This window comes from Cupressus sempervirens, chromosome 3 (genome assembly GCF_028749045.1).
Source record: "Cupressus sempervirens isolate cs-2001-9-10 chromosome 3, ASM2874904v1, whole genome shotgun sequence".
NCBI lineage: Eukaryota > Viridiplantae > Streptophyta > Pinopsida > Cupressales > Cupressaceae > Cupressus > Cupressus sempervirens.
The window spans coordinates 881,334,260-881,406,348 of NC_143120.1; the positions used below are offsets into that span (position 1 = coordinate 881,334,260).

Genomic DNA, 72,089 nt, shown 5'->3' on the forward strand with positions numbered 1-72,089 from the left:
CATTAGTTGAATAATCCCATATGTGATAGGCGTAAGTCAAGTGAGATTTGAGCATTAGACTAAGTACACCTACTTTAGTTTGCCCTCCCCTTTTGTAGACTTTTCATATATGCTCAAGCCAAGGATATTTCATGCATCTTCTTGGAGATTTTGAGAAATATACAATTGGTTCACTTCAATTTGAAAGCCACATGGGTGGCATATCAATTAAAATAGACTTTGGGACCACCAAACATCAATTTGGGGTAGTTAAATAACATATTTTTGTATGATTCTCAATTTTATACAATCCCAAGAGGTATTATTGCATCTTGAAGGAGAGATTGGAGATGGAGATCCAATTCAAGCATAATTTAAGGGAGCTACATTTAATTTCATTCCAATCTACTCTTTAGTTCACCTTGAATATGGGCAACCTTTCTATCTATTATTCTTTTCTACTATTTTTTCCTACAACAAAGGGAATCAACATTTTTTAGTATTCGAAATACTTTCAAAGTTTGTAACAATAATGGCCCCTTTAGTTTGAACGAAAAGCACAAGTTTCTTCTCAAATCTTCTTGTTGTCTAGAATATAGATTTTTATAACTAGTATAAATAGGTCAATCCAATCTTCATGTGTTGTTCATACACATAACAGATTCACTATTTTTGTAAGCATACCTAAATGCATTCCATTAACTAATTGGAACCCGAGGATCCCCACAAGATGTTTCTCTATCAACATGTCTATTTGATAAATTGAAATATCATAAACAAAAAGAGTAATTATTAAAAATAATAAAAATTCTTGAAATCCTTATCCTAAAAACCTATAGATTTGATCTCTAATGACCACTTATACTATAAGAAAAAGATGTGTGCATTTCCCATCAACCATGAACTCCAAAAAAAACTCAATCATGAGAATACCCCTTTGATTTCATGCAATAGTTGACATGAAAAAAATATAACTATAATTAAAATTTTATATAAAATTGAAGAACATAAATGAAACCACACTCTTACTACTATATTCTTCGAGATTGAACAACTTCCACCTTTTATTCACAGACCTAGCTTTTAGTGTACTATTTATCCTCCTACATGTCCACACAATTTGTATTACCAATGCCATGCAAACTATATCACATACAATAAAAAAAATCATAAATGCTTGAATATCAATTTTATCCCTCATCATACAATACTAATTAGTTGATCTAGCCCCATGCATGTAATGCTCTATATGCATATATTAGAAAAGAATATCTATATTTTATTTGTGAGATTGCTAGCATCAACAAAACTTTAATTTATAATAATATTTAATAAATTTATAAATAATGATCAATATTATTTATGATTAATAGTTGTTGGTATACTTGTGTATTGTAATTCTTGCCGCTAAGATTCAAATCATCATTTGGACATTATTTTTCCCCCCTTTATATTATATACATATATGGAAAAAAACATTAACTAGTAATATGCATATACACAAATATTTGAATGCATATATTCACTAGTTGAAACTTGATAGACTCTTGTAATAACTAAAATTATTTTGACATGGTATTTTTTTGAAGAACAAGGATGAGGTCCCGTAGACAAGGGCTTCCCAAAAAAAAAAATTAGATGTGATTGATTTTTTTAAAGAATATATAAAGCAAGTGGTGCCATAAATTTTATAGTGCAAGTTAAACTTATAAAATTTAAGCTTAAGTTACAACATTCTAAAATTTATTATTTTTAATATTCAGCTCACAAGTAAATAAATATAAAAATAATAACTAATTAAATTGAATTAAAAAACCCTTACTATTGAAAAGCGACAAATTAATTTAGGGTTTAGCATTTAGCCCTGTTGCTTCTCAAAGCAGCTCTTGAAGCCTTACATTAGATCCCCATCTAGGTAATCAAGTACCTTTCCACTTTGAAAATGGAAATGGATCTTTTTATAGTTTAAGATATGAAATGATCTATTCTTAGGTTTACAAACAACTTATAATATGTAGGATTACCCTCTATTCCATGAATCCATCTATTTATACCCTAACCTAAAGTATTTAAACTAGTTATCTCTCTTTGAAAATGCATTGATTGTAGATAGAATGAGAAAATTATTCTACACCCTTATTGTTTATGACTTTCACTTTTTAGCTTAAGTGTCCTAGTAATTTTTACTCATTTCCTAATTTTCTATGACCCTATCTATATCTTTGACCCCAACTATAACCCTAATTGTATCTCTAACCCCAATGCTTAATCTAACTCTAATCCTAACTCTATCTCTTAACACAACCCTGACTATACATCTAGCTATAACATTACCCCAACTATAATGCTAACTCTAAATATACCTATTTTTTTAACCTTAATCCTAACCACTCTAGCCATACACCTAGCCTAATAATGACCCTAAACCTAAATATACCTCTAACCCAAAACATAACCATAACTATATCCCAAACCATGATGTAAACCTAACAATAGTTATAACCCTAACCTAATCCTAAACCTAAATTTTATCCTAATCCTAATGATAACTCTAGCCCTCATCTTAATGTAAACCTTATCGTTATCAAGTTATTATATTTATAGTCCTTCCTCTAAGTGTAATCTTGACCCTAACCTTAACCCCAACTTTAAACCTAACTATATCCCTAATCCTGACACTAAACATAATCCTAATCCTAACTATATATCTTAGTCCTCACCTTAAACATATCTCTTGACCTTAACCTTATACCTAACCCTAATTAAATCTCCAACCCTAAACTTAGCCTTTAAATAACGCTAAACCTAGCCTAATAATGACTCTAAACCTAACATACCCATATTAGTAACGCTAACTCTATCCCTAAACATAATGCTACCAATGACCCTAACCATGACCTTAATCTTAATATTATTTTTTATCAATGATAATTTGTTTATTATATTAATAATAAGAGTAAAAGATTACAAAACCATAGCTAGCAATTCTTCAAATTTTGTTCAAAAGGGCTTGCCATGAAGAGCACCCAACTTATACTCTTAGGTACCCTACTAAATACTTGATAAACTTGACATCTAGTTCCACCATTCCAATTATCAACATCGTCCCTCCAAACCACTAAGGAAGTACACACATCCACAGCATCCATGAAGCCCCCTTTCGTGTCCCAAATTGAAGATCTCATGCAAAAAATGTTGAGGAAATATCTACATTAATGTGACATCATAAAGTCTTCCAAAAGCTATATCAAAAAATCACCAAAAGTGTGGCTTCTTTATTATAAAAATACCTCTCATTCTCTTAACAATCCTCCCTGAAATCCTACAACTAGTTGAACATATGCAAAGAGAAATTAGCGTCCATATTGCTCTTTGTTTCATGCTTTGCAACCTAACCATCTAGATGAAGGGCACACCTCTGAATGCATATTGATCTGTTTGTCTTGCCTTTTCCATCACATTCTCGTCCATCCCTTGATCTAGAATCTTCCACCTCAAACCCAATGCAATTTAATGAATTAGGCACCTTTGGTTGATCAAAGAATGGTGAAGGGAAGTTTTCTTAAGATCCTACACATATATCATGTCTCTTCATACTATTTAATGCCTTGACTTCATCATAGCAACTAATTTCTCCCCCAATTGGTCCCTAATGGAGGGAAAACCTTTGTTGAATGTGAATTTCTTCTAGAGGTAGCCCTTAGTGGGTTTTGATGGTTATAAGTGATTCCAATGCCCTTCCATTAACTTCATCACTTTCTAATGTCCTAATTTAGCGTTCATAATAAGTGGCAAGTTCAATTCTAGACCCTTCCAATATGGAGTTAGTTCCCAAACATGTCATCTATTTAGCATGATCTCCTTGCAAACATGGTGTAAATGCCATTGACCTTCAATCATTAAATGATCATCCCTTTATCACTATTAATCATCAATGTAAAAAAGGAACTAAATTGGCTCGTGTAGTCATTAATAACTACAACTAGCTTGTGATACTAGAGGATGTTTTCTTGTCCACAAACCACTCACCCACTCCATTAAATAAATTTTTACTATTTATATAATCATAATATATTTTATATTATAACTATAAAATAGTATATTATATAAAATAATGTATAGATACAATATTAAGTTATTTAAAGTGATGTTCTATGGAGACATGTCTCTTATGGTTTTGGAGTTGTATTCATACTGGGGACGAAATGGGGATGCGAGGACGAATTTTCGTTGTCCCCTGAGTCGTCCCCTTTTTGGCAAATTTGGAAATGTCCCTGAAACAACCAATTTTTTTTGGTAGAACATGATTGGTCCACCTCTTGTCTTTGTGGGGTTGAACATAACTGGTTCACCCAAATCCACTAGCTTATGTTTTTGTATAGTGCAACACAACTCGTTCACCCAAAACCTCTTGCTTTTCTCTTTATAGGGTGGGAACGTGACTGTTTCTACAATCATTCCCTTTCTCTTAGAGATTCAATGAGCTTATCTCTAATTCATTTTTGTCATCCCTTTGTAATAGAATCTTTTGTATCCATTTGTGCATTTCTTGTATTTCCTCCACATCATACTCTTGCTTACATTCCATATTGTCATCTTTATTATTATAAAACCAATCTATTTGATCATATTTTAATCTTTATATACATTTTTGCTTTTGCTCCTCTATCTTCAATATTCTTTTTTCTTGCCATCACATCCTGTTGCATTTATTTTCTCTATTTTTCCATATTTCAACTCCTTCATATTTATTTATTTATATCCTTTCCCTTTCCCTTTCACTTATCATTCCTTTCTTTATTATCTTCCACACTAGATATTCTTCTTCACCATTTTTATGCATAATATAAGTTTCTTCCTCTTTTAGTAGTTCTTTTATTCATTCACATTTATTTCTCAAACTAATGCAATTTATCAAATCTATAACCTCAATTCCACAAAGTTTGCAACTTTTTTTACTTTCCAAAAACACTATACATTGTACTTTTTCAATTTCTCCATCTCTCATTAAACCATTGCCACACCCATTCAAACTTCTTTATTTGTTGCTATTGTATCTTCACTTTCGATCATCTTTTCTTCCTTTATAAAATATCTAATCTTCCAAGAGTTGTTGTAGTCCTTCAATTTTTTTATAATTGCTAACATTTTCACACATGAAATTTATATAACCTTTTGAACTTATCCATAAGCCTTTTTCCAATTAGATCCATAGATCCATTCACAATCCATTTTTACACACTGTTACTAATTCTTTCTTTCATTCTCTATTCCAACACATCTTTTCATAATGATTTTTCAAACCACAAGTTACACATGGATGCAAGTCCCGCCATGTCTTTATTATTATCTTATCTATTGCAATGAGCACATTTGATTTCTTTCTTCCTTTGTGCTGATTTCTTCACACATATATCATGTTGAACATATTTATTCACACATATCATATTCAACATTTTTATCACCATAATTATATCCAAGACCTACATTTTTTCGGTCTTCAAATGGGCTCCATAGGCTCTTTCATTCCTTATTCATGCTTTCCTAATCATTTACCTTCATAACCCATATTCTCTATTATCTTCAAACCAACACTCTTCTTATTATATAAAACAAAGTTTTTATACTCCTTATCGCTTTCCTACCTACACTCTTTATCACAAACACTTTTAGCTTCACTAGAATCACATTTTTCAATTACATAATCACACAAATCATTTGTGTCACATGATACATCACATACAAATGGTTTTAATTTCAAACATTCATTCTTTTGTTTCAGATTAGATATTTTCTTTTTCAACATACTATTCTCTTCTTCCAATTTCATCATCTTTTCTTGAAAGGCCTTGTTCTTTTTCATAACATCGTCTTGAACAACTTTAACTTTTCTTCTAACTCCTCATATCTCTTTTTAACTTTGTTTAATTCTTTTTCTAAATCTTGAACTTGACATAAATACTCATATTTTTTCTTTTCAACTTTTTAAAAACTTTTTATCAATTTTGAATAGGATTCTTCGACACTCATCAATTCTTCTTCTAAATTATATTTTTCCTTCTTTACTCTTTTTCCAACATTTTTCATTGAAATACAAGAAACTAAACTAATTTTATTATTATTTTAAACAACTTACTATTGTATCCTTTCAAGCTCTCTTTATGGCTTTCTTCAAAACATAAGTAACAAACAAATCTTTACCTTTTTTAGAAACTCACGTATAACTTCATTCACATTCTTTGCAAACGTTTCTTAATAGTGACTTCAACTATACTTGTGGTTGTCCTTTTCGTTGGTTTTCCTAGCTCTTCTAGCCTATTGTTTCTTTGTTGTCTGACATGGTAAGGGACTTATTGTCTAATCCTCTTTTTTTACCATGGGGCTTCAAGGGCCCGTTCAAAACCTGTTTGTGTGGCTGATGAGTACTATATTATCTGCGATGCTAGCCTGGTCACTGTGTCTTGCTAGGTGACCTATTTCACCTTTGGTCTGTAGTTTTGTTTGGTTTGGGCTTCATTGAAAATTTTATGATTTGTAAAGGGTTTCAAGCTCCCTTCAAAACATGTTTTCCTTAATAAAAAACTATAAGCTTAATTAAGCACGAAACAAATTATCGTACCTTTTCCTCTTTGTAGAAATATTACTCTAAACAACCATTGTTTTCTATTAGGACCTATTAAGTATGGTATCAATTATTACCTAATCTAATTTTCCATTAGATATTGAAACTACTCAACACACAATGATAATAAATAGTGACCTTATCAGCATTTTTCCAGCTTCTTAAGTTTACAAAATTAAGAATCGTGAATCTCTTAGTAACAAACCGCTCCTTGCAATACACAGATTTCAACAAACATCATTACTCAAGCTTTAATTTTGTAGCCACCTCTTCTCATTGTCTTCATCTCAGCTCTCAAGCTACCATGGGATCTACCTCTTGTCTCCAGCCATTACTTTTTCTGTAACCATCAGCTTGATTCAACCATCAAAAGCTCTCTAATCATTGGCCCTGATCCACCATCAACTCTGAAATATGTATTTCTCCAGGATTTTTAACCTTGGGCTCTGATATCATGTTTGAAGACATTAATGCTCTGATACTACATTTGATATTTAGAACTGATCTTATACCATGCTATAAATCTAAACAGGGAACAGGCAGAGAAAAACAACATTCATTTAATTGTGTCACTTCTTCAAGCCTATTACATTAGTTTCTACATCATACTTTACTCTCACTATTACATGATATATTTTGGATATATATAAAATGCAGAGAAATGAAAACAAGCACCAAAAACTAGTTTGAAATTAAAAAATGGGCGCCAACATCTGGAAGCTTTGTTTCCTTCAACGTTCATATTTCATGCACAATTACCATGCCTGGTTATCTAACCTGATAATTAAAACTGGAGTCATAGTTACTTTTGACAATTGACAGGGTTCTAGGATAGTGTAAGTCCATATAATTCAATTGATACTTTTCTTTCATTTTTTGTTTGACCAAATTGCTGCTTCATTATGTTTTACCAGCTCTAAGAACATTGTAAATTGATATTTTTTTTGTTCTATTAGATATTCATCGTGACAAGTGTAGACTAATTCTTTGCTTCTTTTGAAATCTAACAATATATCAGCTTGATGGGCGGCCCTCCTGTGCATATGTGGTGTATCAGAATAAATGAACATTTTTTATGCCATTCAGATTTCAACACAATTATTCTAGATACTTTCATTGTGAGTTCTATGCCACATTTCTTAAAAATGATCAGCCATCTTTTTAATGTCTGATAAGTTGTGCACACCTTTAGAATCAATCATAAATACAACATATACAATTTGTGAAAAAATTGCAAGTGGTAGTGGTTTGGGTACAAATGATGTTGAAGTTGCAGCAGCTAAAAATACAATTGATGGTGATTTTTTTCTAAATCCTTTTGATGGTTGGTGAACAATATTGAAGATGGAAGACAATTAAGTCATATTTTTCATATGAATCATGAACCTAAACATATATGATATGGCATATGTCTTAATATTGGAATTATGAACTATCAATTGGCATTTAACATTTATCTTTGCATTTGGCATTGATCAATGATGAAATGCATTCATATATTATATGGCATATGTCTTAATATTGGAATTATGAACCATCAATTGGCATTTAACATTTATCTTTGCATTTGGCGTTGATCAGTGATGAAGTGCATATAAATAAATACCCCAAAGCAATTTTTTAAAGCCGTATTCACGTATTGGGACCTCGTACCCATACCTGCACCGACAACTTCAACGTAGGATGAATAGCTATTAGTTGTTTTGAACTTCAAATATCCTGATACTCAGGCATGTAATCTGGCAACCATCGCCAATTTTTGACATTTTACTAAATAAATAGCTGGCCAGTCATAGCTTCTTCTGAATCAAATTACGGCCAACTCAAAACAATTGAACGTTCATATGATATTATTGATGCAGTGTATGTTTTGGTAGAGTCCATAAACACTTCAAGCTCATGAAAACTGCAAAAACCAAATTATACCAGGAAGAGTGCTTCCTGTCAATTATTAGAACCTGCATTGAGCTCATTCTGATCGACAGAATTATTTGAGGCAAATAATACATGAATGAGCTAAAAATGCAACAGTAATCTACAAATCCCTGAATTGATGAGAAAGGTGGCTTATCGTACCATTGAGGTAATTAGTTATCATCAGCAGCTCCAAAAAACCAAGATCCTTGAACTGGTTTGCTGCATATTCTTGAAGAGGCCATGAGGTAAGTATCATTAAATCTCAAATGTAAGTCTAGATCCTTGAACTGGTTTGCTGCATATTCTTGAAGGGGCCATGAGGTAGGTATAATTAAATCTCAGATGTAAGTCTAGATCCTAATAAGACTCAAATGAGATGGCCATCAATCAGTATTTGCATGATCACAAGGACATGTAACTGGAATAAATTTGCTGAAACCATTGTCAGTCAAATGATTAGTCCTGTTTTTGAACTTCTGCAGGACATCTGCTATCCAGCTTGCTAAATAGGTTTCATTGTGGCCAACATGCAAATTCTTATAAAAGGAGAAACAATGAGAACTTCCTTTCTCAGGGTTTGGGCATGCTGGTCCCTCGCTGTCTCGCCATATTCCCTCATGCTTCATTCCTGACCAACTTGCAAGCCATTGAAACACATATTGTCCATTTCCTGCAAGTTCCAACCACCCTCTTGGGAACATTTCCATTATACTACTGTTCTTGTCCATGAAGACCATGTCTGTCAACTGAGCTCCATGAACAGTTACCAGAATATCTGTCATACTCATTAGAACGATCTGCAAGGAAACAATTTTTTCAACCACTTCGGTCAGGTTTATATTGTATAGGTATAGGTACAAGAATGGGTTCCTCTTGTTTGAATATATTATACATGTTACTTTTTACACATTAATACAAAGGTGAGACTTCCGTAGTATATTGTATACCAGTAACAGAGAATAAAAAACTAATAATGCATTCAAAGAAAACCACTATCCATCATTTATTAACAGTCATTAGAATAAATGCTTAATTAATTTAGTGCACAAAATTCCGTAACAAAATTTATCAAGGTGAACATTTCTGGATCATCTTAATCTTATACTAGAGTTTTATTTTCTAGAGTTATATACTAATACATGGAAGACTTGATTAGTGTGGAGATTCATGTCATAAAGAAGTAAAGAAAAGCATAGAGTCCATAGTAGCAAAAATATTTAATCAATCATGGCTCGTCCCAGTCTGCAGTCCTGATCTGGATTGGATTGCCCTTTTCTTCTGTTCAATGGAACAATTTCCAAGGCTAGCAGTTTTTTCTTCTACTTTCAATTTAATTGCAAAAAAACTCTTGTTTTTAAATCCGGTTTCTTCTGTTTTCACATAAAATACTCATTTCTAGAGTTGTCAGTAAAAAGACTTTTAGCATTTACTGCAAATTTTACTTTTCTTCAAGTAACCAAATATTGGATTACTTAGGCACAATCGAGAACACTCATTCTTCATTGAAATCCCCTACATTTTTATTCAATCAAGACCTAATTGCTGCTTTATGGGCTCATTACTACCATTTTTTGGAAGGTTTGGAGCCTAATAAAAGGTTAAAAGCCAAAGAAAGAAAATTATTTTGAGCTGTACCAGATGAAAAAAACGGCATTTATTTCCCTTTATCTGACATGATATTAAAAAAAAAGAGTATTTCCTCTACATTTCAAAGTATTTAAACATTTTTTAATCTTTCTATTAAGTAAAAAATAAAATATTTTTGTTTGTCAAGTCAATCCCAATAAATATTTTTGCTGCCGTGGTCTTTATCTTTATGCATTTTTTTAAATTAGCAAATTTGGTGTTGACCACCAGTCTCCTGCTACTAAAAAAACTCAGACCCAACATAAAACTTGAGTACATAAAGTAGATAAGGGAAGATCCTCAATGATATAATAGACAAAAGAAACTAAATTGTCGAAGCCACTGAAGTACAGACCAGTTCAATTGACATATTATCAACAAATTAACAAGGAATGGCAGTTCAAAAAAAACAACATTAAGTATAAAAGATACATTTAAGGAAATGACAACATATTTACTCCAAGTGTATTATATGCATGCTCTTTACATGTATGTCTTGTGTTTTATTCACAACTAGTGGACTTCTGCATGTTTACTCCATGAAAACATTCCTCATGTATGCTTTTGCTTTTGTGTATTGCTTCATGCCTTATGTGGCATGTATTTATATGTATTGCTTCATGCTTTAAATGTCTGATGTGCATGTATGTACATTGCTTCATGTCTGACATGTATACTTCATGCCTTATGTTCATTTATATTGCTTCATATCTTATGTATTATTCATGCCTTATGTTCATTTATATTGCTTCATTAGTTACGTATTATTCAATGTTCATGCCTTGCAGTATTCAGGTATTACGCCTTTTGTGCATTCATGTGCATGTAGTTCATGTCCTATGTGTTTTCGTGTGTATAATTCATGCTTCATATGTATGCTTCAGCCTTAAGTGTATACTCCATGCCTTACTGATATTTATGTCTATGCTTCATATGTATTTATGGATATGCATCACATCTGCGAACTTATATGTTTGCTTGATGTTTAAGGTGTTTTCAGTAAATGATTACTTCATGAGTGTGTGTGCTTTCCTAATGCATGCCTTATGTCTGATGTGTTTTTCAGCAAGTTATTCCATGTGTGAGTACTCATAACAGTTTCCATGTCCATATTCTTGCTTTCCAATTAAAATAAGGTGCAAACACTTCATTCTTAATACAGGAAACCTTCTAGATGTGTGTCATGCTTTTAATTCTCATTTTAATGCGTGGAAGCACACCCTTGCTACAATTCAAGGAAGTATCCGTGACATTATGTGAGAGAAAAATTGTCTTAATATTACAGACCTGACAAGTTTTTAATCATTAGTTGAGACAGCTCACAATTAAATTAAAGACAAAGATGTATGAGATAATATCAGAGTTGCAGCAAAATCTAAAAATGTCACAAAGAGATCTAAGAATTAGTTAAGCAACCCTCAAATTGAAGGATTTGGATATCACTAACATTGCTTGAGGACAAGTAATTTTGGGAAGGGAGGCATGTAATGTCCCCTTTTTGAAATAGGATTTAATAATAAAATTGAAGAATAAAAGTACAAAAAATAAATTAAATAATAAATTATAAACAATAAAATTAAACATAGCATAACTACAAGTTGGTTAAGGAACCGTCAAAAGACATAAGATGAAAAGTTGTCACTCCCTCAAACATGAGATATAAAAGGGAGAAGGCAGCTTCATTTGGAAGGGGGAGAGGAAAAAAGAGAAAAGGGAAGGTGTGAATCAAGAAAGAATTAATAGAGAAGAATATAAGAAGTAACTCCTTCAAAAGGCAAACGTTATGAAGGGTCACAACTCTTTCAAAGGGCTGTAACCATGAAAGGTTGTGACTCTCTCAAAGAGGAGGAATGATGAAGGGTTGTGACTCTTAAGAATGCTAACTGTGGAAGGTTGTGACTCTTTCCAAGGGGCAGACATGATGGAGAGGTGTGACTTCTCCCTTGCATTGGAAGATATAGAGGGGAGAAGGTTGCATTTGAGGATGATGCAAGGGAGATCAGTTTGGGGGAATAACATATTATTCTCAAAGGCAACAACAAAAACTGATGACTTGATTATCATGAAAGGTGGTGACTCTTTCACCAATAAAATATTAAGGAGCAATAATTTTAACCTAAGTCACATTATTTGCCAAATTTCATCCATTAAGTTCAAATTTTGGCAAATTTTTTTCGTTTTCGAATTTCATCCGAATTTTGTGGAATGTAGTATAATATTATTATTTATAAGAATATCATTTTATTTTAAAATAATATTGAGCTATTTAGTTTAACTATTTAGCAATGTCGAACTATTTTGACAATTTTGTGGATTTATTACTTATATTTATAAATAAATAAATTTACATAAGTTAAATTTAATGTCGATTTTTTTTTTCCAAATTTTTACCCTTTCCAAATTTTATGATTGACGGACTCGAATTCGAATTCGAATTCGAACTTTGTGACTTAGATTTTAACCATTCGAGGGACTTAACTATCGTCACTCGCCAATACATCAAATCAGCACTCATTCAATCATCACTCTATGACTTCCCATTTATTCAATTGTCATTCACTAATATATCAAATCATCAAATCAGAGGAAATCATTGAATCATCCATCAAACATCTGTTGGGAGTCGAGCAAACAGAGCAACAATTTCATCAATTCAATCAGTCTATATTAATCATTCAAACATTTACCAAATCAGACCATCGAAGAAAGCATTAGATCAATCAGCACTTCATCTCAATACAATCTGAAAACACATCATATACAAATACTAAATAGTAATCAGAAATATATATATTAATCTGATATTTTGGTAGAAAGCATAGTGCATTGCATTATAAATTGGTTAATTTGTTAAATTTCTTCATTTGATAAATACAGATATCCCATTGCCTCAGATATATGCACAATCAGTAATATAGTAGGAATTTATAATGATGATAAAGATTCCATGGCAAGTAGTATAAGGTCCATTTGAGTAGTGGTGACCTAAGAGGGACAAGAGACTGAATGGCAAGTGTCATTCCGTGCTACTGGGCTTGATGGGCAGGCTCGAGGCATCTTGTGTGATCCCTAAGAGTACTTCATGACTTGGAAGGGTTATTGGGGAAGATCTTAAGAGAATCCTATATCATCATTTTAAAAAAGTGGATGTCCCCTCAGATCATTATCACTACTGGAAAATAGAGCTCCAAATGTACTCACATGTGGGTTAATTAGCTTTTTTAATGTTTAGCCTCATGGATGTTAAAAGTTCTTCTTCTCAGTGCTTTTGGTGGAATCTATTATAATCTTAATTGCATGATCATGTCTTCTACCAACTTAGATGAGAATGGTAATCCCAACTAAGAGGTTGGGCTAAAGCTGAGATTGAGTACCAAGAAATATCTAATTTGAGTGACAAATAAAATTTATTATGACATCAAGTTATCTGGATTCTAGATATTATTCTTCCTTTGAAGAACATTTCCAAGAAGTGTGGCCTGGTGTATATATATATATATATATATATATATATATATATATATTTTTCCAAATATTGTTTATTTGAAAGTTTCAAGAATGAACTACGCATCAAAAGTTTAAACAATTCTTAGTAAATGTTCCCATGACATAGACAGTAGTTTAAGATATACACATCCACCCACTGTTGTCAGATTGTAGAGCATTATGTATTTTGGAAAACGCATTGGAACAACTTCCAAGCAGTATGTAAGAACTTGGAATCCACTTCAATATTCGAGACATGCGATTGTCCTAATTATATATTTGGGCCTTTAATTGAAAACAATGATCCTTTTGCAGGTAACAAAGGCATAGGCTGATGCACAATTGCAATTCATAGACAAAAGATGTAAAGGAAAATATTAAATTGACAATGAGGAGATATATGAAGAAAGAAATGGGCAATACCTGATCACAAAAACTTAAATTAGCTATATGCACAAGACGGAAACTGCAACCAGAAACCTTCTTGCATTCTTTCTCTAAGACGTTTGCAACAATTGACACATTTTCAAAAGATCTGCTCCCTGTCCGCGCGAGAAGCGTCAAATTAACAACTTGGATCCCATCGATAAAGCGCTGTCCTCCAGAAGCACTACAGAATTTCCGTACCTTGCAGCGAATCAGATCAAACAACAAAATTCTTTTATCTGAGGACAAACGGCCAATTCCTTGACGCATTACTACAGCCTTTTCAAAGCAAACAGGCCCATCACCATATTCTAAGGAATCTACTTCTAAATGGCGACCCAAGGAAGCATCCATGATATTTGAAACCCAGGAGCCCATGGTCTTGACAAGCTCTCCCCAATGATAAAGAACAAATCTTTCTGGTGATGCACATTCATTTTCTTTGTACCAATTTACAAAACCTATTAATGCTGTCAAGCTGTGCCACGGATTTAAGTAATCATAATAGTTGTCAGATACAAATGTCAGACCAGGAAGTAAAGTTGAATTGATTGGCAATTGCATCTTCCACGCAAATCCATAGGAATTTTGGGTACCATCATGAGCATTCCTTCCCTGAAGACAAAGAATTCTGTCATCGGAGATATCTGATGGAAAGGAAAAAAACTCAAGTTTTCCATCATCATTTATTACTCTTAAAGTGCTCATGAACCAGGTGTGCTCAGAATCTGTCAATCCCGCAAACCTTGTATCTTTTAAAGGTAAAAATGTCACAGATTTTTGTAGCTTACTTTCCAAATCCTTCAATTTGAATTTCAGCACTTCAGCATCATGCTCGAAGACTTCCTTCTCAAATTTTCCTTCTTGATTGCTACAATTTTGATGCAGAGCCGCAACAAGAAAATTTAAAAGTTGATTATTCTTTGTCGCATTTTGTTCTTGTATGTTGAGACTAGAGTGCCTTTCTGCAAATTTACTGAGAAAAGCTTTTCTCAAGCACTGAGTTTCTGTATCAGTTAATTCTAATTTATTATTTGGCACACATTTCACTGACATATCATGCACATCACTGCTTGCTAACCAATTATTTTCATTGGCATTTTCAAAATGATGGGATGATGGATAATTTCCATCAATTGATCCCTTCCACTTGAATAATAACCATTCAGGTTTCTTTTCATATGCCCAAAGCTGCAGGAGTATGAGAACCAATATACAAGAGGTTATGTGAACATAATGGTTCTTAGAAGTTTTCTTGACAAATGGTTTTGCAATTGCCCTTAAGCAGCCAGTGTATTCCATATTGCCTCCTTGTACAAGAAGAAATTATCAGACTTCTTCTATATGCCTTCTTTAGTTGCCATCTGTTCCCAACATCAAATTATGGGCCTGCTGCATGCTCTTTGCAGTTGGCACATGTTTTGAATCACTGCACAGAAAATGAAATGTAACTCAAGTCAGAAGATCTTGTATTGCTTCCTCTCAATGCCTATATTACAAATGAAAATATTCACATTTTCTGTGGACCCAAAAAAACCAGAAACGAAACAGAAGATTACAAATCAGCCAATCAATAGCCTATCATGATTCAATGGTTGAAAGTAAGTCTCTGGGTTCAAGTACTTCCATAGATAAAATTATGGGAAATTAATGACAGAGAACAGAGTTTGTTAGACTTAATGTGAGAGTTGTATATGCTGTGTCATCTTTAAAATTAGATTTTTCTGAATGACAAATACCAAGAATGATCATACATATTGAGCACAATCTACCGTTTCACTTGACTAAATTAAGGTAATATACACAAAATACTAAATAGAAGTATTCACAAACTGATGCTTGAAGTTAAAAATACTACTAAATATTATTTCTCTATTAATATTATTTTTAACAACTCAAGATGAGATTTAAAACATTTGCCAGCCACTGTGAAGATTGTTGAGACTGAAAAATTCTAGTTTAAGTGAAATATATGCATGTTACTTGTCACAAGATTGTACTGGCAACAGAAGTTGGCTTCACTCTACAATTTTCATCAAACATATGGAAACAAAAATTTTATTGTTTGAATCAGAAGCTTTCATTCCTACTTTGTCAATTCGCATTATTGTATTATAAAGGACATTGAACATGTATAATTATAACAATAAATCCTTAAAATAAATCAGGTATCCCACAAAAGCTGCCATTACAGCATTTTGCTTCATTCAGTTTGTTGCAAATATTTCCAATAGCCAAAATCAACAAACAAGATTGGTCAAAGAGAACAATTTGGAGTAGAGGACTGAATTAACTAAGCAGATAAGGTTACCAAAGCAACTCACCTACTTAGAAGTAAGTTGCTTTTTCAATAATGTAGCTAAAAAGTAATTTCCATTACCCAGTGATTCTCTTTCTTTATGCAAGACTTCGAAGAGGTCTATTCGCTCTTGCTGCTTTATTTCTGGAAGTAAACAATATCTGTGGTAGCACTAGCACTGTTCATTTTAGATTCTAGAAATGAAGTTGCACTAAGCAAGTTAAATCTTAGTAATTTGGTAAAAATAGCAAATCTACCAATGTTAATCTAAGCTATCAGATTTCCACAATCCATGTAAATTGTTCTACTAGTTTTCTAGGAATGATTGTGTAAGTTTTTTTGTCATCAATGTTTCGGATCATACTACATGATCCATCATCAGGATGAGTTTTTTTGTCATCAACGTTTCGGATCATACTACATGATCCATCATTAGGATGCAAGAGAGTCAAGGAAAAAATGAAAAAAAATGATGATGATGAGAGTCAAGGAGTTTTTTTTCATTTTTTCCTTGATTCTCTTGCATCATGATGATGGATCATGTAGTATGATCCGAAACGTTGATGACAAAAAAACTCACAAAATCATTCCCAAAAAACTAATAGAACAATGTTAATCTAGCCATAGCTTATCCAAAAAGATGCATCGAAGTTCAACTTTGCATAAGAGTTGTTAATTCAAACATAAATCAAATTATAACATCCACTAGTGGCTAAAGTGGCAGATAGAGCCATAGAAGGTACACCAAACAAAAATGTATGATATAAATGTCTAATCATAATGTATCACCCACAGAATAGTAACATCTAAAGATATGTAATAAAGGCAGCTGAAAAGAAATACAATAAACCATTAGAAAAACCAAACAAGTGAAAAGAGTAGAAGATAAAATGGATTGTAGTAAGAAAAAGGCCCTCAAAGTATTATCCAACAAAGATTTCCCGAATAAAGCATCGGCATCCTTGGATTTCATCTGTTTGCCTGATTAATTGTGACAATGTGTTCCACATAACCATAGTTGTATCCAAGTGCTCAATGTGAAACAACTCATGAGAGACATACAAGCATAAATAACTGTTAACCATATTTGCCTCCCCACCAAATATTTGAATTCAAATGATAGGTCCACCCAATGGTCACATCCCACTTTTTTTAAAATAATGCCAATGGAAATACGAAAATAAACAAAATAAAAACCTTATTATATTTCCATATATTCCTAAGTTTATTTCCCACGAGCCCGCAATTTCCTCCTCGTCAGATATTTTCGCGATCCAGGGCCATCGCTTTGATGCTTTGTAGAAGTGCTTGTTCTTTATTTCAAGCAACAAAGCGACATCGCGCCGCGTGTATGTGTGGGTCCAAGTTTCTTTAGTGGGCCGTCTTTTGATTGTGCTGATGAGTCGAACTGAGTTGGCATATAGAAGGCTTTTGGTTGGTCAAAGTACTGATAGTTTTAAAGGTGACCCACATGTTTCATCCACTATCAAATCCTCCTGGATCAAAGATGATCTACGGTCGTCGTTTTGTCACTATGCAAAGCTGCAAGCACGTTAATTAATGCGACATAGCGACGACTCAAAGCATGTATTTCAGTGGACCCCTCCCTGTCAAAGCAACTGGGCAGTTGTCAGAGCATGTTGGCAATTTGTTGGTTTCTCATTGGTTAAGGTATGACTCTGCAAGGTTTGGGCTAGTTCCTTTAGTGCATTTTACTCATTGTCAGATCTTTTCATGATCCACGGTTGTTGGTTTGTTGCTTTGTGGAGTTGCACGTTCTTTATTTCATGTGACAAAGCAACATCGTGCCACATGTCTGTGTGGGTTCGAGTTTCTTCAGTGGGTCGTCTTTCGACTGCACTGCCATGTCAATGTCATGTTGTGTGGGCCGCAAGGTGACAAAGTGATGAGTTGAACTAAGCTGGCATACGGTGGGCATTTCATTAGCCAAGTCTCTAACATGGTCAATGTCGTGGGCCACATGTTCTTAGTTTCCACCTTCTACTGTCTGATGCAAACAAATCAAGGGTGGTCTCTTTATCACTTTGGAGAGTTGCTTGATCTTTAGTTATAGCGACATAGCGACGGATTGACATGTGGCAAGTGGGTCCTTTCCTTTTGTGGGCCGCGGTGTAGTGGATCAGTGTCAGACAAGTTGGCAAAGGGCCATGTTTCTATTGGCCGATGCACTAACAGGTTTGGTAAATTTTCAGAGCCGTCAGATGGAGGAGAATCGACGTCTCTTGCTATGTGAAGATGATCAACCTTTAGTCATAGTGACATAGCAAGGTCTTGCCACGTGTCCCGGCGGGCCCAATTAGGTGGACGTAGTGAGGTTGACATCATAGTTAGATATAACAATATTATAAACCATCACGGTTAAGTTTGAAGGTGGTGCGGTTAGTTAAACATGACATGGTCAAACACGTGAGACTCTGTGAGGTGGCAAAAAGAAATAATGCTATTGGTCCACGAGGCTCATCTTGGTTGTGATGGAATTCTAAAATTTTGGAAAATTTTAAAGTCCCAAACATCATAGTGATATCTAAATAATTGGATGGGCTTTGCGAGAGCATTACAATGAAGAGAAATATGAGTAGTTCGTGGAAAGAAAGGTATGATATTTCCCTGAAAGTCAATGGATTGGGAACTAAGAATGCCATCAACTTTTGAAATGAAACTAGAAGAAAAAGATGAGGCCCTTTATCAAGTCTTTATTTCTCCAGTATTGAAGATAGAATTAACAATCACTCCAGATTTCAGTGGAATAATAAAATTCATAGATATGTTGAGCCTTTCTGGACTATAATAGAAGACAATGATCTAATTTTAGCAACATGATGCAGACCGTTTGGATACATCTGAATCTGTGTATCAAAAGACCCCAATATCTGAATGGTATTCTAATCTGTCATGATTCATTGCCGTTATTGCCAACGTATGGACATGAATCAAATGAGCCAGTACATTAAGAGGAGCAAAGACTTGAAAAGAAGTTATCAATAGCATAAATTTATATAGCAAGTGTAGTCTATGCTATGGAAACCAGAAAAAATGGAGTGGCCTGAATATCATACATAAATGGCGTTGAGTTACACGCGAGTACAAACCAGTCTTCTCGGGATATACTTGATGTTTCTTATTTTATGTCCCCTCCTTAGTCTGTTAAAGTAGTAGCAGTGATATGTGATTTACACATGGTGTCTACAGAATCTAGGCTGTCATGAATTCAGTGATTGTAGAGACATTGAAAAGTGACAACAAAATTACAGGCACACAAGGGAGATTTTTCAAAAGCGACAGATATGTTTGAAGGAGTATTGGGCAGATTCGAGCTTCATATCAGGTTCAGTATTGGGTATAACCTCAGAGGTATTCTAGATTGCTGTTGAGGAATGTATGAAATTATAGTATTAGTTTAAGATACAGTGATAAATTCATCAAACATATACAGTTATAACTGGTCCCAAGGACACTCAGTGATGTTCCTAGATATTCAAACCTTAAAAACAAGTATGCAGATTTGAATTCAAACATCCAGCAGTGTTGTCTATCATATACAGTGAAACATCAGCCCAACTGAAGGAAATAATAGCGCAATAGCAGAGACAGAGAACGCTACTTTGTGCCCTTCAAAAAGATGAATTATATCCAATCTTCATTGATAAATATGAACACAAAAATGAATTCTTGGAGTGACAGGAGCAACTGGAATCTGTAGGTGATTGGTGGACGTCTAACCCATACGCCCGAGTAAAAGTTTGTATCGGTTGTGGAAGACATTGATGCCAAGTGTAAAAAGCCTTGTCTGGATGCTTGCCTGCATTGAAGACAAAGGAGTCAAGAAGAAACTCATGACCTAAAATGATTAGGGAAGCCGTCGAGATTCAAACCGAGCACGGGATTAATGGAAGAAGCTGCTGCATAGGCTCCATCAAAGATAAAATAAATTCTCTTATATGCCAATATAAAGTGTCGCCTGAAACAATACCTCAATGAATTAATAAATGGAAACTATATGAAAGCTCGATAAAATTTAATTAAAGGCAATATTTTGGAGATTTGCTGCAAGAAGATAACATCGTAATATATCCGAACATTTTATTCAATAGAAGAGAAGTATTTTATATTTATTGTATGGAGAGATAAGGGCAATATTATGATTTTGTAATAAAGTCTATTATTTTATTTTTAAATAAAATAAAAATGTCTTTTGTTTACTTTAATGGCGCGGAGATTTAAACTACAGGCGAATCGTCCTTCATAAATATATTTTAAAATTCTATATATGATTTTGTTATCAGATAAGTGGACATGGTCAATTAAGCATTTTAAATTTGATCATCGCAGGTGTTGTGAAATATTTAATTGTTTCCACAGCTGTGTCCAGTTTGTCTCAGTGGAGTTAAAATTCAATCTGGACTAATTTAAGATTGTGTCATAATTGGTCAGTCGCATCTAGATTAACAAAATTGTTGGCAGTACAAATACATTGAACATTATGAAGTTGTATGTAAAAATTCTCTGAAGTTGACTCTATCGCCCGGATAAGCGAAGGCACTGGTCTTTCTATTGAAGTCAAAAAATCTATATTCCTCCTGCAAGCATCAAATTCATTATTTACAAAATTTATACAAAACATTCAATCATCAAGCATTCAGCATCCAGTTTCAGTTTCATTCTGATCGAGTTCAAGGACCTTGCCAGCCGAGGAACTTGCAAAGTTTAAATTCGCTATAGGAAACCCTTGAATTGAGTAGTCAGTGTTCAAGGTGAAGGTTTACCCGCCTGGGTGTAGCGGAGCCCGAAGTGCAGGGGAATCTAAGCGATTTCCGTTCGTTGGCAAAAATTTGATTGAGAGATTCTACTGGAGAAGTGGCAGGCTCTTGGATTTCCAATCTGCGGTTTTGGGAACCAACAGGTTGTAGGACTCAGTTAACTTGATTGACCTTGCTGATTCGCAAGCTAGAAATGAAGGAAGATTGGGTTTTCTTGCACAATCCGATCTTCCTGATCAACCCCAACTACTCCAAGTTAATGCTAGGTTTTAACGGCACAAAGAACACTCTTCCCACTGTCCGATCATCCATTTTGGGGAGTTTTAGCATTGATTGGTGTCGTTTCCATCACTTCAGGGTTTGCTCTAGTCAGGTTTTCATGATTTTCATGCCTCTGCAAGTGTACCAAGTCAGATCTTTTGTTTTGGATCGCCTTGATTGTTCTCTGAGCAATTAATGGCAGTAGTTGTGGAGTAACTTCAATTAGAAGTACCTCATTTATGCCTGAGCTATAAAGGCAAATTTTGTAATCTTTGTAAGGGTTGATCTTTCTCTGATTCTCTAGTATTGCTTCCATGCGTACTACTATAATTTCTCATGTCTCAGAGCTATTGTAATCCTCTGCTGAGTCTCTTTTAGCCATTAACACACTGTGCAAGTTCTCTTTTGTTACATCCCAAAATTTTGACCTAATTTTAAAACTTGCTCATAACTGTTGGATTTAACAGATTCTTCTTTCATGATCATGTGAAATAGGTAGTTATTTATATACGTTGTATTAACTATTAATGAACATGGTCGTTAACCATTAACTGTTATTTGGTGTTAGCAGTTGCTTGATTTTGAAATTATGATTAGTAATTTAAAGTGTTTTAAAAATGTTTATATGAAATTATTATAAAAATTTTATTATGGTGGAAGTGTTTTTATAAGTGATTGTAGCAGAAGATGAAGGGGGGGGGGGAAGCATTGTTAAACGGATCATCGGAATGGGATGCTCGCTTAGTTCAATCATCAGAATTGGCAGGTATGACCTTAAACTTCTTTGGTAAGGACTCGACGACTTGAACACAGGATACATTTGTGGGACCCGCATGAGCTATTAAAAAAATAATCTAAGAAAACATAAAATAATCTAATTAAAATATAAAACGTACCTCAAGGGATTTTATTTGATCTTTCATCATATTATTATTATATATATATATATATACACGTACATATAAATATAAAAATGAAATGGCATCATTATATTATAATGACTTAATAAAATGAAGTCACCCCATTGATATATTTACATGAACGTATGTAAATAAATATTATAAAAATAAACCGAATTATAATTTTTCCAACTCTTTCTTCCAACCTTGTATTTTTCCTTTCTTTTCAACCAATTTAACACTTGGCAATTTGAATTGACAAATAATCTTTTATGTTACGGAAGCCAAGAAGTCCCAATCACTCTCCATATATGGAAGCCGTGAAAGAGAGACAAATAACACATGTTCCATATACTCGATGTTCGTTCTGCTATTATGTTTTTCAGAAATCTCTTTGCCTCCATAACACTTGACTTCTACATATTTACCAATAATTACTTCCGTAGATTCCTTGCAATATCGATTGTTAAGCCTTGTTCAACAGTACGTTTTCTACTCCTTGCCGTGCAAGTATTTTGGCCAAGAATCAGAGATTTTATGCATTGAAGTGACGTCTCAAGCAACTAGAGGGAACTGAACATGAAATATCCCTTACTATATGGGGACACTAAAAATAACAATTCTGGACTGTAGGTACTTTGTCAAACTCTTAGCACAAAACTTTAATTCGTGATGTTATGGTAACCAAAGACAAAGGGATAGTAATAAAATTCAGGAAAAATAATTTTAATGCAAGCACTATAACGAATTTTAACAATCAAATAACAGTGCCTGAACTGAAATATATATAACCAAACAAAACCTGAATTCATGCATGAGATTTTCGGAATGGTGATGGATTCAGATCTCGACCTTCATCTGCCTTCCACACTCTGAATAAATAACTGATGCCGCATATGCTATTGAATTCACCTGTTTCCTGAAATGTAAACTGTTATGATGCTTCACAAATATGGAATTACATTCAAATTAGGAGGATCTTGATAACCGCTGAAGTAGTTCAATTTGCAGAAAAGTAACATGCACGATCAGACTCCGCAATTCCCATGTCAAGTACAGATTGCAACTAGGAAAGGAGAAACCTTGCCTTGTCTAAATGCTTGGAAACCCCAACATCTGGCTTCCAGATAAATGCCATACCAAAGAATGCAGACTCAAGCCTGTCACGTGAGTATTTCAGCAGATCAAACACCCTTAATGGCATCAGCAGCAAGGCCCGTTAGGGTAATTAAGGCAACTCGAAAATACCATTGAAAAACACCAATACGAATGCCGCCCAGACTGATTATAGATCACAGGAATCTCCAATGCTGTTTAGGAAATCGCCTTGCATTCCTTATGAAGAAACAGTGATTATTCCGGAGGTTGGGGACCAAATGCAGCCTGCACGAATTTCTGAGGAAGTTGTCTCTGTTCAGATTTGAAGTGAGGTAATAAAATAGTCTAAGCCGCTTCCTAGCCTCTCAATAACTCCTAGCACCTTCAGTATAACCCTAGGGGTGATGCGCCTCAATCTCCACTGAAAATCGAAGCAAATATGAGCTGCCTTGCCGGAAATTTAATAATATCACCTGTGATTAATATGGCATCCCAAGAGATTAGGCTTTGCAATTTTGTAATTTTCTGACGCCCAAACAAATGATGAAAAACACCCTAAAATGGGCGCCTGAACCAAGGGTAGCAGCAATGGAGTTGTCAAATAAATACTGTCCAAACAGTAAGTATTGAACTGATGATCTAAATCGAATCCTTGCTTGATGTTAATTAATTCCACTCCCTGGCTTCCTTCTGAATTCTTTAAATTCTGCAATAATTTGTGAAGATGGCGATTAATTCCACTCTCGCTAATCCTTCAATGAACACTGATGCAGAAACTTCAACTTGGCCTTAGGCCTCAGATTTTTGCCCGATGAATTGACTGTGATGTCACCTCCAAACTGCAATAATTTAGATGATATTTCACACCCTCAAAATTGCGTACCAATTGAGAGTTTTCGTTCTCAATGGCCAGTTGTGACAATTGTAGAAACCCTAGGCTCCACAATGCACCTATGATTGAATCACAATCTGATAACAAGAGAGTAATAAACAACTGCTTGATTAGAATGAAGCCCCGGGGTGCCTATTTATTCTTTTCTCTCCATTTCCTCCAGAAGCATCTAGAACATTATTTTGTTTTATCTATTAAGTGACTTTATAAAATATTTTTATAATCCAAGTCACTTTATTAAATTAATTAAATATAAAATTACCTTTTAATATTTATTTATTTGATAACTTTATAAATAATTAACTTAATATCACTTATTTATTTAATTAAAATAATTAATTAGTCATCCTCATAAAATATTCATTATTTTGGACAACCAAATTAATTAAATCGAACTGCCTCCAAAAATTGGGGACATGACAGAACAATTTGCAAGTTCTTCAAACAATACCGAATTCTTATCAGGTCATGAGTTACCATTCCATTGTTTTAAATACAATTTCTACAACAGATGGCTAGGCACTGGAATTTCTTTTTTATATCTATGATCACGTTATTTAGCTTACTGAATAACCCTTGTCATTTATAATGAATTTTCTTCTTACTTTCATAGCTTCCATAATCATCATAAAGAGTTGAATAGTATCTCTTAAGGAAGAGTTTCCAAGTGTAATAAGGACCTGGATGAATGATAGTGATCTCAAGAACATGTTTTATTTTGTCACAATTCATGATAAAAGATGTAAACAATGATCAAGAGTAGAATGCTCATAACTTTTGAAACACTTGGGATTCACCGGTAGTGTTGCCATGAATTGGTGAAGACATGCAAAGAGTAGAATGCTCATAATCTTCCAAAACACCTGGGATTCACCAGCTATGTAGCCATGAATGGTGAAGAGGTGGAATAAATTTGCAAGAAAGCAGAAGAGAAATTAGACATGAATAAATTAAATGAAATATACTTAATAGCTCATGCTCATCCCTATAATGGAACCTGTTGTCAAGTCGAGTGGTGGTGATCGAGTCAATGAACTCATCTGAAATCCTTGGCCAAGATAGTTTAAGGCATGGCTGCCATCTAATGATCACTTGATGTCAATGGCACCAGTTATGCAAGCATATTCATTTTATAACTATGCGGACATTCTAAACACTAGGATGCTCAGGTGGCTGGACTAAGAACATTCCAAGCCTAATCCTAAGGTAAGGAGGGCCATTCTAATTTAATAGAAAGTGTGGGGATAAGTATGGTCCTAGATTGGGAGGTTAAGCCTATGTCAATGCTTCTCCTCTCACCAAAGTCGAGGCTTGCACAACCTACTAAAGATCCTCCGGATGAATCTTGTATTTTCTTTCCTTCTTTCCTTGCTAAGCATTTACTTACTTGTATGATGAAAGGATAGTTTATCTTATTATTTCAGTTGATCATAAACGCAGTTATTTCAGTTGATCGTTAAATTAGTTATTTCAGTTGATCATAAATATAGTTATTTTCAGTTGATCGTTGAATTAGTTATTTCAGTTGATCATAAATACAATTATGTTTTGTTAATCGTTAATCTAGTTTTTTCAGATAATTATGGATACAATTATCTTCAATTAATCATTAAACTAATTTTTTTCAAATGAACATTGATATGGTTATGGTTATTTCAGTTAATTGTTAAAATAGTTAATGTTATATGAAAAGGATTTCAGTTGTCTATTTATGAATGTTGGAAATTCTTTGTTTAAACTATCTTTCTTTTCGATATGAAAAACCGTTTGTTACATCTTTGCCTCTGGTTAAAGTTTCTATCTATATTCTACAATTTGCATGATTATATCTACTTTTGACATTATTCAGTGGACTCTTCCTGTAGCATTCTTTTGTTGTCTAATCTACACGTGGTTGTTGAACGAAGTAAAGTTTGAAACTGTATTGTTTGACGTTATAATTGGTTAATTGTGCATTTATGGGTAGAGATAAGGTCAAACACTATTTTGGTGCATCACTCTTAGGTTAGAGTAGGTAGATTTGCTTTCTATGCATTCCTTCTCCCTTTTCCTCTCCAAGAGTAGTTAGGTGCACCTTGATAGTAAAAGAAGCTGGCCTTCTCCGGAGACTCAACCTCACAATTCAAATCCCACAACTTGGAGGTTGTTTATATGTTTTACAAGGTTGTCCTTAGGTAAAAACTTTGGACAAGGGTGCAAACTTTTGTGACAACAATAACCAATGGCTTCTTCACAACTACATAACATATAGCAATTGAATTCCTGATATGGAATATCAGATACTCAATCCCTCTCTTGAAAAGTAAATACTCATAAAGACATGAGAATAACTCCAATGTTCCTTACACCTATGGATACTAACTTAGTTATATTAATGTGATTTGCTAGTTAATCACATAGGCGGCCTTACGTTGTTCATTCAAGGATAACTTGGACTTTTGGTGTGATGGTGATGAATCTAGCTTTGTAAAATATATGAGCATCAAATGATGTTGATGGTGATGGGGGTGTGTCTTCCAATGGTGTTTCTCTTTTTCTAACTTTCTAAGAATGAACTCCAATTACTAAATTACTTGCTGCTCTACTCCTACTCCTATGAATGGAAAGATTAGCAAATGGACGGGGATCAAATCTGATGAAAGCTTACCAGCGGCTTTACCTCCATAATGCAATGATTCGAGGGTAAAACACTAGATTACCATGCAAGGCTTCCTAACAAGCCACTAGGATGCTAGTGGCTTAGTTTATAGATCCCTATCAAACATCCACTAATATCACCATGCAACTATCCATCTACTCTTACTCTTAACAACTTTTTTGAAATAAAATCTACTTTAACAACTTCAATGAAATCTAACTTTTAACTATTGGAAGTAGAAACCATGCAATAACACCAAATGTTCTCAATCACCATGCAAGTCGCAACAATGATAAAGAGAAGCAATTTTGGTATTATCTTAGCAACAATTTTCTTCAACCTTTTACAAATGAGAGCAAATGGCCTTATATAGGGGCCAAAATTACAAACAAAGGTAGAGATTAAGAGGCAAAACCAGCGATCCTGATTAGATCCTAAAAACCCTCATTAGGGTTGCCACTCCATCAGTCAATGAGAAAATGCCACCTCATCAATGAAAAATGAAAAAAAAAAGGAAAAGTGGCAACCAATGAGAAGGCACCAAAATGGTAGCCAATCAGAATCAGACACCTATCCTACCCAAGAAGAAGAAATTGCCACTTGGGCTTACATCAAATGATCTTCTAATATAATTCTTCCATTTTCTTTCATCTTCTTAGCCAAAGCAATGAACTTGGCTAGCCTATCGTTAACTTCCTCCATGGCAGGGCAAAGAGTGTGCTTCCTTGAGCTCAACTCAATTCATCATGTTGCTCGCCGCTTGCAGTGCCTTCTCATGATCCTTCTCATACTCTTTCACATATCCAATAAAGGCATTGAGAGAGGCAAGGGTGTCCAAATGCTTCTTCTTGATGGCAACCTTCCCTAACTCATCCAATCTTGATCCAAATTCTATCTCATTGACATTCTCCTCTTTTTGATATCTTCAACATCGCTCATCATGGTTGAAATGGAAGTGTCAATGCCTGGGCTATATTGTGCAATCTCACTCCGTATCTCTTCAAGTATCCTCAATCTGATGGTCAAGGCAACAAACCAAGACTCTACTGTACTCATTCCTCCTTCATCTACCAACTTGGTTTTCTCCAAATATCTTTCCAATAGCTTGATAAATACCTATAGCCTGGGAATCGCTAAGTCCTTGATTGGAAGGAAATCCTTCCACTCACTTTCAAATGTACTGAATTTATCTCTAATAGCCACTAATGACCTAAATGTGGAGACAAAGGAAGGCAAGAAATTTCACCCATCTTGAATAGTATCATGGATCCAATCCTTGACTTCATGCAGCTGAGCCGATACGTCCTCTGTGTTGCTCCCATTGTCTTGTGGAAGGGCTGCCTGATGCAACTGTTGGATAGGCTAGCAATGTCTCCAATACTTGTTTTCGGCCTCCAACTTCATAATCCTCTCGTTTTCCTTCCTCAACCTTTCTCTAACTGAAACCATGCCATCCTGGATCTCCTCACATTCCATGTCATCCATGTTTTTTCCCAAGTTATGCTCTACTATCTCATACTCCTGAGTTACAATCTCATCCACTGGCTTGCTAACCTTTGGTATAGTATTCTGAACCTTTCGGTGACCCTCATCATCGTTCTTGATTACTTTTGCCACCGTTTTTGCAATTTGTTTATGTTTCTCGCTATCCCTCTTTTCCACCAACCCTTAGAAATCTTCACCTGTTCGGGCAGTCACCACCTCGCCTCTTGGCATAAGCATTTGCCTTAACCATAGTGGTGCAATGCATCTCCCCAAATCTAGATTCGGTTCGACTAACAAAGCATCACGAACGGCCTCAAGCGCCTGGCTTATTTTCTCAATATCAATTGGCCTATCCTCTTCTTCACTAGTGACTATCACATCATCTCCATGTTAGTTCTCCAAGAGAGGAGAGTACTCAATATTGTCACTGTAACCACTTGATTCCGAATCAAAGCTCACCTCTACTGAGACCCTTTGTCCACTTGTATTAATCTCTTGGCTCTTAGCCTCAATTATGCTCTCCCTTGATGGTGCTGCATTCCGTCTCTTTGCTGGAGGTTCCTGATGTTCTTTGCTTTTCTCAACCTCCAAACCTCTTTTCTTGCTCTTAACTACTCTTTGTTGTTGGCTACTACCCTCAGCTTCCTATCTGATTGACTCCTCTAGACCTTTCTTCAATTTCATCTTCTCATAAGCAAGGCTTACCTTCTGATTTTGTAATTGCCTTAACTTCCCATTGTACCACGACTTGGTGTGTAGATCAACTATCCTTGTAACTACCTCTAAGGAAGGATCCTGATGATCATCCCAATCCACTAGACTCAACTCCATTCCATCCACTGTATCATAATGTCCCCTTAGCACATTTTCATCATCTTCCAGGTTATCGGGAATATCAAGGCCTCTCCATCCGATTGCCCTCATCATGCCCACTGACAACTTTGAGAAAGCTAGCTTCCTCAGATGAAAGTCATCCTATGCATTGGCCCAAAAATCTTCTATAGTAGGAATATGCTTGAATGTGTTTTCATGAGGCCTTGATAAGACCATTAGGATCGAATCCTTGTCTTGCTCTATACCATCCTAGATGATACCATTCTAATTCTTTCTTCATAGCTACAAAGGCGACAGGATTGGGGCAAGTATCATTGCCTATTCCAAATGAGAAGGTAATCCTTGTCTCACCTTTAAGTTTCATCATCTTGTCATAATGCTCAAGTTGCCTAGCCAACTCCATCAAAACTATCTTGTCAGGTGAGTACCTTGGAAGTCTCTTGGGACAAACTGTACTTCCTACCCCTCTAATATATGTGAATTTCAAAAATTGGATGAACCACCTCCAGTACTTCTTTACTTTTGCTTCGGCTTCCGTTGAGAGTCTCCTAGCAAGTGTCCCTTGTAATATCCTTACCGTCCTCATGGCAAAGGCATCATAAAAATCTTATAATCTTTGGTGTTGTGCAAATGAAGCTGTGGATAACACTCATGCACCAAACATTGCCCCAACCCATTGCCAATCACTCCTAAGGCCTTAAGTCTAGGATTTTCATATAGTCTCACAAGCAGATAGAAAAGATAGGATCCCATATAGAATTGCTTTTGATTTTGCATTGTTCTAAGTTGTAACTCTAAATTTTCACTTATAATTCTAGCCCAATCAAATTTTCTCTTTCCATTTTCAATTTCATCAATAAAGAAGTACATCCAATTCTTGAATTGCATACCTTGAGCCACGCCCATGATTCAACTAAGAAGCACAAATAGATCGCCATACTCTGATTTGACATCTGACCTAGTGAGCTTTGATGACCTGATAACTCCCTTCTTGCCTTCGTGTAATAATTCTGCTTTAGATGAATGAAGAAAACCTCCCGATCATCCTGAAATAACTTGGCCACCTGATCCATCATTACCACTATCATGCCTTTATACTGGAGAATATTAATTACTTCTTCGACCACTTGTCTGTCAATGTTAGCCAACACTCTTTTCCCTTCATAAAAAATGATGGACTCAATAACAATATCAAACCAGGATGCACACTCCATTACCAATTCTAGACAAGGCAACGTAGGAGGGAAGGCCGCTGAGTGTACAATTCCGCTCTTGTAGATCTTCTTCGCCATGGGGGATTGTCCTTCCTTCAATCTATCCTTCAACTATATCATGTTCACAGTACCGATATTGGTATCACTTATTTGCCTCACTTTTGAGAAGAAGGTGGTCTTACGCATCATGTCTTCCTTGTCCTTTTTGGTATTTGTTCCCTTTGGGTTCTTGCTTGCACTAACATCTACCATCCTAAACACTTATTTATACCCCTTAATTTTAAATGATATGGACTACACTTATCAATCTCCAACCTTCTTTCTATCGATGGAATCTAGGTTATTTCTGCCTCTCCAAGTCCTATCTCTACACTTATCAATCTCCAACCTTCTTTCCTAGGGATGGGACTACACTTATTTCTGCCTCTTTGTTACCTTAGGATGGACTACTCTTATATCTCCCAACTTCAATCCTAGAATGGTCTAGTTTATTTCTGCCTCTCCAAGTGTCCTATCATGAAATCTACACTTATATCTTCCAACTTCAGCCTATCAATGGAATGATGAAGTGGTGCCTATCAATGGAATGATGAAGTGGTGGATGATGAGTGCAAGAAGAAAATAAGGGAAACGAACCAAGCAAGAACAAGAAATAGAATATGCCTTTAAAACCAATCTTTACCTCTAAAAATGAGTAGAATTTTACCTTAAATCTGCCTTTAACAATAACTAGATCCTCTTCAAGTTTGGATCAAATCTTAAAAATTTCAATCCTCTTTGCAAATAATGATGCCCAAGCAAAAATCAGAATTTTGACTTCCTTGAGATTGCCCACACTTGCCAAAATCAAACTTTGAATCATATAACCTCTTCACCAAATAAAATCACCCAATTTTGAAAGGAGAAATCGCTACCAAAGATGGAGAAATCAGACCCAACAAAAAGCGCCCAAGCTGGAAAAAAATCAGATCTGCTCCAAAATTGCCTGAGGGCAGAAATTCATCCAAGCAAGGAGGAAATGCCGCTAAAAAAGGAAAAAAATCTGCCTCTCCAAAAAATCGCCCAAGCAAGAAATTCGCCTCTAGAGGAAAATTGCACATCCAAGGAGGAGGAAAAAGGAATGAGAAAATAAGAGAAGGGGAAGCCCCTCTTATACCACACTTTTTTCCTCTCCAAGTGGGCTGACTTGCCTGGAGGGAAAACAAAATTAAATTAGCCCTTAATTAATGGCCCAAATTTAAATGCAACGTTAAAATTACTTAGCCCATAGTGAAATTGGCCCATTTAATTGCGTTTTGATCAAAAATTGCAAAATAGAAATAAGGTAAGCCTAGGAGATGTCAAAATTTTCATTTAATAATGTTTTGGCAATTAAAATATCATTAAAATTGAATTTAGCAAGCTAAAATCAATTTTCAATTCCAATTTAGCAATTTCCTTTAACATTTTTAAAATCTTCTAGGCAATATTTCAACCAAATTAATGTGATTTTGCAATTTAATCTAATTTTGATTTTGCAATACAATTTTTATTTTATTTTATTTTAACAAAATAAATCATTTTCCTAGTAGTCAAAATTCAAACTCCAATTTTAATTTCACTAACAAAAAATTTCCTTTTTCACCAAAAAATTCAAGATTTTCCGAAATGACTAAATCTAACAAATTTATTTTGAAAATGCTCAAGCTTATACAATTATTTCAAATTTTCAAAAAATCATCTAAGTCCAAAAATTTGCAATTTTATCCTGTCAGTTATTCGTTTTAAACATCGAAAAAATGTTATTTTTTTCAGTGTAACCCGGGTGCGCGCACCCGAGTCAAAACTCTGGCACACCTGGTGTGGGTGTGTCACGCACCTGAGTCCCCCCGCCAGGAGTTTTTTTGCTGCCGCACCGATCAAGCACCTAGGGGGGGACATGGTGCTTGGGTGCTTCTAGGGTGCTTGGGTGCATGGGTGCTTCTTGGGTGCTCGCGGGGTGCTTCCTGGGTGCTCATGGGGTGCTTCCTGGGTGCTTCTCGGGTGCTTGCGGGGTGCTTCATGGGTACTCACTTTAATATGGTTATGATACATTATTATTATTTCACTGTTTCATGCTATTCGGCTCATTGTCATCATGAGCATCTTTATGATATATGATATTCATAGAATCATATTTGAAGAATGAATTTTGAATCTTGCAACTTGAACTAAGTTAATTTGTTAAATAGTCATTAGTAATAGTTATGAGGTTTCAAGTTTCAAGTTTGAACTTATGGTTTGTGAATCACATTTCAATTTTCTCTATTCATTGTATTCAACTATATTTGGTATGTTAATGTTATATAATATATTGAAGTATCACTTCATAATTAGCATTTTCACTCATATATATTATATATATACTATGCAACCCCCTCCCTCCACTCCCCCTCCTCCCCTACCCCCACCCCCCCTCCGCTCCCCCACCGCCACACCCCCGCCGTCCCCTTGCCGTCCCCAAATTGAGGCTATTTTTTTCCCGCACCCAAAACTCGTCCCAACGTCCCCCCGCACCGCCACACCCCCACGCCAGGGTAACATTGGTTTTTTTTGCTTTTTGTTTGGCCTAAGGATAAAATTATATATTCCAAAAAAATCAAGTTTAGCTCCAAGTGAAAAATAAACCAAATCAAATCCCTCCTGGCCTAAAGGTGTCCAAGGTGTAAAATTTTCAATCGAAAATCTCTGGACAACTCCGAAAAATTTGCCAAGTCAACCGAAAGAAAGGGGGTCCTCAAAAATTTTGGGGCGATAATGTGAAAACCTCACAACAAGGCCCTTGGTTAATAATGGTTATATAGGCCAAGGAGAGGCATATGATAACATAAGATTATAACAAGTGTATCGATCCTATGATATATTGCATAGAGTGATAAGCATCCTATGTGTACCCTAAGTAAACTATCCTAATGGGCATAGGACTTAAGGTAAACCGGTTAGGTAATATCCATGTTCACACCAACAACAATGCATCTCCAAACTTAGGTTTTGTTCAATATTGAGGATAGTGGATAACAATTTTGAGATCCAACAGTTGAAACCAAACCTTAGCTGGTAATTGCAAACTTGAGTAATCCAAGTCTCTAGAGCATAAAAGACTTCTGATCTTTAAACAAGCCAATACAAAGACGTTATGCATGTTGACACCTTGTTTTTGGTCAATCAATAGCCTGCTTAAAGTGTGACAAAACCTTGAGCAATATGAAGCAGCATGCAAAATCAAGGGTTTGGATGAATGCAAGAGCTGAATTTTAAAACCAAAATCCCTAGCCGCTGCTAACCTAAAAATGTGAATTTTCTGGAAGATAAAACCTTGCTGTACACACTGGAAATCACTTGAAACCAATGAGCAAACCTTCCAAATCAGTCACATCTGTTATAATACTAGAGATTTTGAGCTAAACGTGCTGTCTCAAAAGATGACTGTAATAGTCAAGATAAAGATCACTGATGAAATGGCAGAGACTGATGTAAAACCCTCTATTAAAAGACAAAGATCTCTGATGTGATGAAAAGTCCTGCTGTTTTACTCAAGGGTGAACTCTATATGTTGCATATGCACAAACTGAAATTAAAATCCAATCAATGCATACAAAGGTGCCCGAATATTAAAAGGAGGTTTCCCTTTTGTTTTCAAAAGAAATGTCCCTCAACAGATAGGTGCCCCCTATAGATGGGTACCAATTTCATTTTTCAAAGTCCTTTTTTCACATTCTAAGGTGCATGCCATCGGTAGACTTGTGCAGCAAGCTCTCCATTTTTCAAAATATGTGTTTCCTTCTGAATGATGTGTGCTTAATGATGGCATTTTGTTCAAAGTTTTGTTTTTCCTCTTTTTGACATTACCTTGAGATCTTGACAACTCAAACCTTGCTAATCCATTGAAAGTAGCTCACTTGTGAATAAGATTGCATCTTTTTGTTTGTTGGCAATATGTTTGTGTTCAATAGGGTGTACAATAGAAAGTTTTTAACTTTATATTTTCTAATTCTCCTATCAATTGGGTGTTATTCTATGTCACACAGATTTCTCACTTCAAAAATCAGCATTTACTCTCTTCTGGGAAAAAAATTGTTTGCAGTTTTAATACTTAACAGAATAAGGCAGTTTTAAAGTGATTGCAGAGGTAATTGTTATTTTCTTCTGGAAAAAGAATACTTACTTTGTAATATTATATAGCTGTCACAATCTAAAAGTAGCGAGAAGGAAAGGGTTTTTCCTTCAAATTTAAAATGCATCTCTTCATTGTTCCCTTCAGTGATCATTCTGTCAAGTTTTCATTAAAGGGAATCCAGAGTTAAAGTCCCAGGTTCTTGAACAGTCTTTGACGATCTCTTTGGTTTTCTTTGCATGGATAGAAATGCTAAAACACAATCTATCTCCTGTAACGTTTTGCAAGAAATACAAATTGATACACTCACTTCAAGCTCAATCCATTTATTCAACATCATTACAGTCTTCAATTCCTATTTTTGTTTTCTACTGAAGCTCCTCACGCAGATTAATTTCATTTAACATCTACATAAATCAAATATGCCCCAATGATCTGCAAAATTAACGAAGGTGATAAGCATTACATGTGTAAAAGCAACTTCAAACAAAATCAGTGAAAATAAAACCCATAATCAGGAACCTTAACCTATAGTGTATGATTTGTAAATTATCTGCAACATCAAACTCCGTTATTCAGTGAAATATGGTCTGATTCAAAATGTTCATACAAGTAAATTACACACAATTTTTCCAAAACTTTTTACAGAAGTCTACTGAGACAATCAAATTCTAATCAACCATCATCTAAATCAAAATAAACGAGTCTCGTGAGAGAAATTTGCAGAATAGAGAAAGGTCTGCTTACCTCAAATGCCAGAAGAATGCCATTGCTGCTATAAAGTTGGCGTCGATGTTGTTAAAAGCATCCTATCGAATCTGAATATGACTTGAAAATCGCCCATCAACATTATTTGAAAAAAAAAAATTGCACTTCCACCCACAGTATGCATGGAATGTGGTGTTCATTGCTGTCAGTCTCAATTTTCAACAATACTCTAATGCGTGGAATTTGACTCGAGGATCATCGGAAGTAGGTAAGCATTGACCTTTGGCCACTACTAAATTTTAAAATATTCAAAAATAACTAAATAAAAACCTAAAATATTCAGCCATTGCTGTTTAACTGTATCGTACTGACTACAAAATTTTAAAATATTAAAAAGTAACTAAATTAATAATTTAAATATTCGGCTATTGCTGTTTACTGTATCGTACATCGATTCCGTGTGCGTTAGAAACTGTAGTATTTTTTTTCATTTAAAAGTTACAAACTGCAGTTTACCGTATCGGCCATCCGAAAAGAGTTTCCCTGTGCATTTCACATGATTCCCAACATAGTTGAATAAAAATTTGTTTTGTCTCGTGTTCACCATTAAAAAGCTGGCGTTGCTTTGTTTAATAGAAGTACAGGTTTTGTACTCAATCTCATGTTACTCTGCTTTCTACCAGTCCATTCTAACAAAACTTGAGGAGCTTTAAATAATTTTTAAACAATTTTACTATGAGAATTTTTTTTTTCCTACTTTGCTCCTTAACCTATCTAACTTTCGATCTTTTTTCACAAAACGGCCTTAAATTCACCGACCCTCTACATGAAAAAATACTACCAAGAGAGCAGAGACAGTCGGGGAAAGAAGCAAAGCTATACTATAAAACTTAAGCGACGACAATATTAGAGTAATTTCTGAACCATATCTACCGGAATGAAACAAGAGATGCAATGCTCATAGTCACTGCCTAACGCATAATGGGCGTAGGGGTGAAGATGAGTGAGAATCTAAATTAACATTATAAAATCTTATCAACTTGTCACAAATGTGGAAAAGATAAATTTATAATTAATACATTCATTAATGCAAGATGAAGTTGTTAGAAAATATTTGTATTTTTGGTTGAAGAAAATTAATTTTCTCTCCCACCAAAAATAGTATGGACCAATAGAATGGATTAAAAATCTAATTTATAAAATAATAAAAAATTAAAAAAAGATATAAACATTTGAAATCTCATATAATCTTTTAAATTCTTGGATTTGATTGGTTAGTGTTAATGTCATACTTGGATTGACATGAATGCATAAGTACTACTGCCTTGGCAGGAACTAATAATGATGCATTTTCAAAGAGTAACAAGATCACATCTTTGAAATGCCCTCATGATCAAAATCACATCCCAATTGAGGTCTTAACAAGTCTGTCCACATAATTTTTTCTTTTTGCAAAATTAGAATCCATAAAGCATACTTTTTTGGTTTTGTAGTCATGCTCGCAATTTATGACATTGCTGCTTGTTTTATTCTCTCAAATGTGGTCTTGGAAATCAGCTCTCCTTGGCGCTTCTCCACATATTTTATCCCACATTTGTAGACTTGTTATCAAATGTTTTTGATAACTTTGTTGCAATGTTGTTATAGAAATTCAAATGATATGTACAAATTTCTCTACTCAATTGCTAAATCCGAAAGCAATGGAGATCCTACCAATTGATGCTTGTGTTGTTTATTATTATTATTATGTATAATGTATCACTATTGCTGGGTTACTTTTTCTAGCTTTTTCCAGCTAATTGTCTATGTTTCTCATTTCATATATCTCAACATTTGTATCTTGAAGTTCTTTTAGCTGCAATTATTATATGTCATCAGCTCTTCATGTGAAAATTCCTATTGGAGTCACTGAGTATTGATCTCTTATTATAAACGATTATTAAACCGTGAAAAATAAATTCTTAGCTAATATCAAAAAATAACACAATTGTAACTTCACCAATAAAATATGAAAAGAAATTCACAACACAAAGAACACAATATTTTTGGACAAATTGTTCTTGGAAAAACCCCTAAAGGAAAACTAGTTCTATAGATGAGGAATTATATTAACTTCAGCAAATCAAGAGATACAAAATTCCTTGCCTCTCATTGAGAGAATTCAGACAACCTCCTAATTTCTCCTACTGATATTCCCCATTGCTATCCCCAAAGTTATCATTATGCTCTTGCTAACACTGCAAGATTGTTTGTTATCACTGCAAACTCATTTGCTAATGCTACAAATGCTTCTACAACTTCTTGTTGTTCTTTGTTCTGTTTTGTTCTCCAAATACCTCCATTGACCCCAATTTATACTACTTAACCAAACGGTTTCTAGTTGCTTCTTGATCAAGACAACTCAACAAAAAAGTTTCTAGTTACTTCCTAACCAAGAAGTTTCTAGTTGCTTCTTGATTAAAACAACCTAACTAATAGGTTACTAGTGGCTTCTAGAATGAGTCAATTAATTAACAAATATTTGTCGTAACTCTAACAATTATTTGCCAATCAATCACATATGGATAAACAGTTGTCCAAGCTACCTAAACCTAACACTCCCTCTTAGCGAGGAAGTTGTTTTGCATGATACCCAACTTATCTCTAAAGAAGATGAATTTTTCCTTCCCCAATGCCTTTTTCAAAATGTCTGCTACCTGCTCCTCTGTAGGTATGTATTGTAGTTGAACAACCCCTCATTGTGCACAATCTTTGATGAAGTGATATCTGATGTCTATATGTTCAGACATATCATGAAATACTAGATTCTTAGACAACTTGATGCAACTCTAATTGTTGCAGTGTATCACAATAGTCTCAACCTTCTGACCAAACAAGGCTACTAACAACTTTCAAAACCATATAGCTTCACATGTCACCATGCTAGTTGCTATGTATTCTGCTTCTGCTAAACTCAAAGGCACATATTTTTGCTTTTTATTGAACCAAGATACAACTCCTAATCCCAAATTGAAATAACACCTTGAAGTACTCTTTTTGTCCGTTGTACTTACTGCCCAATCTACATTAGTATAGCCCATCAATCTGATACCTTCACCTCGAATATATTTGATCCCATGCTCAATTTTACTATGCAAGTAATGCAATACATGCTTGGTCATTGTCCAATGCATTCTTTTTGGTTCAACCATGAACTGACTAAGAGATTTTACTGCAAATGCTATATTTGGCCTAGTGTTGACCAAATACATAAGCGAACCAATCGACTGTCTATATAAGGTGGGATCTACATCCTTCTCCTTAGATGTATCTACCATCCTCCAATTTGTGATCATGGCTGTAGACATGGCTTTGCAATCCTTTATTCTAAATCTCTTCAATATTTCAATGCAATATTTCTTCTACCAAGGAAAATCTCTCCATCTATCTACCACACCTCCATGCCTAGGAAGTAGTGCATAAGTCCTAAGTCCTTCATCTCAAACTCTTCTAGAAGGTCCCTCTTATAGTCTTCTATGAGCCCTAGTGAACCTATAAGAAACAAGTCGTCCACATAAAGAACAAGAATGAGAATCTCACCACTAGCCACCAAGTAGTAGAGGTTAGCATCCACTTCACTCTTCACAAAGCCCATTTCCTACAAGTAAGTGTTAATGCGCTCATATCATGCATTGTGAGCCTGCTGGAGTCTGTACAATGTTCTCTTCAATTTGCACTTGTGAGTCTCTTGTTTTGTGCTACAAAGCCTTTTGGTTGCTCTATGTATACCTCCTCCTTTAACTCACCATTAAGAAATGTTGTCTTGACATCCATTTGATGGATCTATCATCCCATTTGTGCTACAAACGAGATCACAGCTCTTATAGAAGCATACCTAGCCACTTGAGCAAATGTCTCCTTGTAGTCTATTTCCTCCTTCTAAGAGAACCCCTTGGCCACGAACCTTGCCTTGTATTTCTCGATGCTACCATCTACATCGTGCTTTATCTTATGGGCATATGCACTGAGTTGTGGTGCCAAAAAGGTGACAAGGAAATTTTATTTTCCTATTTTAAAAAGCGCGTACGTGCTATAACGCGCACCCGCTTTAAAAAAAATAAAAAGTATATATGATGGGCTGCAAACCCGCAACCCATCATTTTCATCAGCATTTTCTTCTACTCCTACAGCGAGCAGCGCGTACGCAAGTTGAAGACTCAACATTTGCACCACCATTTGCCAAAATGCCTCCTCGTCAATGAAATCCAAGACCACAAGCGCACCCACGACGACGCCGTAAGTGATATAAACCTAACTTTGCATTGTTTGATATATTTTTCATATTGTTTTGTAAGTTTTTTATATTCTTTTGTAGGGTTTTTACAAATTTCATTTAGATTTGTTTATTTATTTGAATTTCAATTGATTTTTTATCAGGAAATGTTCATAATCAACCAGAAAATCCACAAGAACATCAAAACCCTCAAGAACCCCAAAACCAAAACCCTCCTCAAGAAGAAGAACAAATTCCACAACCTGAACCAATTGCAAGACCTCCACCAGGCACACAAGAAAATATAAGAAATGAAATAGAGAGAGGCAAAACTCAATTAGAAGGAATCATTGCTCGGTTGAAAGAATTCGGACAAACCAATCCAATGAGGGCTCAATTGGCATCATCCCTTGAATCCATTAACACTCAGATAGCCTCAGTTAGTGGTCAGTTAGATATTTGGCGAGCTAAGAGGGATGAAAAAAAAAGATTTGATGCAAATAAATTGTCATATGAAGATGTTAGAAAAAAGGAAATACCAAAAGGTAGTATATGTGCATTATTTAGAAAACCCGGTGAGAAAAATACTGTTAGAGAGGGTACTAAATGATTCCCCGTCCATTGGTGCATACATGATGCTATTAGAAATAATTTTTGGGATAGATGGTGGATGGTTTTTGATGCCCCTCCTTGCAACAATCACGAGGTCCCCATGTATTTTTTGAAGAAATTATATTGTGAGTTTGTCCTTGGGGAGATCCCCAATTATTTTGATATGTTAGACTCCCAGGGTAGAGGTGGGGGGTCATCATTTGAGAGGCCTAGAGCACGTTGTGACCCTAATGTAGTTAGGGCACCCGTGGTCCATCCACAACGTGAGCATGTGATTATTCCTTCAGTTGTGAAGGAACATGTAGAGGCCAACACTCTAGGGATCATTAATGCTTTGACGCAGACCCTCATCCATTCCACGAGCCCATTAGTTGAGGGGGAGCCTTCTATACGTCGTGGTCACATGTGCACTTCATGCGGATCCCTATGCACATTTGGCACTCATGTCGGAGATGGTGCAGATGATGGGCTTGTCACCGATCAGTTCCTAAACGAGACATTTGGCATTAACACACAGGTAAATTACTAATTTGATCACATTTCATACATATAGTGAATGATTAATTAATTAGGATTTATTGACATTGTTCAAAATTTAGGGTCAAAGTGTTCCTGGGCCTAGCAGCGATCCTTCAGGCCCATTTTTTGTCCCTTCGACGAGTCCTGAGGTATGTATCAATTTAATCATTTTAATTAATACATATATTTATTATGTAATCATATTAAGGATTGACCAAAAACATATGCATGTGCATCAGTTCTCCATAGGACCCTCAACCTTTACCACAGACACAGAGCATAGACATCATACGAGCTTCACACAGGTACAGTTGTTTCATGTTAATTTAATTCATTTGATTATATTTATTCCATGTTTCATGTTAGATATAGCGTGTATTGTATGACATGCAGCTCATGATGTCGGACACACCTCCTCATCTGCGATAGTCTGTTGATAGTGGAGTGGCCGCAGCTGTGGCTAGCTCACAGCCACTGACGGAGGTATGAAAGAATTTTCTTCATTTTAGTTGTTGTTTATAATAGTTAATCTCAAAATTTCTAATGTTATTTATAAGTGATTATATTTATTGAATTGTTGTAGGATCTTGTGACGCCTGATCGTCCACGAGCATTTGAGGTGGACTTACAAAGTGATTATTTGTTGGCGGTAAGAAAATAATTGATTTTGTGAGTACATATATTTGATTTCAACGTATAATAAATATTGATTCATATCTACTTTCTTTGTATCAGTTGGACCTGGAGAAGAGCCTCAACAAGAGGTCAAGTGAGCATGTTAGGAGGGCCCCGTCATCTCCACTGTCTCCCTCCATACGACGGCAGAGGACGTCGAGAGACTTGTTTCCTTCCCCTGGTGGGAAGGAAAAGATGTAGTTGAGATATTTGATACATATATATAGAGACTTGTTTCCTTCCCCATGTATATATATAGGCATCTGAGAGACATATTCGATACAAATTTGATGTACATATGACATTCTATATTTGATGTATGACATTATTGGTTAATATATGATATGTTTGTTCATATATGACATTATTGGTTATCATAATATATTATGTGTTTGTTAATGTATATGACATTATTGGTTATCATTTTATATTATATGTTTGTTCATGTATGACGTTAAATTAGATATGTTCGTGTATGACATTAAATTAGATATGTGCATGTATGAAATTAAATTCAATTGCTAGAGAGTTGCCATTATGTCTACCAACTAGTAGATGTTCTTTTTTGCTTTATTAGTATTTCTCAAAAACTGCAAAGAAGCTGTTTCTGGTGAATAGTTGTAAACAATTGTGATCATCGACTTCATATACTCATGGCTTTGGCTGCGAACACTTGTAACTTTGGCTATAAGCATCCATGGCTTTGGCTATGTGCACTAGTGGCTTTGGCTATGAGCATTTATGGCTTTGTTTGTAGGCACAATATAGCTTTGGCTGTAGGTTGTCTTTCTTGCTGCATGTCGAAGTTACCTTCAAGAATATCATTAGTCTAAGATCATTACAATTAAAATACTATGACATAATACCTTGGAAATAATAGTCTTTAACCCATTACTTTATTTGTTAAAACATCATGTAGTATCTACTGTAGTCCTTCTACTCAAATATGTTTTCAAAAATACTTAGTATGGAAAAGAAATGTCTATGGAAAGCTTGTCAAATAGGATATTGAAGAACTAAATGTGGATAGTCATTAGTACCCATCAATAAGAACACAGACATCTTTCTCAAGCAAGCCATATGACATTAGCAAGTAATTTATAAATTTCCTTTGCAAATAACTAGAAGATGCTATGAATCTTAATACAGAGTTAATCACGTACTCATTATTCCATCCAAGAAGCATATATCACCCTAAGCCAATTAACCGACAGGATAAAAATTAATTCAATTTCAACAAAATTTTGAGTATAACAAGCATCTTAGGGATTCTTACAAGAATTAACACGATGTTCACAAGAGCATTACAAGTTCTTGTAATGCTATTTCACATATTGTAATCATATTCAGTTTTGAATGGCCATTTGTGTTACAAGCATAAATGTTCTTTAAGGTCTTTTAATTCTAGACATGAATTTTATTATGAAGCTTTTTTATGACAACCCACTCAATGCATATATTGTTGTTCCACATTATGCTAATTTGACTTTCATTGGTTGATTTGGGTCTAGACATGATGTTATTCACTACCTTTTTTATATATTATTTTTTTGTAGTAAGGTTCTGGCCTGAATGAATGTATTAATCATCGAAGTTGTGAACCTTGGTCGAGATCCTTACAAATATATTTTCAAATTGGACCTCAAATAGTTTTCTCAGTCACCCCCTATACAGAGATACTGAAATTGTAGTTAATTACAAAATTAATACTGAATTAACACAAGTTTAATTGAGAAGTATTATGTACCTCAATAGGCTAGATTATTATTGACCGGGAAGCTTTATCTTAGAGCAGTTGGTTTCCTAAATCTTTAGCGCAATGACAGTCTTATGGAATGTGGAATTAGGTCTGCTAGCTAAGGAACGTTCTTTAAAAGGTAGAGGAAACTCAAGACTCACATGTTTCCAATCAATATAAATGTTTAAATCACTTCTCTAATTTTTTCTATTTATGATCTTCTTAAAACTTAACTTTCTAAATGCATTGATGGGGAAATAAAGATCTTCTAGGAACTAAAGGCTAATCATGTTTAATACTTACAATTCTCTATTTTTATCTAATAATTTAAAAAAGATTGTACAAATAATTGGCATTGACCTGTAATATTTAATTCATCAAAAAATAATCTCCACATACGAATAACTTTTCTTTGACAAGTATGCTTGCTAATCTTGTCAGGCATTGATTTCAAAATGTTACTATCAATATCAATCAAATATTTTGGTCTTCTAAAACGAATTCTAGAAGGTGTTATAATCTCTTCAATTCTCTCAACATTTTGAACATCAACATAAGGTTGAGTGTATTCCGTACCTTGAACCAAAGATGATGTGCCTTGGCAATAAGATGCAAAAGATGGAGTATCACCTACTTGATGTGTTGATGTTGTGCCTTCAACATGACATGATGGAGTGTGTATATCGTCGGATCTACAAATCGGTGTCTCTTCAACATGAGAGGACGATATGACTTCAACATTGGAAGATGGTGTAGCGGACGATATGACTCCAACATTAGAAGATGGTGTAGCTTCACAATTCAATTGTCTTTTTGAGTGTAACAGTCTCATTCGTTCTCTTTGTCTTTCCAATTCTTCCTCTTTGTTTCTTGGTACCGGTGGTTCTTGATCCTCTTCAAAAGTCAATTCTTCATTATTTCTTTGCAATTTTCTTTGCTCACGTAGTAATTTCATTTTATCTCTTTTAATTGCCAAATCTCTCTCCCTATCTTCATTTTTTTGATTTTTTGGTTTCTTCCTTGGCATGATGATGATTTCTACATGTCAAATTATTCAAACATTTGAATTACTTAAAATGTGTAAATTAAAAATTATTCAAATACATATAAAAATTATAATTATTTGAATGAATACACAATATATATATAAAATGACTTGTCGAATTTCTAACCATTTCGAAATAACATTTCATTGAAACATACAAATTTCAATGAATTCACTATATATTAAACAACATGTCAAATTATAATCAAATTTGTATCTATATATCAACAAACAATATTTAAAATAGATTGCACTAACCTTTTCTATACAAGGAATATTCAAAAAGTCTTCAAATCGTGTATCCAATGATTGAATTTGGTGTTTGCTAGCTTTCAAAAGTGTTTGCCACCTTGAAATAGTGTTTGTTAGCTTGAAATAGCGTTTGCCACCTTGAAATAGTGTTTGTTAGCTTGAAATAGCGTTTGCCACCTTGAAAGAGTGTTTGCTGTGTTGAAACCCGCAATTTCTGTCAGGATAATAGAATGCAGAATAGAAGAAAAGCAAAGAATGAATGAAACGGGCCCCAAAGTTGCTTTTTGACCATTTTTAGGTGATTTCACATAACGCGTATGCACTATATGAGAACACATCACTCTCCACCCTCCCTACTCTCTCTCTCTCTCTCTCTCTCTCTCTCTCCCTACTCTCTCTCTCTTCCTACTCTCTCTCCCCTCTCCCATCCCCTACACTCTCTCTCTCTCCCCTCTCCCATCCTTTACTCTCTCTCGCTCTCCCTCTCCCACCGCCTACTCTCTCTATCTCTCTCACCCTCTCTCCTCTCCCATCCCCTACTCTTTAGATCTCTCACACACACTCCCATCCTCCCTCTCCCACTTCTTACTCTCTCTCTCTGCCACCTCCTACTCTCTCTCACACTCTCTCCCATCCCCTAATCTCTCTTACACACACTCCCATCCGCCCCTCTCTCCCATTCGCTACTCTCTCTCTCTCTCTCTCTTGGGATACTCTCTCTCTCCCCTCTCCCATCCCCTAAACTCTCTCTTTTGCAGATACACACTCCCATCCCCCTCTCTCTCTCCCCTCTCCCATCCCTTACTCTCTAGATCGCTCACACGCACTCCCATCCCTCTCTCTCCTCCTCTCCCACTCCCTCTCCCACCACCTACTATCTCTCTCTCTCAAAAGTTCTCTCTCCCTCTCTACTCTCTCTCTCTCTCTTCCATCCCCTACTCTTACTCTCTCTCTCTCTCCAATCCCCAACTCTCTCTCACACTCTCTCCCATCCCCTACTCTCTCTGACACTCTCTCTCATCCTTTCACTCTGTCTCTCTCATCTCGTACTCTCTCTCTCTCTCTCTTTGCCACCTCCTACTCTCTCTCACACTCTTTCCCATCCTTTCACTCTGTCTCTCCCATCTCGTACTCTCTCTTTGCCACCCCCTACTCTCTCTCACACTCTCACACTCTCTCTTATCCCCCACTCTCTCTCTTTCATAGACACACACACACACACACACTCACACTCCCATCCCCCCTCTCTCTTCTCTCCCATCCCCTACTCTCTAGATTTGTCACACGCACTCCCATCCCTCTCTCTCCTCCTCTCCCACTCCCTCTCCCAGGTCACCTACTATTTCTCTCTCTCAAGTTCTCTCTCTCCCTCTCTACTCTCTCTCTCCCATCCCCTACTCTTACTCTCTCTCTCTCTCCCATTCCCAACTCTCTCTCACACTCTCTCCCATCCCCTACTCTCTCTCACACTCAATCCCATCCTTTCACTCTGTCTCTCCCATCCCGTACTCTCTCTCTCTGCTGCCCCCTACTCTCTCTCTCACTCTCTCCCATCCTTTCACTCTATCTCTCCCATCCTTTCACTCTGTCTCTCCCATCCCGTACTCTCTCTCTGCCACCCCCTACTCTCTCTCACACTCTCACACTCTCTCCCATCCCCTACTCTCTCTCTTTCACAGACACACACTCTCTTATCCCCCCACTCTCTTCTCTCCCATCCCCTACTCTCTACATCTGTCACGCACACTCCCATCCCCCCTATCTCTCTCCCTCTCCCTCTCCTACCGCCTACTAGATCTCTCTCTCTCTCTCTCCCTCTCTACTCTCTCTCTCTCTCTCCCATCCCATCCCTTACTCTCAGTCTCTCTCTCTCTCTCTCCCATCCCCTACTCTCTCTCACACTCCCATCCCCTAATCTCACTCTCTCTCTCCCATCTCGTACGAGCTCTCTCCGCCACCACCTACTCTCTCACACTCTCACACTCTCTCCCATCCCCTACTCTGTCTCTCTTACACACATTCACATTCCCCCTCTCTCTCTCTCCCTCTCCCACTCCCTCTTCCACTGCCTAATTTCTCTCCCCCATCCCCTACTCTCTCTCTCCCCTCTCCCATCCCCTACTCTCTCTCTTTCATAGACACACACTCCCATCCCCCCCTCTCTCTCTCCTCTCCCATCCCCTACTCTCTAGATTTGTCACACACACTCCCATCCCCCCTCTCTCTCCCTCTCCCACTCCCTCTTGGACCACCTACTATCTCTCTCTCTCAAGTACTCTCTTTCCCTCTTTACTTTCTCTCTCCCATCCCCTACTCTCACTCTCTCTCTTCCATCCCCTACTCTCTCTCACACTCTCTCCCATCCCCTACTCTCTCTCTCTCTCTCTCTCTCTCTCTCACCCCCATCTTGTACAAGCTCTCTCTACCACCCCCTACTCTCTCTCAAACTCTCACACTCTCTCCCATCCCCTACTTTATCTCTCTTATACACATTCCCATTCCCCCCCTCTCTCTCTCTCTCACACACTCCCTCTCCCATTTCCTACTCTCTCCCATCCCCAAATCTATCTCTCTTACACACTTCCATTCCCCCTCTCTCTCTCCCTCCCACTCCCTCTCCCATCGCCTACTATCTCTCTCTCTCTCTCTCTCTCTCTCTCTCTCTCTCTCTCTCTCTCTCTCTCTCTCTCCCATCCCCTACTCTCATTCTCTCTCTTTGCCACCCCTACTCTCTCTCACACTCTCACACTCTCTCCCATCCCCTACTTTCTCTCTTACAAACACTTCCATCCCCCCTCTCTCTCCCTCTCCCACTCCCTCTGCCATTGCCTAATCTCTTTCTCTTCCATCCACCCTCTCTCTCCCTCTCCCACTCCCTCTGCCATTGCCTACTCTCTTTCTATCCCATCCCCTACTCTCTCTATCTCTCTCTCCCCTCTCTCATTCCCTACTCTCTCTCTTTCATACACACCCATCCCCCCTCTCTCCTCTCCCATCCTCTACTTTTTCTCTCACTCACTCTCCCTCTCCCACTGCCTACTCTCACTCTCTCTCACTCTCTCTCTCTCTCTCTCTCTCTCTCTCTCTCTCTCTCTCTCTCTCTCTCTCTCTCTCCCTCTCTACTCTCTCTCTGCTACCCCCTACCCTCTCTCACATTTTCACACTCTCTCTCTTTCTCTCTTACACACATTTCCATCCCCCCTCTCTCTCTCCCTCTCCCACTCCCTCTCCCATCGCCTACTCTCTCTTCCATCCCCTACTCTCTCTCAAGCTACTCTATCTTCCCCCTCTCCCATTCCCTACTCTCTCTCTTTCACACACATGCACTCCCATCCTCCTCTCTCTCGCTCTTCCTCTCCCACTCCGTCTCCCACCACCTACTCTCTCTCTCCCCCATCCCCTACTCTCAATCTCTCTCTCCCAACTTGTACTCTCTCTCACACTTCCTCTCTCTCCCATCCCCTATTTTCAATCTCTCTCCCCCATCTCGTACTCTCTCTTTGCCACCTCTACTCTCTCTCTCACACTTCCTCTCTCTTGCATCTTGTACTTTCTTTGCCACCCCTACTCTCTCAAATTTCCTCTATCTCCCATCCTATACTCTCTCTGCCACCCCTACTCTTTCTCACTTCCTCTCTCCCCTCTCCCATCCCCTACTTTCTCTCTATCTCTCACACACACACAAATAGCCATTCCCTCGCCCCACCCCCCTAGCTCTCTCTTGGTTTTGGTTTGCAATTTAGGTCTCAATAGTGTGTGCGCACTATAGCGCGTGCGCAATACCTCGAATTCACTAGCATTTTAATAGTGTGTGCGCCCTATAGGGCACACGCGCTATTCAAAGCTTTGCATTAAAACCAAGCCTAAGGCTTGGTTTTGCCTTGGAGATCCAACCCAAAGGTTTGGAGTTTATAAACAGGTCTGAGACATGTTTTCCAGCAAACATACAAAAAATGATTGATTTTTCTTGTGTGCTCCCCTTCAAGATTCCTCGTGGTTGGGTATCGATAAGATCAGGTTACATAACATTATAGGTCTCTGTGTTAGCTATCTAACCATATATTTTATTTTTAATTTGAACTATTTTAAGTCTTTCATCTATAATTTCTTTTGAATGTATGTTCATTTTTTGTCAGAAACCACCATGTACTAATTGGGCTGTAGATTTTAGCTCATTCATCAAATTTTGTAACAACTTAGTTTTTTAGAAACTAGACTCCATTCTACACACTTTGAAAAAAAGAAGTTTTGATTTTAGATTAGTTTTCAATCATTTCTAGGGGGAGCACACATATATTTCACATTTTTGGGATGGGTCTAATTTAAAAATTCATTAAAAAAAAAATACACATTATAAAATTACGCGAAAAATCTGGAATAAACTACATAGTGTTAGGTAACTTTTGACTGGAGCGATTAAAGAATTTCAACAAAAAAGTTAAAATTTTAGGGGGGCCACACTTTGTACTATGTTATGTTTTTTTGGAATAAAAAATACCACTTTCTGTGGCCCCCTTTTTTGAGGACCTAAAACTAAACGATTTTGAAAAAAATTTAGTAGTTTAGAAACTAGATTCAAAGGACTACGACTTTTTTTTTTGTCATATCTTAAAATTTTGAGCGTAACTATCTTCAAATTCTTGTTGAAGTCCAAAATTTGCTGATTTTAGGAAAAAGGTGTCCACTTATACCCCCCTTTTGGCACCACAACTTGGTGCACTTACCCTTATATATCTAGCGTGATCCAATTACTCCTTTATCTATTGGTCTAGGAACTACCTCCCACACATCATTTTGCATTATTGAGGAATACTCCTCAACCATAGCATCTCACCATACCTGATGCTCTACAGCCTCCTGATAGCTAGAAGGTTCACTATCTACCAACTGACTAACTAATGCCACATAGTCATTGAACTTTATTGGTTGTCTCCGCTCTCTAGTACTCCTTCTAGGAGCTCCCACAAACTCCTAAGTATCCCTTTATGTCTCTTGAACCTCACAATTCCTACTGCCAACTATAGAGGATGAAATATCAACCTCTAAGTCTTCTAGATGCATTTCTTGTTGCACCTATTGCTCCATGCTCTATGAAACTTCACCGCCCAAGCCTACACTTGTACTAGTAATTGTACTTGTGCTTTGTTGCCCTTGACTAGGCCTTGGAGCTTCTGTTGGCTGCTCACTCTAATCATATGCTAGCAAATCTTTGGACCTTCTAAATGCCTTGTCGTCCATGAAATTTACATCACACCTGATAATAATTCTTTTGGTCCCAAGGATAAAAATCCTATATGCCTTTGAGGTTTCACTGTACCCAACAAAGTACCCCCTCTCTGCACTTTGATCTAACTTGGTACATGTATCACCTGGAATATGACAATATACCAAACTCCTAAATATTTTGAAATGACTAACATTAGGCTTCTTTCCTATGAAAGCTTCCTCTGGTGTCATCATCCCTAGTACCTTGTGTGAAACCTTGTTCTGAATGTAGACTATTGCACTACATGCTTCTACTTATAAGTAGTGGGGCATATCTTGGTCATGTAGCATAGATCTTGTTGTCTCTGATATAGAACGATTCTTCCTCTCAACAACTCCATTTTGTTATGGATTCTAAGGAACAATCCACTCTCTCTTGATTCCTTCCCTGGTACAAAACTCCTAGAAGTTATTTCCTTTGTACTAGCCTCCATTGTCTGACCAAAGAACCTTTATCTTCCTTCATGTTGAGTTCTCCACTAGAGCCTTGAACTCTCGGAACTGAATGAAAACCTCATTCTTGGTCTTCAAGAAGCATATCCAGGTCTTTTTGGAGAAATCATTGATAAAAGTAACATAGTACTCATATCCTTTAATAGACTTTGTCGACATCGATCCAAATACATCTAAATGTACTAGATTAAGAACACCTTTAGATCTAGTGTCACTCCTTCGAAAAGATTCTTTCGTGAACTTCCCCAACACACAACCCTTACATACATCATCATGCTCTATGCTCACCTGGGGAACACTTGTCACCATCTGACGAAGCAATTTGAGTGCTCCATGATGAATATGGCCCATCCTCTAATGCCATAGCTCTCCAAGATCTCTAGGATTACTGCTACTCATGAGTGCCTTAGGAGTATCAAACTGCAACCTATAAAGGCAATTGTGCTCCTAACTCCAATAGCTATGGATGATTTCCAATCCTTGTACTTAATCAACACGTGTCTATCTAAAGAGTACATGATACCCCCTATCCTGAAGAACGGATATAGAAATCAAATTCATAACTAATACTGGAAGATGCAACACATCATGAACTAGAATTATCTTTCCATTCTCTCTTTGAAATTGAATAGTCTCTTTCCCAACTGGGTTGAGTTTGGACAAGTTTCCCATAGAAATCTAGATATTGGCGTTCTCCTCCTTATAACTGGAGAAGTACTCTCTAATTCTTGTCATATGAAATGATGCCCCACTATCTATATACAAGATAGTGTGTCAGGTTGAGCTCACCCTACAAGCTATAAGTACAAACTCATCTTCCAGTCTATTGGAGAGTTCTTTTGCACTTGTTGAAGCTATCGCCCGCTTCTTTGCCTTCTTCATTTCTAGGAAATCACTAATGTAGTGACCATAATCACTACAATCAAAGCACTTGACCTTAGAAAGGTCCTTCTTCTTCTTCTCACTTTGTGAATTCAATCCTTTGCTAGAGACCTTCTTTGCTTTCCCTTTCACTACTAGGGCAACGTTTTCCTATTCCACCTCACTTTTCTAACTCTTGTTGGCCCCATTGACAAGACTTAGTCTAAACTCCTCCTAGGTTTAATTAGTCCATAGTTGATCCCAACTAAATAAGGTATCTCATCGACTAACAACTTGAACAAAGGCACTCCACTATTTAGAAAACTCATTTAGGGCTATTCTCACTAGCTCAGCATCACTGGAACTATCTCTAATAGCTGGTAACTTGTCCTTGACAAGTTTAAGCCTGGTGAGGTAACTTGTAACATCTTCTCCCTGTATCATCCAAGTATTCTTTATCTTCTCTCTAAGAATCATCTTCCTATTGGTGGTAGCATTTTGGTACAGATTTAAAATGGCATCCCACATCTTCTTCATCGTATCTAGCTCCATGATATGTGGAACAATATGATCCTTGACACCATCAAAGAAATCCTCCTCGCCTTGGCATTGTCCTTCTTATATGCTACAAGTTGTGTTGCATCCATTGGTACAAGTACAACACTAGTAGTATAATCCTTGATACTATTCTCTTCCAACAATAAAGAAATTTTGGTCTTCCAAACACCAAAATTTGAGGCACCATCCAATCTATCCTGATCTCTCAAACTAGCTGAAGCCATCTTAAGGGATTAAAGCAATAATAAATCTAAAGAGATCAATCTAGGTTTTATAAACCCTCAATTTCTTTCCTAAAGAAAAACTCTTCTACCCTCAACACTACTCTAATACCATGTGAAAATTCCTATTGTAGTCATTGATTACTAATCTCCTATTGTAAATGATTATTAAACTGCTAAAAATAAATTCCCATCTAATATCAAAAAATAACACAACCGCAACTTCACTAATAAAATATAAAATAAATTCACAACACAAAGAACACAATGGTTTTGGACAAATCATCCCTAGAAAAACCCCTAAGGGAAAACCAGTTCTCCAGATGAGAAATTATATTAACTTTAGCAAATCAAGAGATACAAAACTCCTTGCCTCTCATTGGTAGAATTCAGACAACCTCCTAATTTCTCCTACTGATATTCCCCACTGCTATCCCCAACGCTATCACTGCACTCTTGCTAACACTGCAAGATTGTTTGCTATCACTGCAAACTCATTTGCTAATAGTACAAATGCTTCTACAACTTCTATTGTTCTCTATTTTGTTTTTTTCTCCAAATGCCTCCCTTGAGCCCCTTTTATACTACTTAACCAATAGGTTTCTAGTTGCTTCTTGATCAAGACAACTCAACCAAGATGTTTTTGGTTGCTTCTCAATTAAAACAACCTAACCAATAGGTCACTAGTGGCTTCTAGAAGGAGTCAATTAATTAAAAAATATTTGTTGTAACTCTAACAATTATTTGCCAATTAATCACATATGGACGAACAATTGTCCAAGGTACCTAAAACTAACAGTTCATGATTTAGCTGCTATGAATCACATCTTTGTAGTAGGGTAGAGATGTTGACTTTTGGCCATCATGGAAGATGGGAATTGGATTTTTCATAATCCGGATTTGAAATTTTTTTGTCTTTGTTTCAAAATTGTCAAAATGGAATTGGAATATCAGACTTCTAATTTTGTTTCAAGAACTAGGCTATAAGACATCCCACTAGCAACTAGGAATTGAAAATCAAAACTTAATTATGTTCTTTGAGGAGTGTAAAAAAATTAGATTGCACTATTTTTTGGAGCTTTCCTTCAACTCCAAGAATATCCATAACAATATATCTTTCCATTCATCTTCGAAGTGAAACAAACAATACAAGTAAAATCTCAAAAATAGGAATGAAGATTTGCAAAACCTTAATTTTGCTAAATCAAGATTTGTAGAATCTTGATTTCTACAATTCCACGAACCAAATAGACCCTTTAGAGGTGTGTTTTTAGTGCACTAATGAGAATAACAAGACTTTAAATATTGTTGTTTCTGAATGAGCTTTCTAGGATTGATCCTAGTCAATAAAAAAGGGATGACGTTGTTTGGATTCCACTTCTTGATAAGTGGATGCAAGTGAATTTTGATGGTCCTTTTTGGTTGTGTTGCGAGAGATAGTGTATCGTACATACTTGCAATCAAAACCATACAAATGGAGAATGTCACCAATGATGAAGCAGAGGTCAAAGTTGTGCTACAAGTAGTTGACTTGGCCAAAAAATTGGGTAGTGGCTATCCAACCACGAAAACCATTCACTTCATAAGACATTTTACATCTTTTAGAAAATAAACCAAGTGTTCCCCTTGGTATGCATAATGGTTTTTCATTGCTACATAGCCATTTCCATGGAAGGTGACTCCTAGGTTATTGTGAATGCAATTTTTACAGACTAATCTAATGTTTGGAAATTAGATAAGATTATTGCTATAATTCAATGAAAATTGACTAAATTTGCCAACTTCAAAATCTCTCATATATAGTGTGAAGGAAATGCGGTTGTCGAAGCACTTTCCAAGTTTGCAACACAAGTGCCACCCCAACATCTTGGTGGATTAATATTAATGGATTTCCACAATCCACTTGAAATGTAATTTGATTTTTAGATTTGATTGTGTAAGTTTTTTAGCATCAACATTTTGGAACACATTTTGTGATCCACAATACAAGAATGATGATGTGGTTTGGCTACCTATGGATGTGTCTCAGTTGCAATGTCTATGCTTTTATATATTGATTTTGACCACTTGGATTGAATATGTGGCTTGAGTGTACTGTACGCAAAATAAAATGGTGGTGGACTCTTGAGAAATTGGAAATGATGGTGACTAAATGCACACATCATACAAGCATTTGCTCCTTCAAATAACCTCAAACATATTATTTTCTGCATTGGAGTGGGAATGATTCACAAAACAGGGGTAAAATATTGGAGTCCAACTTCAACATCAATGCTACCAAATAACAAATGTCATTTTGTGGGGGAGTAATAGAGAAGAGACTCAAAAATGGACGCAGCTACCCTCCCTATAAATTGTACAGTTGAGTACTTTTCAAAATATCAAAAACATCATGGATTTTTCTAAAAATTTCAACATTTGATCTTCATGCTCTGCATAGTTTGTATTCGAAAACAACAAAAAATTTGGAAAAAAATCACTATGTTTCTGTGAATCTAGAAAAAAAAAGTTTAACTTTGTTTTGCCTATAGTGCATTTTGTCTAGAGATTAGCCTATTCCCTCAAAAATGTGGTCACAACTAATGACCCTTTCTTTCTCATGTTGGTAAAAGTGCATGGCTTAAACATAGAACAATAAGCTTTGACCCATTAATGTTGTGTTGTGGGGTCCACCATATCCCCTTGTCCCCCATTTGCTTTTATACCTTTAAACTTTCCTCTCACCTTACTGTCAAGTATTTCACATTTTAATTTCCAACTACTACCACCAAATTTTCATTGAACCATTTAATTATTAATGTACCTTGTGCTTTACCAAAACGAATGAATTTTTACATTTTTTTACAACGTTTTGAATTCTTTGGATGACCATGGTTCAATTTTTTCGAGGGACAAAAGGTAGGTAAAATTAACTTAGTTCTAATAATTGATGTTTATATATTTTCTATTTTTTCTTTCTATACTCCAAATTACTTCTAATCCTTCTTCATTGTTATGGAAATCCTTATAATCCAATCATTTAATTTTTTAAATGAAGTTTTTGAAAATTGCAAAGATGTTGCAATCTCTTTTCTTGATTTATTTGGCAACAATCGAAAAAAATCAAGAAAATCATGCCCATACCCTCTGCAAGTGGCAACAAAGGAAGGAAAATCCTTTATGTCGCATGAAAGAGCCCCAAAAAAGTAGTTCGACAATAAATATTGAGCTCTTAGGTCACATTATAGTCATTAGAAAAAATTAACATAGACACAAAAACATGCAACATCACCATCACACTTAATATTTCCTTATTTCCAAAAGTCATGCGATTATGCCAAAAGGTCAAAAATACACAATAGTTTTGACTTTCGCACTAGTGCAACATGATTTCCCTTCCTTCTCATAGGTCTGTGATCATGCAAAAAGTCACAATTTTGACTATTGCATCATCGCACTAAACTTTTCATCTCTTTAAATTGACCTTTTGATGTCGTGCAAGCATGGCAATACACTAGCGCAACATTACAGCATGGTTTTACATCCTTCATAATTGAATTTTGATCCTACAGAAGCGATCCTACACAAGCACAAAAATACATTGGTGTAACTTCACAGCAAGAAACCTCTTCCTGCACAAAAGACTTGTGATGTTGTACAAAGAACAAAAATACACTTCAATTTCAATACGTGTGTGCATTGAATGAGAAAAACATGTTGAATGAGAAGAGAAGGCTTTCTATGATACTTGAACTCATTCAATGCCAATTCCTATGATGCATAGAAATGCACAATGTTTACAACTTGCTAATGTTGAATGAGCATAAACAACTTCCTAAGACAAGCCAAACTCATTTGACCAACTCCTATGATGCCAAAAAATGCACAAGATTTTTTTATGGTCTCCATAGCTTGAACTTTTCATTCTTCCTTATTTCTAGTGTTTATGAACACCACTTTTTCTCATAGAATTATTTGTTCAATGCATTCCAAGGAGATTTAGCCCAACTAGTCATTTTGCATTGTATATTTGAGAATTTGTATTTAAACCTAGATATAAACCTTGATTTTGTGAAGTCTCTAAGCATTCAAAGAATGAGTAGCTAGGTTGTATTTACTCTTAGATTGACTCAATCTACTTCATATAAGGTAACCTAGTACTGAGTCTGGAAGCTATGGGTTAATGGTTGTTTACAAAGCTCTTACTACCATGGAGACTGTGGCTGTTAAACAAGTCACACAACAACAATTTAGGTGTGGTTGGAAAGTGGAATAGGACAAATGATGGAAAAGTGCACAAACTAAATAGGAGTGAAAGGGTAAGTAGAACTAGGCCCACATCCACCTAGGTAGTCAAAGCTTAGTGTGTGATGTTTAAGGGTGGTTTGGTAAGAGGGTTATTTGGCATCAACTTCCTACAAGAAACATATATATGGAGGATCAATTTCAGCATATCATCTTTGTTTTGCAAATGAGGATTTAAATTCAACAATAATTTGATGCTTTACATTGTACATGAAGAGTGGAGGAAATTTTTTGAGACATTCCTCCATGTTGTTGAACCATAGATTGGATTCTATACTCAGAGGAAATTTTGGATCCATGTACCTAATTAAGGACATCCAGTTTGGTTTGTTGTTTTTAAATATTGCAAAAAGTTCACATGGTGGTAGATCCCAATTTTTTTACTCAACCAATCACAATTTTGGTCTTTTTGAAGATATATGATTGTTGATAGCCAAGTTTAGAATCATGCACGTATAGGTGGAATTTAGTTTTGTGGGGTTGTAAGTTACATTCTTTTTAATAATAATTTCAAACTTTGTTTTATTAAAAATAAATTATGCTATTTTTGGATGGAAAAAGACTAACTATTATATGAAATCTAAAATATCATGGTGTCAATGGGCCCTTGGTCTATTGGTGAAGTTGAATGGCTCACAAGAGCCCATCAAGGATCAAGTCTTGCTGAGTGCAAGGTCCAAACAGCATAAGGGATGAGGTTAGGATTGTACCCCAAGTAATTTTGATGGCGTGGATGCCCCTCAGTCCTTGGCTCTTAGCTGAAGAGGATTCAGGCACAAGAGTGGGCTTGTATTAGGTCCCTAAAATGTCTATATGGTGGCCTTCGTTGGTTGGTAGCTTGCGGGCTTCATGCCTCGTAGGTCCGAACACTCCATCAAAAAAAATCATGTTGTCTTTCTATCCTTTATTATAGCTCTCTCAAATCTATTATATTTATATAAAAAACCAATATAAGTTTTTAGAAATTAGTTCATTGTATATTCTAAGCATTTGTGTATAGTCCAATCATTAGTTTTGTGGATTTGAGATATTAGTCAAGTATGGTTCTAAATTTTCTTTAGATTTTATAAAATTCAGATGTAAATTTGTATCTAATTTTTACCTAAAAATTATCATTAATGATTCTAAAAGTTGGAGAGCATTGATTTTGACATAATAGTATTATGGTTAATTTCAATGCTATCAAAGCTAGCCAAAATTTTCTCTTTTATGCCATGAAATCTATATAAATTTTACTTACAATGATGTGAAATTAGAAGTTACAATTATGTGAAATTAAATAGATTTGATGTCGAACATTTTAGAATTTAAATGAGTTTGCATTCAATTTTATCAAATATAACTGAAACTTGGTGAAGTTTTCTTTCAATGTGATTGAAGATTATATCCATATTTAGTAATTGTTCAAATTTTATTTTTTTTGGAAATAAATCTTTGTACCAATTCTATTAACTTTAGGGAAGATAAGTACATAACCATTAGCTGAAACAAAATTATGGTTGGGAGGAAATTCAATGCCCAGCCAATCTTGGGTTGACCCCTAACAAAATTAACATTTGGGAATTACCCTCATAAATATTTAATCAAAGAAAAATAAAAGAGTTAAGCCCATATCCAAAGGAAGAGTAAGTCCTCACATCGCAAGAGAAATTGTATCTAGTAGTGAAGGATCAATTTTATCATTAAAATATCCCAAACCATTGACTTGAGAAGGTTTTGAGTCCAATGTATTGCCATCTTCATTCTCCTTATATTCTTCTTGGTGTGGCAAAAATGCTAAGGAAAGCCAAAGAAAATCCTTTGAGAAGGCTACCTAATAGCTCCATGAATTGATCAACTAGAAGTAGTAGGTGGTAGCCATGTAGGTGGCATCTATATAAGAGCAAGAGACATGAAAACTAACAGGAGTGTGTGGAAATCACAAGATGGTCAGTGGTGCGAGGGAGTTTATTGGCAAGAAGGTTAAGAGCAAGAGTTACTCTTCCTACTAGAACCTTTGTGTCCCTCATGCCTCCTTCTAGAAAGTGAAATGACATTAGAAGATGAGTAGTCATGAGGAATTTGAGTCATGGTGTAGGGAGCATTTCCCTAGTGTTGAAGGATCTCTTATAAATGAGTCACCTCAAGGGAAACTTTATCAGCTTGTCAACCTATTTAGGGGTGAAATGGAGGCTAATGAATTTAATAATATAAACTATGTGTGATAGATTCACTAACTAATCACTTGCACACTAACTTTCAAAATACAAGAGAAAGAGGGGCTTTCAAACATAGCTCTCAATATAACTTAAGTTAGAATGGAAAAACCCAAAGGGATAAAGGAATGCCACTGCTAAAACCAAAATTGTAGCAAGAAAGTCCTGTTTTATGCAATGTTAAGTTTGATTAAAGATGTACATTTATGCAAATGTAAACTTGAGCTAATTGATTAAATGAGAAGTGTAAGATAGATTTAAGTGCTAAATATATGCAATTAGCCAAATTTAGACATAGAAATAGGTGTAGACTAAAAAGTGAAATAAATTATAAAGTTCTCACCTCGAAATGTGCAAGGGAATATGCCTTTTTAAAAAAAAAATCACAGATCTAAACGTGTGGCTAAATTTCTCATTGTGAATACACAATAGAAAACTTAGAAAATTTTGTTATTTCTTAGGCCTCTAGGAAGACATCGACTTGGTGCTAAAGTGTCTGGACACTCTGTGGGAAGATGGACATGTTCTCTAGATATATTTGAAAAGTTCACTTAACTTCTTCAAAAATGTTTTTACAAGTAGTTTCTAGATTTTTGGTCGCAATTTAGCTATCCTACTTCTATGTACACAAAAAAAATTGGTTTTTATTTTGTTTTGATGAGGGCTTTCCTTGGTCAAGCCCTTGATTGAGGAATCAACCTTGAAATTGAAATGTAAAACATGTAAGGAAAGAAAGACAAATGTAAGCATTCACCTTGCTTGGAGAAACCTTTGTCAATAAGGATTTGCAATGCTTGAATGCTGTCAATGTTGAATTTTCAATGAAGAATGTAGGAAATCTCCACAACTGTAATGGATCTACAAAAAACCACATCATAGAGTCACATACGTAAATGTGCACTAACAAAGAATATGATGAATGCCTCAATGTAGATATTCTCCCTAGATGTACAATAAAATGCTAGATCTTGAAGAGGAAATCCTCACAAAGGATCATTGAATCTTTGATTTCCTTGAACATTTAATAGAAATTTATTTTCTTGAATGCTTGAGTTCTTGAACTTGTGTGTTTAATTTCTATAATGATCATGGATTTTAGAATGAGGTGCCTAGGCTTCCTTTTATACTAGTGTTTGGGTGCATAAACAAAGCAAGCCAACTGGATCACCTAATTTTCTAATTTGCAAGCCCAAGACAAAATTGGCCTCAAGATTTAAAATCCTCGAGGAACAGGTCAACTTGGTTCAACCTATTTTAGTACAGGTTGACTTGGGTTGACCTATTCTAGGGTTGGCCCATAAGGAGCTAATATTGAGGTCCCAACTACCACATTAATGAAAATGGAAGATGCAAAATAGAATAGGAGAAAGAGATGATTGAGCACAAATCCATCCATGGTCCATAAGGTCAGTAAAGGATAGGAGCTAAAAGGTCTATAATGATGGGTGATTCTATTTGAAGATAGTACATTTATCCCTCACTTTAGCAAGAGTTTGAGTTGTCTCAAACTTGTCATAAAGTAGATTGAAAGAAGGAGACAAAGAGACTACCAAACCCCCAAAAGACTTGAGTCTTCATCTTATCCAAAATGATAACAAGAGATATTTCATTTGCAAGATAAAAAAATGTACTCAACTTTCCAAATAAAGTGTGTCCCTTATTATGAACTACATGAGCAAAAGGTATGTTGTAATAATAAAAGATGGTATTGAATGGTTTAGAAAGTGTGTATGGCATGCCAGTCAATCCATCAAAGATGAATTCAATGGTCTAGCAAGTGTATTTGGCATGCTAGTTAACCCATCAAAAAGATCATTCTCAAGGAAAATTTATGTCCCAAGAGAAGAATAAAAAAATGAATCAAGCATAAGGATGTGTGTGCCCTTAAGGGACTGAAAATAAGATCATGATTCCCATATTATCAATAGTCAAAAGAAGGATCAAACAACAATGATTAGACCTCCTAGACTAATAGTAGTCCAAAGATATATCAAAAGAAAGGATTGGACCTCCCAAACTATTAATAGTCTAAAGACAGATTCCAAAAAATGACAAAGATCAATCCCCCATGAACTATCAATGATATAATAGAGGAAATCAAACTATATCAAAGTGCATGTGTGCACAAATTAGTAGAGTGTATTTCCCCATGTTAAAGTGATTGTAAATTTCTTAATGAGAGAAATCACTTTAACAAACATATACATGCATCCACTAGAAACATTTCCACTATGAAATGCCCTCAAGACATATCCCTTCAAGGGAAACAAACACATGAAACAAAAGAGAGCATGAAGGGATCTAATAACTTTGGAGTCTGTATGATCATATGATTAATATGTAATATATATATCAAGTATGAAATGTAATCATTCTCCAAAGGAAGTAAAAATACAACACAATGTAGGGGAAAAGAACATAAGCAATACGAAGAAGAGTCTTTTTGGATTGCTAACACAGAGACCAAAAAGAATTGGTAATAACATGTCGCAAGCATCCAAGAAGACTACACAAGGGCACAAGAATGGACAATAGCACGTATATGACATAACATGTAATAACATTTAGAAGAATAAAGGTACAAATAGAAGATTATTTATGACTTGTTCAATTACTTTATCATCATGTTTCAATAAAGAAACAAGAATTATCTAAAGCAATCTAGATAAAACATATAACAAAGAGAAAAAAATAGGGCGAAACACAACATGAACACAAAAATACCATGATAGAGAAGTCCACTTCAAGTATTTTTCCTAACCCTAATCTTGGTCTATAACATTAGGGAAAGGTGGGCTACACACAAGAGGTGCAATATCTAACACAACAAAAACCACAACTGAATCCAAGAAAGGAATCTAGTGGGAGTCACTATGTTTGGCACTAGTAGTGAGTGTTAACTTGTAGAAATAATGTTAGGAAAATCACAATCCATATCAATATTTTCATATTCATCATCACTAACATGTGCATTAGAATCATCATCAAGAGTATCTTCCATATCAGGATTAATAAAATCTAAAATACAAAAAAAATCATCATGTTTATCCATTTACATATTATTAATATGATTGATTTCATCGAAAGACTCAAGAATTGGTTGATTAAAGGAAGAAAAAAGTTGAGATGTAGATGCAATTTGAGAAGCAAGAGTGTGAACCTTGGCCTTAGCTTGATGGTTCTTATGATGCTTACAAGCATTTTGATTTCCAATACTTTTATGAGATAAAACTGAGAATTGGGATCAACATTCATAGGTTCCATAGAGGGAACAGCTATGAGTTGAAGAATTGTAGTAAGAGGGATAGTTGGGGTAGGCAAGACACCTATAGAAGGATAAATCTTAGGAAGTCTAAGATCAAGAATCTTTTCTACCTTATATTGTTGATAGTATTGATAAAGATGATAAGAATGGGTAGGTGGTTTTTGAGGGAGAGATGGCCAATACAAATATTATTGAAATTAAAACTCAAACTGATGCATTAATTGATCTAAACTTGTCAAAAAGTACAAATTTGTCTTCAAGTACCCCAACCACCCCAATATTTGACAGTTTTATGGCCTCTCTAAACACATGTGTAACCTCGAACTCATCTACTTCATCTTACAAGGTTTAGATTTGTCTTATATGTATATTTAGGTACCACACATCCAATTCTCCTTTAATAATGTCATTTACCACAATCTATGAATCACCTTTGAAATGAGTCTTATGGACCCCAACTTAATCCCTTTAGAATTCCTTCTATTATCATTAAACACTCTATTGCATTGTTAGTTATATTTACTAAATGCTTAGCTCCCATGACCAAAATTTTACCAGCATCATAATGCTCAACCCCACCAATACTCGAAGGTCTAGGTTATCTTTTTATTTGGCATACTCACTCCACACTATTAAGGAGAAAAATCATGTTCACTTGAGTCATTCCATGAGAATTTTGCATCCTTCAATTAACAATATTAATCACATTTATAGGGATTCTAAAACAAGATATGGAAAAAAATTGCATTATAGAAATGATTGTCTTCAGTATGAGAAGTTGACTAGCCAAAGTAAGTTCCGATTCCCTACTTGAAAAAACTTATCAAATTTTTTGGTTATATTCAAGAAACAAGATCTCTTATTTTTCCATGTAAATTAGCCACCCTTTACCTTCACATCCCACATACCATTCCCAATCATGAAATCCTAAAAATTCTATTGCACCCTACTCATTACACTAGTGCTGGCCCTCTTTTCAGATGTTGTGAAAGTTGCATTAAAATCCCTCACCACAATAATCATTGGTGAAGGAAGGGGACTAAGACACTTGGAATTTCCACCCAGACCATTTTATTTGGTCCATTTTAACTAGAGCGTAAACATTTACAAAAATAATAGAGAAACCCAAAGAAAGAGACCTAAATTTAACTAATTGTTAGTACCTTACTTTTGGCACTACCTTAATCTTCACTGCCCTTAGGTTCCACAAGATACCAAATGCTCTAGATGCTCCAACATCTTCCTCAAAGAAACCCAACCACTGAGAATGAACACCAAAAACTGTTGCAAGATTCTTTACATCCATCTTAGTTTCTTGCACACAAACCAAATCCACTTTCAGCTTAGCAAGACCTCCTTTGATTAGTCTCCTCTTGTTAGAGCCATTGAGGCCCCTAACATTCCATGTAAGGAACTTCATGGTTGTCCCTCTATATTGCCAGCATCTCATAACAGTTTTTGAATGGACCTTCTACCCCAAGACCTCTAACTCCTAAGGTTATCCTTGATTGATATAGCCTTAGAATACTAGATAAATATATAGTCCTCTATACATATTTCCTCCAAGAACTCAAATAGATCCTCTCTTTGGCATATCTTATTCTATGGCATTGCATCTCTATTGAAAGACCCTACATGGGAGGGAGACACGTGAATATCCTTACAACAAGCCTCCTCCACATGCAGATCAAGAGCCATTTGTGTGTCCTTAGATGAGATGATATCCATTCAATTAAAAGCCTCAACCTTTCTAGGTAAACCAAAACTCTGAAGGCCCAAGATCTTGGTATGAACAACCACAGGTTCTAAATTCCTAATAATGATACTTCCTCTGACAACTTTTCTTAGTCAATCTCAATTACTTCAAGAGTTAATTATCGATCAGAGCTGCTCAGAAGAGCCCAAAAAGTATTATGCAATATGTCACTATTTTGAAAGATGAGACCTTCACCCATCCAACTTTAATTAACAACCAATGTCGATGCTTAACAATCCAAAGTAGAGTCTTCCACTAGATCAACATTCTTGAGAAGCAAGGGAAAACCAACTCCTAATGGAACCTCGACTCCTTAGAAAGGGCTCACATCCATAGACTAAGGGAAGTCCTCGAGATTGACAACACCATAAAAGTTTTGCCAATTTCCCTTCCAACACCTTATCCACCTTGTCTTTCCATGTGTAAAAAATTAAACAATATGACTCCTTATGACCCATTACAAGCCTTGTGAATTCCTCTTTTATGATGGCTTCATCCAAGTTAATAAACTTGTCAAGCTATTTTTTATGTCCTAATCCAAATAGGGACTTCATCAATAGGAAATTTCTTTAGGTTGAAACTAGGAACCTAATATTTAATGTAGGAGCCAATCTCATTATTCAAAAAAGGACCATTGTACTTGATCTGATATTTCTCTTTCCCAAACCCCATAATAACCAAAAAAAAATGTTGGTTAGCATTTTGAGGGAAGCTTGAGGTCCTCAATCCTAATCCACCCACTTTATAATCTTCTAAAAAGTCATTCATCCACCACCCCACTTCATGAAAAAAGATCTTTCTCTTAACATTTGGACCAAATCCTTCCATGCCTTTTCTCCACCCATAAGTCCCAAACCCTATCGTATGTCATTGAGGGGAACTCCTCTATCAATGATTACTTATATGGCTCTTATCTAGGCCACTGTTCTATCTTTTCTAAGGGTTTCAAACCACCTTTTACACATGACAAGATTTGTGACTAGCTCCATTGGTTACAGGTTGGGCTCTATCATTTCTTAGAAAACCCTCCTACTAGCCTCATTGCTTCAAAGTCCCACATGTTGAATCCAACTCTCAGGGGTACCTAGGGTTGTTGAAGACCCAAAAAAAACTCAAGGAAGCCTAGCATACTATCTCTATTTCACCCACCACAAAACCATAATCATCTATGTCACTCCATCAACATGGTGCATATATTATTTATGAACAAACTCTCAAATATGCTCTGGTAGAGTACTCCCTCTCTACCAAACATCATATTTGTTGGAGAATACCTAGGTGCTTTATACAAAAGGAATCTTATACAAGCTATTAAAATTTTCAACTAGCCATCCAAATTGAAGCATGGTGATGGTTGGCCTCAGTGCTTCTTGGAAACCTTTTTAAACTAGTCTCATATCAGAACGATTGGATTTCCATGATCCATGATATATTTGTCGCTTGTTGTTTCTTGATTCAATTGTGTACAAGTTTTTATAACAATATCTTAGATCACACTTTATGATTCATCATTAGGATAAAATGAAAGAGAGCACAAGGATTCATCCAAAACTTTCATAAGACTCCTTATGCTCTCTTTCATGTTCATCTTGATGATGGATCACAATTTGTGATCTAAAATGTTGATGATAAAATTGTTACATAATAATATCCAAAAACAAAAAGGTGCAAATAGACTCATATATTCTCTCTTCATCCTTACCTTCTTTTTTGTGTTCCTTGGGTCCTTCACTTATCCCCTTGGTTCGTTCCTCCCATTGCATTATTTTGGCTTCTCCATCCCTTACATTTTTCTCTTGTGGCTTCCCCACATTTTGCAAATATTTTATTTTTTATGTGTGCTTAGGTGGTGATCTTCTAGTGCTTTGGTTTCTTGTCTCTTTTTTTTATGTTTTTATTTTTATTATTTTCTTATTTCTTATTATTATATTGGAGCTTGATTTTCTTGTGTTTTCTTAGTCTTTCCTATTTGTAGGCGAAGACTATTGTTTTCGCATCACATTTTTTGTATTAATTTACATCGAAGTTTCCATTTAAAAGAATATCAAACTTGAAATATTAACTAGAGGGGTGAATAGAAAAATGGTGCTTTTCTTGGAATATCAACAACCACGCAATGAAAAAATTATTAGCAATCAAGAGCAAGAAAAATGATTTTTTTTTTTTGCCTAAACTAATGTCACAACCTACCTTGTGACTTTCATTATTTTTGCCTATGTGGCAATTATGTGGCAACCTTGTTGATTTCAACTTGGTCAAACCTTGATTTAACTTCGATTTAAGTAATGATTAAGTTGACTACTGCTTTATGATGTGATTATTAGTGTGATTAAATGGATAATTAATGTATTGGAAGTTTTTGGTTATATCTTTCTATGTTAAATATGATTAGGCTTATAACATTATTTTATGATGAAGTAATGAATTTCTAGATGATGATGTTATAAGTTATGTTTCATGATGATGATGCATTTTGGATATTGATGTATGTATTATTACATTGTTATTATGATGCTTATGATGTCGGTTAGTTATCTCTTAACATATATTTACTCAATTTTGTTTGTGAGTGTTTGAGTGGATACAAGATCGATGGGATGAGAGTGTGGTTGAGGTGGAGGGGTTAGCCTCTTAGAAGGGGATGCATTGAATGGTTTTTCAGCCACACACACATATACATTTAGTTTTCATGATGATTTGATTTATTTTGACATGTTATTTATTTTAAAGTTTCTTACTACAAAATCAGATGGAAGCAGATTCTAATTATTTGTTTATGAAAGGTGTATTTAAAATGTGAAGGTTTACGGTATTCTTTTGTTGATATATAATGTTGAATAAATAATTATGCAAAGGTACAAAAATATATCTTTATTTAATTGTTTTTTTGATAAATTAATACATGTTGGTAGTAAGCATTTCTAACTTTCTGCTCCTATATCATTATTTATTTTCATTCATTACTATGACTTTAACGATATTGAGTTACCACTAACAGAGAAGGGAGAAGGAAGATGAGGAAATTTAGGGGGCTTTGGTGAAGTAGTTACAAAGGGGGTAGTGGAAGAGATGATTATTAATGGGGGGAAATGGGAATGAGAAAATGCATGCCAACATTGGGAAGTTGAGGAGAAAGATTGGGATTGTAGGAGACAACATCATGTGGAAAAGAGATCATCAATGGCTAGGGTTGGAAAAACAATGCAAGGAATCCTTGAATAGGGTCAACAATCCAGGTGCCTTTTATTTTTTGTTCCTATTCCATGCAAAAGTTATGAACTTGTAGTATTTTAGTGTGGAAATTAAGAAATGGTGCATGCTCTTTCAATGTTTCTATGACTCAACCATAGAAAATGTAAGTCTTTTAGCACCCAATCCAACTGCATAATCTAGAATATTTTTCTATTGGTAAACTCTTCCTTCACCCATTATTTGACAATATTAGTAAAATTGTGGGCATCCTAATGTGGAAATGTGTAAACTTGAAACTCCCAATTATCGATTGTCTCTTAAAATAAAAAAGAACTGTGGAAAAACTACTCTGTTGTGCAACCCGATAACTGTTGAGTTCTTCCTTGTAAGATTTTAATAGGGATGTAGAATGGAATTTCCCTTATCTCAATTCTTTTGAAGAAAATAAAATTTCAAACTAAATAACTCAAAATCCCATCTTTTACTTGTTTTTCAATGTCTTCAGCCTACATTAAGAGCAATAGAACTAATTTTTTCATACAAAAGCTCAGTTTTAAAATAATAAGGAGATTAGGGGTGTGTGCGTTGGCCCCAACTTTTTCATTTCATTCTTACTTTTGTTGCCCATGACAATAATGTAAAATTTATTGGACTAGGAAAAGGGAGATAGTGATGTGCATAATGTTCTTTCTTGTTTTAAAAACACACTCGTATCAAATACTATAATAGAGACTATCGATTCTCGAGATTTCATAACTAATGGAATGTTGTTGATTATTTTATTACAGGCTTAAAATGGTTCGAAATGGTGTGTTGGATTCCCTATCTCATTTTTCCCCTATTATCAAATACTTGGGTTTTATAAAATTGAGTTGTTGTGAGATAACTTGTCCTGCTATGATCATATGTCAAATATAGACATATCTTTTTTCTTGTAGGCATTGCACTATGTGGCAAGATTTTGAGTTTTGAATATCTTCTCATGAATTTTTGTGTATTGCAAATAGCTAGTAACATGGACTATTGTTGTTGTAGCCTGACTTATATACAATTTAAAATAAACGTTGTTAGGAATGTTTGTAACAGTTAAGAAACCTTGAGTTAACACCTAGCAATGGAGGATAGTTATAAAAATATGTAGATGTTGGATTGATGTTGTGTGGTGTGCTAGAAGTTTTATCACATTAAATTATGGGTTATAGATTGGCTATTCATTTTTGAAATGAAGCCTTTAAACTTATTTGATGTTTCTAACAACACCAATTATAGTATTTTCAAGCACATCTACTTTTCCAGTAATGTTGATGCTCCATTGTATGTAGGAAATAGTTATTTCACATTATTGTTATGATCTTAACAACAATGAGTACATTAATTATGTTGTCACAGAACTACGTGGTCCTTTTTGAAACTTGTTCTCCTTGAGGGTGTGTGGGTTTTATCTTCCTTATGGTTGGGTGTAATGTGGCATCAAGGAGGGTGGAGATGGATGCACTATGTTTTGCTCCTCCTAGCCAGTCACAATTCTGAAAAGTAGGATTCATGATGTTTTGTCTCTTCTTTTTAGTAATGTTGACGAATTAAGTACTTGGCGAAGCCATTTATTACTTGAATTTAAGTATGATGTTTTGACATGTAGCATATGTGTGTTACTATGCTCAAATTATCTTGCATATGTGTAGATATACTTTATTTTAATAGAAATGTACATGTGGTTGGATATGTTACAATTTTTCTTTGACTACATATGAGTAGAATGTGTAGTGTTCTTTTCTTTTCTCTACCACATTTCTTGATTAGGTTGCTAGGCACATAGATGCATGTAGCATGTTTCATGGCTAGACTAGATCCATTTGATCCATCTTGTTCCAGGAAGCTAGGATCCTCATGCTAGGGTTGGGGCATTCTTCATTGTTAGGAAGAATCCCAGGGAGTAAACACTTTGTGGTCAATGAGGTAAAAGTGCCTGGACCACACTCCCATCTTAGGTAGTAGAAGGATGATGCTCGATGGATTTGAAGACTAGATACACATTTAGGACACTCGTCAAGTTTCAGAATCTTTCTTGGTCTCTCATCTTCATCTTGGTGATGATGTTCGATATCATTCAATTTATGTAATATTGATTTATGTATGGTGTAAAATTAAAAATTGGAATGGATTATTATTCATATTTATGATGGAAAATGTGATGTACATACTTTGTATTTCAGCACCACGGTTCATATGATGTATGTTCTTGCGATATAATATTATGTTGAATTGTTGATAAACTTATTGTATCTTTTAATCAGTTAATTGTTAACGAATGCGATTTGACTTTTCAGCATTGACGTGATTGGTTTCCTTTCCACATTTTTCATTCTCTTGTGATGTGGCATCTTTAATTAGGATTTGGTTCTTACATATGATATCAGAGCTTGTGTTTAAAGCCTAGGCCTTGGAGTTCTGTGCTAACATGTGCTAATGTGTGTCAAGTGTTTGAGTTATCATCATGGCTATAAGAACTAACTGTAGAGGTAGGTCTAATAGTGGTGCACGAGCTAAGGAACCTAAGGAGAGGTTAGATCAAGTATTGGTACTGTTGACCCAACAAGGGGCTTTGTTATAGGAACAAGGCCAAAGGATGGATAACCTAGAACATGAGACTCGAGGTAAGCATGTTGATGAAGATGCAAGGAAGCATGAAGAATATCAGCACGCTAAAGCCTTGTGTAATCAAGAAGAAGAATTGAGGAAAAAATGTGAGGATGAGTAGTTGCCTTAGGCTCTTAGAAGATTTGAGGTAGATCAAAAGATGAAAGGTGACCATCGGGTTTCTCTCATTAATATTGACTAGCTATAGATAGCAACTGGCTTGAACAAAGATCTCAAGAAAGTTACACCATCTGCATTTCATGTTAGAGCTTCTGGGGAAGATGTTGAAGCATGGATTACAAGCATGGAGAAGTATTTCCTAGTATAAAACTATACGAGGAAATCTAGAGCAACTTGGGCAACATTTTAGCTGATGGCTGAGGCAGCTACTTGGTGGGAAAATGTGATGGCTGAAAAGAAATTTCAGCATGGAGAGGTAACTTGGGAAGAATTTTTGCATCTTTTTTCCAAATGATGGTTACCATAGTTATTCTATGATAAGAAATCATTAGATTTCCACAAGCTAGTTCAAGGGAACATGAATATCACATAGTATCATGAGTGCTTTTGTCATTTGGTGAACTATGTTCCTCAACATCAGCATGATGAATTGTTTAGAACCCAAAAATTTGTGATGGGTTTGAAATTTGAGATTTACAGTGAGGTAGAAATGCAGGAACCTGAGACCATGGAGTTTGATTTCTCCATAGATCTTGTGCCAAGAGCAGAACCGCAATCAAAGGTTCCCTACAATATGACTTCCACATAAATGCATGAATTAAACACTTAGTTACAAGAAATCATGGCTAAAGGTTTCATTTGACCTAGTGTATCATCATGGGGAGCTCCTATAATCTTTGTCAACAAGAAGGATGGTACCTTAAGAATGTGCATTGATTACCATATGCAAAATAAGGTGACCATAAAGAATCACTATCCTCTCCTAAGAATTGATGAACTTTTTGATTAGATGAAGGGAGAAACTATATTCTCTAAAATTAATTTGAGATCCAGATATCACCAACTTTGGATTGGAGATGAAGACATACCTAAGATAGCATTTAGATCAAGGTATGAGCATAATGAGTTTGTAGTCTTACCTTTTGGACTAAGAAATGCACCTACCACTTTCATGAACCTGATGAATAGTGTAGTTAGAGACCATCTTGATAAATTCATGGAGATATTTATTGATGATATTTTAATATACTCCAAGAATTTAGTAGAGCATGAAGAGCATTTGTGCATAGTTCTACAACATTTGAGAGAGAGAGGAAGTTGTATGGGAAACTCTCCAAGTGCTCATTTTTTTTGAAAGAGATCCACTACCGATGGCACATTTTATCAGTTGATGGCATAGCAGTGGACCTTGCAAAGATTTAAGCTATCCTTGAATGGCCAGCTCTATAGGTCGCAAGTGAAGTTTGGAGTTTTATGGGTCTTGCTGGGTATTATAGGAAATTTGTTGAGGGATTATCCAACATAGCAGCATTGATCACATCTCTTCAGCACAAGGGTAAAAGATTTGAGTGGAAAAAAGCATGTGAGAAATCCTATCAATTGCTTAAGCAAAAGCTATTGCTCCTATCTTGGTTATACCATATCTTAAGGGACATTTTGTTGTCACAATGTATGCTTCAGGAGATGGGCTTGGGGGTGTATTAATGCAGGATGGTAAGGTTTTTGCCTACGAGTCCAGGAAGCTCAAATTGCATGAAGTAAATTATGCTCCTCATGATTTAGAGTTGGGTGTGATAGTTCATGCTTTGTAGATGTAGCAACATTACTTATTGGGAAAGCCATTTGAGCTTAAAATTGATCATATGGGGTTGACATACATTTTCACTCAACCTAACTTGAATGCTAGATAGAGATGGTGGCTTGAATTCCTCAGTGAATATGATTTTGGCATAGATTATATTAAAGGCAAAGATAATAGGGTAGCAACTACACTTAATCATAGAAGGCATATCATTGCTATCAGTACATCTCAAACTTGTATGAGAGAGTACATTCTTCAATACATTCTTGGAGATACCCATTATGAATGGGTGAAATCATTTTTGGACACCGACGCTTCTGATTCACATTTTGATGATTACTCTTTTGATGATGATGGTGTGCTTAAGTACAAGAACATGATTTATGTTCCCAACCATGAAGGGTTATAGAAGGTTGTCCTTGAGGAGATGCATTACACTCCATTTTCAAGGCACCTAGGGGTAAACAAGATGATGGCTAATTTGAGACCTTTATATTTTTGGTAGGGACTCAAATGGGATTTGACTAAGTATGTTACCCAGTATTTGGAATGTCAGTGTGTCAAGGTTGAGCATGTCCATCTGACAATTCTTCTGTACCCACATGAGATTCTTTAGTATAGATGGAAAGTTCTTAGCATGGACTTTGTAGAGGGTTTAGCCATGACTTGACGCAAGCATGATGTCATCTTGGTTGTAGTTGACAAATTGACTAAAATTACCCACTTCATTCCTAGTAGTTTGAAGGATAAATCTCTAGTTTTTGCAAGAAAGTTTGTCTAAGAGATATTTTGATTGCATAGTATTCCAAAAGCCATCATCTCTAACAACAATACCCAAATGACTTCAAGGTTTTGGACAACCTTGAACTCTGCTTTGGGTACATGCCTGAATTTCAACACAACTTACCACCCTGAGATTGATGGATAAACTAAGAGGGTGAATCAGGTGCTTGAGGATTTGTTACAAATGTACTACATGGATCAATAGTACAAATGGGAGGAGTATCTTCCATTGGTGGAGTTTTCCTATAACAGTTCCTATCATTCTTCTTTGGGTATGGTTCCATTTGACGCTCTTTATGGATGGAAGTGTCAAGCCCCTATTAGTTGGCATAGAGTTGAAGACAAGGTTATTGTGGGTCCTAAGATGCTAAAAGAGATGGAAGAGTAGGTGATCTTAATTCGCAATCAACTAAAAGAGGTAGTACATCATCAGAAGAGTAACACTGATAGGAAACATGCTTTCTGATAGT

At 35.6% G+C, this 72,089-nt stretch overlaps 1 protein-coding gene across 4 annotated transcripts; it reads right to left on the bottom strand.

Moving 5' to 3' along the window:
- Positions 1–8,072: 8,072 nt before the first annotated feature.
- On the bottom strand, positions 8,073–35,547 carry LOC149569610 (uncharacterized). 4 transcript variants are annotated; one of them, XM_089822304.1, is made up of 5 exons: positions 35,334–35,547; positions 34,897–35,021; positions 34,638–34,741; positions 14,054–15,485; positions 8,073–9,315 (listed from the first exon to the last, which is right to left on the bottom strand). In XM_089822304.1, exons 4-5 carry the CDS (start codon positions 15,356–15,358, stop codon positions 8,902–8,904), a joined length of 1,719 nt encoding a protein of 572 aa, XP_089678430.1. In that variant the 5' UTR covers positions 15,359–15,485; positions 34,638–34,741; positions 34,897–35,021; positions 35,334–35,547; the 3' UTR covers positions 8,073–8,901. The 4 variants fall into 4 exon arrangements, with proteins under 4 accessions (XP_089678430.1, XP_089678429.1, XP_089678428.1 ...); XM_089822303.1 differs by lacking the exons at positions 34,638–34,741; positions 34,897–35,021 and adding an exon at positions 16,437–16,516; XM_089822302.1 differs by lacking the exons at positions 34,638–34,741; positions 34,897–35,021 and adding an exon at positions 16,381–16,516.
- Between the last annotated feature and the right edge of the window lie 36,542 nt (positions 35,548–72,089).

Bases quoted from the DNA above. Each gene is read 5' to 3' on its own strand.
- LOC149569610 (XM_089822303.1), bottom strand. From the start codon at position 15,358: ATGGAATACACTGGCTGCTTAAGGGCAATTGCAAAACCATTTGTCAAG. The intron at 9,316-14,053 runs GTATTGCCCATT...GTTTCCTTGCAG, and splicing joins ATTTAAGTTTTTGTGATCAG to ATCGTTCTAATGAGTATGAC.